Below are 72,089 nucleotides of genomic sequence, written 5' to 3'. Positions count from 1 at the left end.
TTAGCTCAAGGATTAAGTGATATCCTAAAAAGGGCACATTGTCTATTACATATGTCCAGTGTTTGGCATCGTAGCAATCTTAAAATACTGCCAAGGGACCTAGAACAACATTTTAATCATTTTCATCTGTTCCTACTCACTGTACCCATTGTGAAATTTGTTTACAATTGTAGCGTGCCTAAGATGGTGCCAAAGAAGCACTACTGGGGCTACAGTGCAACACAAACTCTGCAATAGTTACAGCAGCCAGAAACCCCAATAGAAACAGATGCATTCCATCGGGTTACAGTGTGAGTCCGTCTCACAGCATCATCACCAGGTCTCAGAATATATCAATTGCTATCTCACAGATAGAAAGTTAGTTTTATCAACAATTGCATATTCTAAGATGAATGAGAAGAAAGACAATGGGCAGAATTTCCTGCCTGTCGGGTGGGTGGGTCCGACCCAATCTCCGGTGGGCGGGGAGCCGATCCCCGCCGGAGAAGCGGGCCCCACCGCCATTTTACGTGGGCCGGCCAATTAAGGCCCGCCCAGTGTGACGTCCGGCGGGAAACGCTATGTGCTCCCTGTGCGGGCGGGGGGGATTCCCCAAAAGCGAGAGTGCGCTCTTTCACGCATGCGCACGATAAAGCGCACATCCCCCTGAGGCTAAGTGCAGCCTCAGGGAGATTGCTGACACTTTTTAAAATATTAAAAATAGAAAAAAAAATCCTTAACATGTCCCCCTCATGTGACAATGTCACATGAGATGGGACATGTTCATAATTTACATTATAAGTTTATTAAACTTTTTGAAACCCTGCATGAAACCTTTTCCCGCCAGTGGATGAGGTTTCATGTTTTCTCTATTTGCCGCTGGGGCTCCTGGTCCTTTAAGTGTATAATTGATCCTGTCAATGGCCTCAATTGGCCATTGACAGGTCGGCGGGCGGACAGCTGATTTTGCTGCGCCCCCACCTTCCTGAATATTTAAATGGGGCGGGATGACATCGGGGGTTCTGCCCGACATCATCCCGCATCATTTTACGCGTTGGCGAGTGGGCCCCGCCCCCTGCTCGCCGACGGCAAAATTCTGCCCAATATGTTTCTATAGAATGTATTTGAACAGGGTCGTTGGATTGACATTATTCTTACCACCAACTCCGAACTGCAGATAGGTTTAGCCCAGGACACAAGAACACAAGAAATTGGAGCAGGTGTAGGCCATTCGGCCCATCATGCCTGCTCCACTACTCAATACGATCAATGCTGATCTTAGTCTTCAACTCCATTCCCCATATACATAAATTCCTTGAGAGACCAGAGATCTCTCTATCCCAGCTTCAAAGATATTGAAGATGGAGCATCCACAGCCCTCTGGGGTAGAGAATTCCAAAGAAGGACAAGAAGCAGAACTTGCTGCAGTAGGCAAGCTCATTTCAAGTAGACCAACAGACAGAGTCCAGGCAGTGGGCAGAACAAGGGCAGAGTGTGGGGGGGGGTGGGGTTGGAAGGCACAAGGCAGGGTGGAGGGCGGAACACTGGGTGGTAGGCACTGCCCAGGAGGCCAGTACTTACTTGTAGCTTTTACAAAAAAGGGCTAGAAGCATAGAATTCAACTCCCTAAACCCCTGTAAAAATCTGAGAGTAGCATTTAATAAAAATACAATTGACTTATTCATTCATCACAATCCAGTGACTTGTGTGTTGACTGGACTAACAGCTCATTGTCCAATTAAATCATGCTCATATTGTCAAGAATGGAATTTACTTTGCTTTCAAATATAGGATAGATTTCTCTTATTTAAAACTTGTTGCTAAGTGATACAAGTCACATACACATAGTGGCGGAGACAGCGCCCAGTACGGTGCTGATCCTGCTCCTGTTTTGTGATGTAGACTATTTGAAGTTGGATATGTTTTATTGCTAGCTGTTGAAGAAACTGACTTGACCTTCTCCCAATCCATGAATAACTGTTTCTCACCACGGGCCAAAAAACCTCCCCGTAACCACCAACTGTACCTTGAATCAGAAGGGTAGCCCGACACTCAAACCAGCCACCCTCCTCCAATTGCGACACTATTCCCCTTCATATTTGCACTTGTCCTCCTTCCTCCGTCGTCTACTGCATGTTACGATGTTGCTGTCCTTTTACCAAGTCCCTCCCAAACTGAGCGTAGGAGCAACCAAGCCCCACTTGGGATTACTGTTCCCATCCCAGCCAAGGCAAAGCAGTGTGCACATAATCGGAGGATGGCACATTTAATAATACTGTGCCATAATAAGGCCACATAAATGCAAATGACCACTCTTACCTGGCTCTGATGGGTTTCAACACTCTTCAAAATTTAACAGCCTGCTGACTGTTTCCAGCAACTCAGTTCAAATCCACAAAAATTGATTTATCTCTTATATGACTTCCATTGTGCCTTGCCCTTTTAAGGTGAATCCTGTCTTTAAGGTTTCAGGCTTCCTGCTCCCTTCACAACTGTACCCTCGCCTTTGAATCAGAGGGTTGTGGGTTCATATCCCACTCCCGGAAAACCAAGAACTGTGATTGTACTCGAAAGAGTTGCAATCTGTGACTGTTGATAACTCGAAAGAGTTTCACAACTGTATCAAATAGTGAGCCCTCGCATGCTCTGGTGCCTGGATTCTCCAAATTCAACAGGGAGCTGGGTAACTGAGACCTTGAGACCCCTCTGGTGTATTCTCTGCCCATTATAACCAGGCAGCCCTGGTACAGGGAAATGTTTCCTTAACTTTCAACTTGATAGCCTTTCATCATATCAAGGCACATGTCCCAGGAACAAACTCTGTAAAGATGTATTGCTTGTTAAAAACTTTTTCTGTTGTCAAAGCCAATCTATGAAGGGGGGCAGCTACCAAACCCTTCAAAATTCTCTAATGGGTTTAGAACATGCACAAAGAATGTGACAAGAAGCAAATGGGTTGTGTGCTCAGAAATAATATTTCAGAACTTCATGGTTCATTGGCCAATCGAGTAAGATGCTGCAGCTCTTTTGCACTATTGGTGAGACATTCCTTTTTGTTAATCTGTATAAAGAGGATACAAAACAGGCAAAATATTACATTTTCAAATATAGACATGTCAACTGTCCAAGTCACTTTCTAAAGTGTATTCATTGTGGTAAACTACCCAACCAGCTAAAGTACATCCTTTGCCTGTGCTATAGAACTAAATCTAGGGAGATATCCTTGGTCCCCTGCACAGCAATTAAAGCAAAACTAGAGAACATGCATATATATGGTGTCCTTAATGGCCACAGGTTTCCCCAAATTGCTTTATAGCCAGTGAAGAACTTTTGAAGCAGAGTCACAGTTGTAATGTAGGGAATACAAGACACTTTGTGCATAGCAAGCATTCATAAACAGTAGTGAGATTAGGATCCAATAATCTGTTTTAATGTTATTGTTTGAGGGATAAATATTGGCCAGGACAGCAGGGAAAGCTCCCCTGCTCCTGTTCAAATAGTGAGACCGGGTTTAGTATCAAATGTGGTTCAATGGGTAGGATTCTTACCTCTGAGTCAGAAGGTTGTATGTTTAAATCTGTTATGATCATGGACCAGACCCGCAAATATTTGGTATCATCTGGTTAGGGACCAGTAACTTTTTGTTTAAAGTATCCAATGTTTGTGATTCAACAAACTTGCTACGAGAATAAAACCGCAAGATTCCACGGGTTTTGAACAAAGAAAAAATAAACTTTACTATAAAAGTTTAGAAAGATAAAGCTATTTACAATATGTCTCTTATACTCTAACATTTAGGGTTAATATGAGGTATATGTGAATTAACAGGCAAACTGTGGTTGAACACAACACATTAAACCATAAATGGCAGATGCAACCAGGGCAGATTCCATGGATTTCTCAGCTCACCTACACATCAGTAAACACTGTAAGTCAACCAATCTCATTGAAGTTCTATCTCTTCTATGAGGAATCCCAGTCTTCACCTTCGAAGATCTTGCTTTGAAATTCTCTCCAAAAGTCGCTCCACCTCGGACGGCCTCAACAACAGCCCACCCCACAGGATTTCAGCCATGTCTCTTGAGACTCCGTTCCCCTGGATTCCTGAGTCTGCACTCCAGCACCAACTTACAAACACAACTTCAGCTCTTTGGCTGCACCGAGCAGTATACTACTGCTCCAAATTGCCCCAGTGGCCCACAGTACGGAGTCACCATCTTTCTGCTGCTTCCTTTGATTGCCAGGGCTCCTGAGCCCCCTTTGAATGCCAGGGCTTTTCCTGAGCCCTCGCCACTTAAAGTCTACCAACCGCAGCCCTTTTTCTGCAAGGAGCCTTTCTCTGCTCCTCTTTCTTCTTAACTGGGACCTCTCTCTGTCCCCTCTCCCCTTAGGAACTCTGCCTGTCCCATCTCCCTGTCCATTGCTGTCACTCTTCTCCAAAATGGTGCCCCGCTTCTGGGTCACATGATTGGGCCTTTCACGCTGTCTTCTTTTTAATGTAGGCCCTGTCCTCAGCCCGATTTGATTAACTACAAAATGCTGGATTGCACATTCACAGACATAAGAACATAAGAAGTGGGAACAGGAGTAGACCATTCGGCCCCTCGAGCCTGCTCTGCCATTCAATAAGATCATGGCTGATTTTCTTGTGTTTCGATCTCCACATTCCCATCTGCCCCAATAACCTTCGATTCCCTTGCCTAACAGAACCTATCTACCTCCGCCTTAAAAATATTCAATGACCCCACCTCCACCACCTTCTGAGGCAGAGAGTTCCAAAGTCGCACAACCCTCAAAGAGAAAAAAATTCTCCTCATCCCTGTTCTAAAAGGGTGACCCCTAATTTTAAAACAGTGCCCCCTAGTTCTGGACTCACCCACAAGAGGAAACATCCTTTTGGCTTCCACCTTGTCAAGACCGTTCAGGATCTTGTATACTTCAATCAAATCACCCCTCACTCTTCTAAACTCCAGTGGCAACAAGCCCAGTCTGTCCAACCTTTCCTCATAAGACAACCCACTCATTCCAGGTATCAATCTAGTAAACCTCCTCTGAACCACCTCCAATTCATTTACATCCTTCCTTAAATAAGGTGACCAAAACTGCACATAGTATTCCTGGTGCGGTCTCACCAATGCCCTGTATAACCGAAGCATAACATCCTTACTTTTATGTTCAATCCCTCTTGTCATAAAAACTCCCGAACTTAATGTTCCTGACCTTGGCAAGTAAGTAAATTGGGATCTTGTAATAAATCTCAGTCTAGATACTTGAGCACAAAACCCAAGCTGACACTCCAGTGTAACACTGAAGGAGTGTCACACTGTCAGATGTCCCATCTTTTGGATGGGACATCAAAAACTGAGGCCCTGTCTCAGAGCTGAAGAAGAGTCATACGGACTCGAAACATTAACTCTGCTTCTCTCTCCATGGGTGCTGTCAGTCCTGTTGAGTTTTTCCAGCATTTTCTGTTTTTATTTCCGATTTCCAGCATCTGCAGTGTTTTGCTTTTACCCATTTAAATGTTGTTTGAGATGGTCAGCCCAGGATGTGGAATGCTGTTTGGTTGGTAGAGCAGGAAGTGGCGTGAGTTAGATGGGGAGGGTTTAAAGAAAATGGGGGCTGGGATATTAATTGTGTTACCTGACCCCGATTTAACTTTATTCACAAAGCTCCTGACTGTTTCCGATGAGAGATTTGGCCACAGGAATTATGTCTCTCGGGAAAGCAGTTTAGCTGTAAAAGCGCCAGGAAGTGGACGGGGTGAAGAGACAGTTTATTTTTCACCTGCTGCCAGCTCGGTTTTGAAACTGGAGCCACAAGAATCTGAAAATCGAAAAATAGGGAGTGTATGGGGGATAAGGGCTAGAGGGCTGGCTTTTGTTTTATTAACTGAAAATGGGACCTTAAATTCAGCAAAATGCAATGGAAGAAGCTCAATTCATCTCAGATGTGGACTCGGAGGTAGAATTACTACATAAGAACAGAAACAGGCCACTCAGCTCAACCATTCCATGCTGGTATTTATGCTACATTCCAGCCACCTGCCATCTTTTCTCATCTATTTCTACCATTGTAACCCTCTGTTCCTTTCTCTTTCATGTGCTTGTCTAGTTTCCCCTTAATGGTATCTCTACTATTTACTTCAACCACTCCCTGTGGTAATGAGTTCCACTTTCTCACCGCTCTTTGGGTGGAGAAGTTTCTTCTGAATTCCTGATTGGGTTTGTTGGTGACTATCTCATATTGATCACCTCTAGTTATCCTCTTCCTTACAAGAGGAAACATAGGCCTAGATTTTCACTCCTCGATTCGGAGCCTAGAGTCTAGAGAATCCCCTGCTCGGTGATCCCAACTCCTGAAAATCTGCCCTGGAAGTTTCAATTTTTGTTCCAGGGTGCAGGGGAGGAGGGACTGGGTTGTTATGGGAGTCAGGCCCAACGCTCCCAGAAACAGATTGGAGTCAGTACAGGGGCTGCCAGCTATCGAGGTGGGCTGGGCAAAAGGCCAGCCTCAGTGATCCAACAGTTTGTCCCAGCTGCAAAAAATCCCAATAAAGCATAAAACAACCCTTAGCCCTCGACACCCCATACAGTCCCCATCCCTCAACCATGCCAACCCATGCCCCCCACCAACCCAATGTTCCTTCATACCCCCATGCCAACCTATGCCCACCACCCACCCCTATGGCACCTCATACCCTTGATGGCAAACTATGACCCTCTACCAACCACCCATGGTCCTTTATAGCCCCTATGACAATGTAGTGCCAATGCATGCCAACCCATGGCCCCCACCCACCACCCTTTGCCCTTACTCACTCAGTATCCACCATGGGCAGACCTCAGGGTCAATGCTGAGGTGAAATAAAGTTCTAAGTGTCTATTGATGAGTTAACTATTAAAAAATAAACAGTCATTATTAAAAACCCATTCACGACATTTAATTTCTTCAACTACTTAACCCATTATAACAACATGCATTTGTATTCACAGCACCACATCAAAGGTAAGCATTTTGAGCTGTCAATCAAACTTGAACTGACAGGCACCCCACTGTGATAATGATAGGTTGTGAAATCAGTCTCTCAGTGCAAATTCGATAGTGTTATCCCTCAGGCTTATGTCAATGAACAGAATGAAATAGCAAGCACTTTTTTAAAAGCTGCAGGCTGTTTTTTTTATTTCAAGGCCAAGAGATTTAAATCCCTTGACAGATTGACAGTTCCGATGAGCTTTGACAGTTCCCCTGACAGTTCCCTTGACAGTTCCAATGAGGTTGACAATTCCAGTGAGTTTATCCACTTTTTATGCACATTCATGTCTAAGTTTAACAATCCCAAAGGGCAACTTACCTTTCCCAAATGTGTCCCTGGACCAATCCAAAAAGGACCGTACCTTTCCAAAGAACCCTGCTAATTTTAGACTTTCTCCTAATAGGTCCAAAGTGCACGAGCTGTGTTTCCCACTGGCCACAATTGGATCTGACTAAAGGCAGCTTCACTTTAACATATGCAGCTGCCTCCATGAACCAAGGCTGCGCAGAGTACAGCCTGCTAATGTTCTGCCCCCTGTGAAAATGCTGGGGCGTTGGTTCAGGGGCAGGACTTCTGGACTGGGGCCTCCGGCGCTATTTTTGCTAAGACAGAGAGAATCTCTGTCGGCATGAAAATTCATGCCATTCTCTCTGTGTGAAGCTTTACTGCTTACTGTCAATAAAGGCAACTCGATTTTGGTACTGTGGCAAAACCACATTTCTGTGGAGCAGGAAGTTTCGATGTGCTGACGCTTCAGCCCGAAGAGTTTTAACTGGTGCTGGCGCACCAACACAAGCATTGCATCTCGGGGTCAAAGGTGTCCCCAAAGTTGTGAAAGCCTGCTCCTGTGTCAGATGTGGGAAAGGAAGAAGGGTGGAACCCAGTTCTAAGGAACTGAGTTTGGATAGGGGGCCGAATTCTGCCTTCACAATAATTCATTTGATATAATTTCTGCTAACTCAGTGGATGCTGATAAAGCTGCCTGATCATTGAGTAACAGGTGCAGAACTGCCAGTGAGAGGGCTGGAGTGGGAAGTTAGGGAACGGAGGTTGTAACCAGGAGGCTGAATGCAATGACCCTCAAACTATCGATGCAAAACTCTCCAGGTAGCAGCAGAATGGAATACAAACTTCATTTGCTTTAATTTCTGTCTAAATGGAACTTTAATTTTTCACAGTACTTGCTATCCCTATTCATAGAGGGATGGGTTCTATTGGCCTCTGGGTTATTTAATATTTTAATAAATAATTATTTTATCCCCAGGCCAAAGTGGAAATCACTTGTTTCAGTTGTTAATTGAAATGTTCCATAATTACATCTTATCCTCACTGAATCAGTGTGAATGGAACCAAAACGTGGACCTGAACTCCTCACAAATTATTCCCTTCTTCAAACATTGGGCTCTTGAATAAAAGAGATAATTGCTTTACATTGCTGTGAAAGTGCGAATGAACTAAGTAAATCTGGATCAGGCCAATGTCTAATGTGTGCTCGGGTCTGTGTTAATGAACTTCAAACTCTAAGATGGCTGTTCAAGGAAGCATATGTTTGTCAGAATAATCATGGTAGCCATTAAAATAAGGACACTCAATTCCAGAAACTACAGTTGACAATGTCAGGGGTGAAATGTTTAACATGTTCATTTGACATTCCTCTGTCTGCTATTTTGGTGGAGATGTAGCAAGACAGAGGAATGTCATATAAATATGTTAAGAGCTTATTTGCCAGAATTGCCAGCAGTATCAGAATCACAGAATCACAGTGCAGTAGTTTGTAGGTTTCTATGCCCTTGGGAACCCAGCACCATAGCAAGCTCCAGTTGTACTGGTATTCAAGGGGCACAGATATAGAGAACAGGAAATCTTCAAAGCACCCTGATCTATGTCTGGCACTCTGAACTTGGTAAGGCTGTAGACTTTTTTAAAAATGCACTGGCAAATTGGTGGGTACCTCAGGGGAATGGGAGCAGCTTTGCTAAAGTTCAGCTAAGTAAATGTCACAGAATCTCATACTCTCAAACGAAAGCATTAAAGGAAGCACTGAAGAATAAATTGTCTTTTTGGCATTGAGTCCGCTCCTTCCACAGACATTTTTCATTTTATTCTGGACTCTGTCAGACACATTTAACACATTGAAGGAATGTATTCCCAAACATTGGCTTTTATAAATCCCTGTAAAACTTTATAAATGTCTCTCTGAGCAAACTGTAGCGTTAGACAAACTCAACCCTCGTCAGGATAGATAAAGCTGTTAAAGAATCTTGCATCTTAGCAAATGACTTATATTCTCTCAACTGGGGCAAACCCCTTGTAACCCAGATAACCGTGGACCATCTCATGTACTGGTCATTGTCCAGTGTATGGACTCTAGCGCTTTGCACTGACATGTTTACAGCTTGGTGTACAGGGCACAAAAAGCTGAAAACAAAAGGCTATTTAGTTAAAAAAAAATTAAATATACATCTGATAATTCAATGCAGCACCTTGAAATCACTGTCTCAAAGCTTTGTAAAGGTTATATTTGTACTGCTGATCATTATACCTTTCACTAACTTTTCAAACTTCTCTACTTTTTCCAAAGTGACCTAATCAGTGGAGACCAGCAGCAGCCGACTAACTGAACTGTGATGATCAGTGGAGATTTAATTTAACTGGAAGTTTTCAGAACCAGAGCTTTTTGGCTGAGCAATTGGTTTTGACGTGTTCTGGGGTCTGGGGTGGTTAGCCTGCTGAGAGGACGTGTCTGTAGTAGCAAACTTAGCTTATGTTGAAATTGGGTCCTGGACTCATCAGCAGATTTGCAGCGAGTTGTAACATCAGACAGGAATCCAGAGGCAGCTTGCCGAAATCTGGAGCACTAGTGTGGGGCTGACTGCTTCACCGCCCCTCAGATAGGACACAGGAGGGGTGGGAAATTGGGGCGGGTGGGGTCGGAGCAGAATAGCAAGTGGTGATTGCAGGTTATCAGGGATACTATGAACACGGGAGAGCACTCTGACTCCTATTTGTTTCACGTTAAGGGAAGTTTAAAAATACTCGGCCTGAATATCACCCAAACTAAGAAGGCGCTGGACTTATTTCAGATGTATTTAGGGTGCAGGAGGAAACAGGGAATTGGTACATTCTGTCGATGGTGTCCAAACTATTGTAACGGTTTGTTGACAGATGGTTAAAGCAGCAACACTCATTAACAATGCTATAATGTACTTAAGCAAAGACTATGGTTTGAGCTGTTTTTAGCCATTACAAGGCCTATGGTTAATTCAGGCACTTTCATGTTTAGATAAGGGTTCTTAATAAATTCCTGAATGCTGATCATCTGTAAGCCAGCACTTTAATCTTCCACAGTGTGCCTTTCTGATTGGATTGCTTGCGATGGCTGCCTTTGTGTTCACAGAGTTTCACATTGTGTGTCACGTAGCCTGAGTTTTCTGTGCTGTGTCTGTTTTCCTAGGTTCAAAGCCCTGGTGCTAGGTTAGCAGGTTGCAGGCTTCTCATTATTCCAGCCAGTTTCATTGCTCTTCTGGGAGTTTCCTTCTCCCACCAAAGTGTGGAAAGAGTTTGAGAGAATCCTTGCTGAAATTACAGAATCACAGAATCACAGAGTGCAGAAGAGGCCCTTCGGCCCATCGAGTCTGCACCAACACGTGAGAAACACCTGACCTACCTACCTAATCCCATTTACCAGCACTTGGCCCATTGCCTTGAATGTTATGATGTGCCAAGTGCTCATCCAGTTACTTTTTAAAGGATGTGATAGTTTATTGTATCTGCTCTCAACTTAGTCTTCGCATTGCTGAGCCTGGGGTCTTGTGATCTGGCTCTCTCTCCATGTTACCTGGCCTTTCCCAATTAGCTTGGCTGCTTGTCAGGAAGTCTTGCTCGCGCCCTCTCCCTGCGCCCCCTCCCCATGTAACATGATGCTCTCCCCATGTTATCTCGCCATATCCTCACATGGGCCAGTTCCATTCCCACATGGTCTGGCTCTTACCACCAGTGCACCCCTCCCAATGCTCCCCTCCTGGCAAACAATTGCACCACATCTCGCAGGTCACAGGTCACAGGTGTCCTGTTTGTGAGAGCTGGACAATACATTCGGTTCCACACAGACGTGACCTTACAGGGGCAGAGGGCAGTGGGTTTTGTCACCAGCGTTGGATTTCTTTGGGTGCACTGCACCCATGCAGCCATCAAGGTACAGGGTGACCGGCCAGTGAGATTCATCAATGGGAAGGGCTTCCACTCCCTCAACATTCAGCTGGTCTGCGATCACAACAAGAGCTTCCTCCATGTGTGCACTCAGTTTCCTGGCTACTGCCATGATTCCTGCATCCTCTGGCAGTCCAAGGTGGCACTGCCCTTCATTTTCACTCCCAAAGCCACATGGATGGATTATAGGGGACGAGGGTTATCTCTGGAAGAGATGGTTATTCAGCCGTTTTCCAGAGCCCGAGATGGTGCCCACAGAAGTTCTACAGCTGAAGCCATCTGTTCACAAGCAGCTTTAACATACCATCGGGCTTCTGAAGATGTGGTCCTGGTGCCTGAACCAGTTGGGTGGTGCCCTGCAGGACACTCCTGCAAGGGCCTCAGGCATTGTGGGGTCTGCTACACTCTCAGTAACATCGACCCCCTGGAAGGAGTGGACCTTGAAGGCAGTGAGGTCCTGGAATGTATTACAGGAACAGGAGGAGGAGATGGAGGAGGTGGAGGAGGTGGAGGAAGAAGATGCAATAGCTAAAACAAGAACTTATGGTGCCTTTAACATAATGATACATCCCAAGGCACTTCAAGTTGTTCCAAAGTATCTGAAGATGCAGAACACAGATGTGCTCAGTTGCATAGGGAGATGGTCGGTGTTAGCAAGGACAGTGTGGTCTGGCATTCACTCTGAGCTGACTGTCAGGTCACTTCCTTTGAAGATACAACTGGGAGTTGATGGAGTCTTACTGCCAATGAAGGATGAACATTTGTTCAGGGGTTCCACTGTCCCCCTTTAAGGCTCCTTGCCTTCCTTTACCATCTCTTCCGGAAATATATGCCTGGTGTCATGTGTCAATATTTACATTGTGTTGACTAAGAGAAGTGCACAGTTACATGTGAGGCAAGCCCCTCTTTGCTGACTGCCTCAGCCCTTGGCTAGTGCTTCTGATGGCTGAAGGGCAGCACCAGTTGGGGTGCAACTGGCATCAACTCCAAACATCTTGATGCCATCAGGCTCATTGACTGGTCAAGGCTACAGAGTGTGGCATACATCTTGTATATGTCAGTGCACTACTCCTGCATTTACCCATAGTGCTGCTGCATATGGCTCCCACTGAGACTGGCCACTGCCTCACTGGAGGAGTTCATGCACTCAAACCCCTGGGCCCAGGTCACACACACAAGCTGATTGGACTTCTCCATCCTCAGCCCATGATCCCACACTGCCCAGTGTCACCCTATCTAATTGGGTGTGAGAACCCACTCTGCCGCCTGTACCTGAGCTGCTGAAGGGTGCATTTGTAAGGTGTGACGGTGCTGGCTTTGATGTCTCTGTTGGCAGCATCTGCCCTGATGCCACCATAAGGCCCCCCTTCACATGTGGGAGACACAAGCAGGACCAATGCAAGAGCATTTGGCAGCCTGAGTGAACATTCAACCTGATGCACCCACCCTCCCCTCAATTAACTTTTGAAAATAAATACAGTAAAATGGACCCACTCTCACACAAGCGCTAGATTTGTGTACTCCCATACCTCTCGTAAGACCTCAACACCCACATCACCCTGAGATCACCCAAGAGCTTTCTGATTGGTTGAAAACACAGAGTCTTAGGTAACAGGCACGAACAGCAGCACAGGGCGGGAAAGGGAGTAAACTGTGATTGGAGGATCAGCGAGTATGTGAGGGATAGGGCAAGGGAAGGGAAGGCTTTGATTGGATGGTCAGAGAACATCCGGAGGGAAATGGGAGGCTGTGATTGGAGGATCCGGAGGGAAATGGGAGGCTGTGATTGGAGGATCAGGGTGCACCTGGGGTGGGTGCGGAGCAGGGAAAGGGGAAGCTATCATTGATGGATTAGTGAGCTCGGAGGGGATGGGGTTTGGTTGTTATCATTGGAGGTTTAATGAGATTCTGCGGGGAGTGGGTGGGGCGGGGAAAGAGCCATTTCAGAAAACTCCAGAGTTTTGGATTCATTGGTGCAAACTTTGGCACTCATGGAAAGTTGTTTACATCACTTTAAAGTTTGATGTAGCTTCAGTTCAGTTTTTCGTCCCCTCCAAACCCACTGCCGACCCCAAACTAGGCAACTGCTTAGTTTGCCTTGTGTTTACACCAGCCATGGACACAAGGAGAGATGATGAAAGCTAGTCTTGGAGAGCAGAAGCCTCTGCTGAGTCTTTGACACGCTGTTGGACGGGGAGGATCCCACTCCACCCCCTTTATCTATAGAATGCAATGTCTTTTCACCCTCTCCACTGCGAATGCCCATTTCACTTTCCTCGACTTGTTCACCCGGGCAATCTCCATGGCAGTGACAACATACAAATGAGGCACTCCCCTTCCTGTCAAAGTCCATTCTTTGTGTATGAGTCCTTTTCCCTTATGATAGAAGAGATAAGACATTGTTAGCCTCTAAGGCCTATGCCATTGACTCATTTCCATAGGAAACTGCATGTATCAGTGTTGTCAGATCCACTTTGGCTCTGAGCCTTGCTGACGGGTTGGTAAGTGCCCTGGGTACATTCTCCTCCCATGCTCAGGAGCAGCACGTAGCCTCGGACTCCTCAGCTACAGTGCCCGCCGGAAGGTGAATACCCAGAGACCTGGAATCAGAGTCTGATGCTGCACTCACCTTGCCAGAGTGACTAAGGCTAGTGAATTTTCTCCGACCCAGTTCCTCTTCACCAATTTCCACATGCTAATGCTCTCAGCACCCATGGCTCCTTGGTTTGGGAAGGGACCCTTTTCTTTCCACGCACTGGGAAGAGGAGCTTGCCTCCTCTCCCTCACTGTGTCAAGGTGGATCTCCAGGTTGGGAATCAGAGAAGCTACGGGGCTGCCCGGGCCCAGCTCTCTGCCTTTCCTCTTCCATAGCTGCTGCTTCAATTCCCCAGGGAGAACAGCAGCCTGTTTAAATTGAGCCCACACTTGCTCAGTCCTGCCTCTATTCTCACCTCTGTGGCCACTGATTAGCTGCCCCCTCCAGCCAGTTAGCAGGCTGCCTCCATGAAAATTGACAGTTGTGACTGCTTCCGTCTGGGAACAGTCCCAGTGTCCGTTTTCTGACCCTGGGTGGAAAATCAGGCCCCCGTGACATAGATCATTGGCTGCTCTGGGAGATTGTAGAATTGTTCCAGTTTGAAGTGATACCTAAATTTAAAAGCCGTGTTAATGCATGTGCAACATTAAAACCACTGCTAAATATAACCCTGACGTTTAGTCAGCCTGCTTCATGTGTTTTGATTTGTGAAGTGTTGACTCTACCATCTGGGACAGCGTTATTGAGAAAGATGCTGATCTCTGCTCCCACAATACCTTGGCCAAAGCCAAGGCTGACACCTCTTTGCAAGATCTGGATCTGACCTGAAGTCTTAGTTTCATCTGAGAATAACTTCTGTAAAATTCAGAGATAAGAACAAAAAACTGTAGATGCTGGAAATCCAAAACAAAAACAGAAATACCTGGAAAAACTCAGCAGGTCTAGTTCAGACCTGCTGAGTTTTTCTAGGTATTTCTGTAAAATTCACTCTTCTCCCAGCAGGTTTGTTTAAACTATAGATGATGTCCTTCTATTTATAGATTCTGAGCTGAAATTTGAAAAGATAGTGAAACTAAAAATGAACCCTGGATTAATGTTAGACTGGGAAAGGAATCAGTACATGTACTTTGAGCCATTAACATGTTTTGATCTCCGCACTATTTTGAAAGCAGTGCTGCTATTGGTCCTTTGCCTTCTAGTCTCAGTGTTGGTGGAAGCAACAGGTCCAATCAAAATTATTTTACTTTTGCATCAGTTCACCAAACAACCTTGGACCAAAATAATGTTTTCCTCTGTGTCTACAAGGATAAGGTACTAACCTGTGGAAGTATTCGTAAAGACACTGTCCAGAGCAGAATTACATTCAAGATGCTACAAGCCTCAACAAGCTCACATCTAACAAAGGACTTTAAACAATGTGGACCTTTTGAAGCTTAATCAGACATATGCTGAAAGTTACAATGTTGTGAAAGGGTGATGATTCAATCATACATTAGTCAACAAGGCAAATTATGCTAGATTGCAAGAGATTGTTGGATAAATGGGTCAAAATTTCGAGAGTGACATTAATGTTGCATAAAATTAATAAGGGTTCCTTCAGAAAGGCATCATTTGGTCCTCTAATACAAGTCAATGTCAAAAGGGTAAAAATTAACTCACAATAATTTGAGGGTTTTGGCCATTTCGATTTGGACCTGTGAGTGAGTATGACACTCAAGACTTAGCAACATCGTTATTTTATCCTGTGCATGTGAAATGATTTGCCTTCACATTGACTTTAGCTGTAACTTGAGCAGTACCCAAATGGGAATCAAAACTAAAGTAACCATCTTCAACCTTTTGTTTATCATAATCTATACCACAGCATTCTATTTCAGAAATGCTAACAGGACTGGGAAGAAAGCCAAAGCATTTTATATTTGCACTTCTGCTTTTGCGAGCATGAATTCCAAGTTCCTGATGTTTAGATATTCATGAGCATGTCAAAGATGGTTCCTTCTTTCCTCAGTTGAAGACTTTAACCTTGGCAGAGTCTGATTTATCGGCATTCTCTGGCGTCTTACCCGAGTGACCATTCTTCTTTTGGGTTTTCCTCTTCATATTGACAAGGACCAGGGGGAAAAAAAAAAAAGGATCAGGGCCTCCATTCCACCCCTGAACTGATTTCCTGCAGTAGCAGGGATTGCCCATGCAGTCTGGGCTCCTGTAAGGATTGCTGCCTCTGAGAGGGAGTTGACATTTACAGCACTCAATTCACAGGAACAGGAAAACTCCAAAGAGTCAATCAAATGTTTTACTGAAGACACCTGGCTGGGCTGGGGATAGCTTGGGGGACCATAGAGGAAGGAGATGCCACCAGTATGCTCTGTTCCTCCACTCAATAATGTCGCGATCTTTCTGTTGCTGTTCGCGAGTTGTCTTTGTGCTTGGTGGCATGAGCTGTGGCAAGGGAGGGAATCAGGTAATTGTCAAGGCTCCATCTACATGAGGTGGGCAGTGGTGGCCAGCAGCCAGTCACCTTTCTAGCTGGGCTCAGGAGAGGAAAATAGGGAATGGAGCAGGAACACATTGGTAGGTTTTATGCCCAATTTTCACACCAATCCTGTACAGCAGAAAATAAAGGACAATCTAGTCCTGAGTGTTGACAGACCATTAAACCGGGACTAGCAAGGCATAGCCTGCTGAAAACCCACAGCTCAATCTAATCTTGTCTCTACCCAATCTCCACACTTACAGCTTCTTCAGCAAGAGACACCAGTTTGCAGTCAGGTTAGGCATTGTAACTGAGCCTTTCCTTGTCTAACTTTGGGTCCCAGATCCAACTATTAGTTCCCTGGCTGGTGTTGTCACACAGACAGAGGGTCAGATCTGGAACCACCCTTGCTTATTTAGCTCAATTCCATTTGGGAAGAGGATGTGGCAACTCCGCCACTGAGGGACTTTTCCAGCTGGTTTTTGGTCTAGTCACGAGTAGTTATTATGACAACCGACATGAAGAACAAGCTAATACTGTTTCCTTCAACATATTACAACTCATCATGATTGTTGAAATAATACTCTGAATTATTCACCATCGCACACTCAGTCATTCCTGAAAAAATATTTAGCACGGGGCAGTTGTGTGCTTTATGAGTTTGGTTTGCAGTAACATTTCTATTGATATGTTAATGCAAGAGTTATTAGAATGATGTAAACGGACTTAAAATAGACTTCGCTGGAGAAACTTTACTGTGAAGTAAAATGTCATTTTGACCTTGTTAGTTACTTCAAAGAAAATTGTAATTATTTTAGGAAAGTCATTAAGAAATTCACTATTCTTCTTAGACTTTGAGGAAAGGGCCAATGACAATCCAAGACTAACACAATACCAGCTGGAATGGGTAAAATTAAATTTTCCACTTGATATACAAGATACAATGTGGCGTGCACATTTGCAAAAAAAGCCTCACTTTACAAAGATTCAGTCCATTGCTGAATTAAAATACCCAATGCATTTTTTGAATATTTCAGATTTATTTAGGATGAAATGAGCCTTTGATGGTCATGCAAAACACACAATAAGGAATCAGCTGCCTCTTTTTCATTTGCATTGACTTCAAGACCGGTTCCATCTCCATTGGGTGTTTACATAATACACTGCAAAATGTGGGGACTGACAGAAGTTGCTTTTGGAGATTGTTGCATAGATTATTCTCATTGGTGGAGGACTAACTATCTGGTCACCCAGTGAACCTCTTAAGTGTACAAAGGCTTACAGTAGCCTATAGGTGTAGCTTAATAAGTGTGGAGACGAGTAATTGGAACACTCCTCTCTGAGGCATTTTGTTTACTTCACATTCACTGGCGTTATTTCTGTTTCACATTTGCTGGTATTGTTGCTTTCATGCGTGGGTACAGCTTGCAGTAAACAGCCGTGATGTGGAGTGTAGCTGACTATGGGAGGCTGACAGTGATTAGGGCAGAGGACAAGGTGGAGGTCAGGGCAGAGGTCAGGGAGGAGATCAGGGCAGAGGTCAGGATGCAGATCAGGGTGCAGGTCAGGGTGGAGGTCAGGGCAGAGACCTGGGTGGAGGTCAGGGTGTAGGTCAGGGCAGAGGTCAGGGTGCTGGTCAAGATGGAGGTCAAGGTGGAGGTCAGGGCAGAAGTCAGGGCAGAGACCTGAGTGGAGGTCAGGGCAGAGGTCAGGATGCAGGTCAGGGTGCAGGTCAGGGTGGAGGCCAGGGCAGAGACCTGGGTGGCGGTCAGGGCGCAGGTCAGGGCAGAGGTCAGGGCAGAGGTCAGGATGCAGGTCAGGGTGGAGGTCAAGGTGGAGGTCAGGGCGGAGGCCAGGGCGGAGGTCAGGGTGGAAGTCAGGGTGGGTGCATCATGTTTTCCCATTAAACAGTTTTAAGGTGATTTGTAGAAGGATTAGAGGGGCCATGAGGAAAAACTTCTTCACCCAGAGTGTGTTGGGTGTCTGAAATTTGCTGCCTGGTTTGATGGTGGAGGCTAAAACACTCAACTCATTTAAAAGGTACCTGGATCTACACCTGAAGTGCTGAAACCTGCAAGGCTACCGACCGGGTGTTGGAAGGCGGGATTAGAATGGGCGGCTAGTTTCTTACTTTTTATTTTTCTACCAGCGCAGACACGATGGGCTGAATGGCTTCTTTCTGTGGCGTAACTTTTCTGTGGTTCTATGGTTCTCAACACCATAGACTAAATGGCCAATGGGTGCAAGAACATCAGCTTCCATTAGGATTCTGTTAGGTCCGATAAATACTCAAGTTGAAATACTCAGTGTTAAAGTTAAGCATCCTTTCATTTCAGACTGCCTAGACCATTGACACAACAAAAAATACAAGAAGAAACCCTCAAGTGTTAATGCTGCAGGATGTTTGCCCCCAACATGGGGTCCTCTGCCGATACATATCAGATCCCATCGTTTTATCTGCAATGGAAGGAATGCTGTGTCCTGTTTCTATGTTTTCTTTCTTTTTTGACTTTAATTTAATGATAGTTTTAAAACTATCCTGTGTTAATTGGAAACTGTCTTCTCTTTACCATTTAAAATAGAGGACTTGTACTAAGGTGCCTGTAAGATGCAGGCCAGGGTTTTGATTTGCAGGTCAGACAAGGTGCAACAAGTTTTTCTTTAAGATAATCAGGCAATACATTAACTGCGCGAGTAAAGTTTGATCCCAGTTCTTCTAATGTTTTAAGGTACAAGTTCACCATTGCCTCACTGAGTTGGTTTGATTGACAGCTCTTCATCCCAGGGTCTGGAATATACATGGCTGCTATTCATCCAACTAGCAGTTCAGTTCTGGCTGTAGCCAAGCACAGTAGCTGGGCTGCAAATAGAAAGATGACCACGCTCATTGTTACACACCAGTTTATCAGGAAACCTGTGGAAACTGATGTCCTCCAAGAGTCTTGCACATTATTGGATTGTGTTCGAAGAATGCAGCATTAAAAATCTTTACTGCAAATGACAACTAAAGTTACTAGTCTGCCCAACTCCAAGTCTTTCCTGATGCAACAGTAGCAGCTTTAATTGTTTCATGATGACAACATTAGATTTACTCTGGTTCTTTTTTATGCCAGTTCATTTCCAATTGTAAGTTGGATCAAATGTTAACCCCCCTCTTTAATTGGTATAGACCCAAAAAGCACAGGAACAGAATTACACTTAGTCTCTTAATGGATCATTTAAAATGATGCCTCCAGCAATAACGTGTGTGAAGAATTTGCTGACACTATTTTTTTTAGATATTATTACTAGGCCATTCCTTTTTAGATATTATTATTAGAGGTTTACAGAAAACGTGTAGGAGGCTGGGGATCCCGTAAGGGTGAAAATAAATTGAAACTCCTTTGGTTGCATTCAAATGGACCTTCAGACAAATGATGAATTTTGTCAGTTCTGCATCAAATAGTCAGGCTGGAGCTCCATCGTAAACAAAACAATTGCACAATTAGTTCTATCTGACAGCACAGCACAGTACGCAAACTTTATCCTGTGTCAATGTGCCATTGTCTTCAAGAGCTGTGTATATCTACACAATTCATTCTCCTTCTTCACAGGTGAATCAGGGTGTATAGATGGAATGGTGGCAAGAGCCAAAGTTCCCCAAAAGATGCATCTTTTAATTATACTTAAGGCCATAAAAATCTTAGCAGACAATAATCACCATAAAGGAGATTATGAAATCCTTCTGTTTATTCGTTTGTCTCAAAAAAGGAGTTCTAAATCGGATTGAAAATGGCTTTAACGGATTGAAGTACTCTAACATATGGGTGAGTACAAATTAGAGGCTGCTCCATATGTATAGCACGGAGATTCATCCGATTCTGATGACACTCTGCTTTTGGTTATTAGGGATTGCAGCCTGATTGCTTTCAGGGTGGGTGATTCCTGGAATTAATTCTTATCCCAGTTCAGTTTTGTGTTAATTAATCTTAGCACCTGGCCGGCCACAACAATTATTTTTAGAATTCCTGAACCAGACATACAGAGAAACCACCCCAGGTTTTCATTTCTGATTGCGGCCAAAGCAGAACATTTATCCTGTTTCACAATCACGTGACTTGTTTCTATTTGCCATCATGGCTGATAGCTGCTGTCCGTGGCTAGAAACACAGACACAGGTAGTTAGTGACTTGTGCAGGTGAAGAAGTTTCTAACTAAAAGTGTAGAGGGAGGTTTTCTGTCTACCCACAGGGAGGGCAGGGAAGCTACAACAATTTGCATTTACGTATTGCCTCTAACGTAGTAAAATGCCCCAAGGCATTTCACAGGAGTGATGGTCAGAGGTTAACACCGAGCCACGTAAAGAGCTATTAGGACAAGTGTTAGGAAAAGCTTGAACAAAAAGGTTTTAAGGAGGAGAGAGAGAGGTGGAGTGATGGAGAGGAGTTAGGGAATGAATGCCAGAGCTTTGGGCTTCAGCTTTTAAAGGTATAGGCATCAATGGTGGAGTGGTTGAAGTCAGAATGCGCAAGTGGGCAGAATTGGATGAGCGGTGGGGTGGTGGGGGGTTGTGGCGCTAGAGGAGGTTACAGAGATAGGGAGGGGCAAGGCCACGGAGGGATTTGTGAATACAGGTGAAAATTTTAAAAGGGAGGCACTGCTGAACCAGAAGGCCGTGTAGGTCAGCGAGTAAGGATACAGGACAGCAGTGTTTTGCGTGAGCATACATAGGGTATAAGATGGTGGGGGCGGGGTGGAATAGTCAAGACTGGAGATAACAAACATGCTTCTGCTGATGCATTAAGGAGGCTGTTCATCCAGGGAGCTGATTGGGCGAGAGCAATTCTGTACTTACGTCCCAGAGGTGTTAGACCTGATCCAGAGATGTGTGGTGATGTTTACTGAGTTACGCTCATGAGGAACAGGACACGAGAGAGATAGTCTACTGTTCTGATTGTGTTCAGGAATGATCAGATACCAGAAAAGGACTGAGAAAAGTCCATTCAGCTCATTGAGCCTGTTCTATGCACACAGCTTTTACAATTTGCCTCTGAGATACTTTAGTCTACTCACTATTTTCTGAGGGAGGGTTAATTAAGAATAATGTTACAGACAGGGGAGTGATGATAGGAATGGGTCCTCTTTTTCCCTAGCTCTAGACTGACTGAAGATGGTGTGTTTTAAAGGAAGTAGTTAAACCCAAGTGCTGTAATTGTCAGGAACATACAAATGACTGTTTTTCTCGTAAATTTTAAAATAAAGAAAAATGTTTATTATTCAATGCCCGAATGTATACACGACCACCCTCACACACACTGACACAGATACACACACAGTCGAAAAAGATTGTTGTTACAGAAGTAGCATGTGTTTTGGTCTTAAGTTTTTGAGAATTCTCTGTTACAGTTGCTTTTCCCTGGGGTGAAGATTTGAAATGATGCATCTTTTCTGTCCACTGAAGAAAAGCGTTTGGAGCTTCAGGAAGATGGATTCGTTGTTGTTTTATGTTCGCAGTAACAGGTTTCCTTTGGTCCACTCCAGACGAGGTGCAATAGTGAAGCTCTGAAGTGAAGCCTGAGTGCAGCTCCTCAGGTAGAGAGGTCAAGGACAACCCAAGCCTCTGTGTCCTGGTGTTTCTTAGGCAGGGTCTTTTTCCCTTTGCTGGTCTAAATGTTTCTGTATCATCTGCTCAGAATGTGCCTTATTAAATAAGTCTCCTGATCAGAAACCTAGATTCTGGTATGTGACCAGAGCATCTCTTTCTAATGTCCTCATAAATAGTTTCTGATGGTTGGGCCGTTGTCCCCGACAATGGAGTTTGAGAGTCACTGATCCACATACCATCCTGATAAGATAGAGCTTTCTACAACCACCTTTTGGACTTCAACTTTGAGGAGTCAGAGGCCAGAATTTCCCAGCCCCTCGCGCCGATGGGATCTTCCGGTCCCACCAACGTGAACGGGGATTTCAATGGCTCGCCGGCCCCGCCACGGGGGAACCCACTGCTGGGAGGCCGGAAAATTCCAGCCAAGGCGTCTGAAAACAGTGAAACCAGCCTTTCCAATTAGTTGAAGAAGTGCAGCCATTAACCACAGGAAGGGTGGTTTGCATTTTAATGACTTCTCAAATATAGGTCCAGAAAGGTCATATGTTTTTCAATGACTTTGTCAAGTCATGGAGGTTAACTCAGGGCCTTTGCAGTTCCATGTGTATTGGCAGAAAAGAAAAGGCCACCTACCCTCTCAACTCCATTTTATTTCACAGCAAAGTGCCCACTTCAGGTTTAAACTTAATAAGTTTGTATTTTGTAAGCATGCCAGTAACCATACAGAAAGGTAACTTTCTGAAATCTTCAGTGAGCCCATGATAATGAAGCTAAACTGAAACAACGCCAGTCAATAGTATTCCATAGGCAGATCCCAGTACAGAAAGAACCATTATATTTTGCAAAGGATTTCATCACTTATGCCTGTCTGCATCATTCTAATATTTGGGCCAATAGCTAAACAAATGCCCACTGAAGTCTTAAATAAGATAAGCAATTCCAGCTCTGAAGAAGAGTCACACGGACTCGAAACATTAAAACTCTGTTTCTCTCTCCACACATGTTGCCAGACCTGCTGAGTTTCTCTTGCATTTTCTGTTTTTATTTCCCGCTTTGGCGAGGTTTATGTATTCACTAATCCACATGGACAAAAGATACATCTCTGCCTTCTGTTTTCTCTTGGGGGTTCCTCAAATTCATTTTCACATCATCTGGTTCTGCAATCCAATGGTCATTTAGATAGTTTGCATTTAGATAATCCAGGGCTCGAATCAATTTAATGATTAACTCATGTCCCTTCTTAATCTTCTTTTCTCCAATGAATACAAATTCAGTTCTGTTTATCTTCCATCCTAACCAAGAGCTTCAAGTCCCAGAGCTATCTTGGTTATTCTTCTTTAAAATCTCTGTCATCTATCGATGTCCCGTTAAAAGTAGGGAAATCTTCAAATCCTACAGACTTCAGAACAGGAGCAGCAATGTGGGCTGTGACTGCTCTTCCCCGGTATACTGTGAGTTGTTAGGGAATGTTGTACCTGTAGCCACGAGGATTTGGTGACAGTTTATGATCGAGTATATTTTTGTATAGAATGAAATTCAGGTTGTGGTAAAGTGAACTATTTACAAAAATAAAAGTATTTAAAAGATGTTCATGCCTTTCATCAAACGCCACACAACCTGGAAATGGTGAGGCACGAGATAGTCAGGAATATATATATATGCTTAAACTTCCCACCCGAAAACAGGACCATTTGCTGCACCACAGGGAGGCTCTGTCATTTTTATTTCCCTTCAATCCCTTCAAATTTCTATTCCCCTCTCCCCCCATCAAGTGCATTTTCCCCCAAGTGACTATTCTCCATCCGTCAGTCAGGATATGAATGTTACCAAGTTTTCTCACCACGAAGAGAATTGTAACCGAAGTTGTTCCCATCGTTTGTGGAAGCCATTTTTCAGCACAAGACACAGGTAGCAATCAGGAGCAGGAACCTGGCTAATTTTCCCCTCCCCTGCCCAGAGGCACTGAGGCAAATTATAACAGTACTACCATGTTGTTGTTCACCTCCCACCATTCCTAAGGTCACCAACTCCACTGGAGATTGAATGTGGTCCTGGGTGGACCATCCCCTTTCTGTACGCATCCATAATTTATTTCAGATAGTGCCTTTGGCTAAGCTTTTGGTCACATGTCTTAATATCTTCTTTTTGTCCGATAATCATTTCTATGAAGTGTTTGAAAATGTTTTACCACATTAAAGCTGCCATATCAATGCAAGTTGTTGTTGCCATTGCTACATACCAAAAATATATACACTGGTGAAGGCCTCACTGCTTCATTTTTAATTAAGTCGCAGAATCACAGAATTTTAATGGCACAGACGGAGGCCATTCAGCCCATCGTGTCTGCACTGGCTCTCCAAATAAGCATTATGACCTAATGCCATTGCCCTGCCTTTTCCCTGTAATCCTGTACATTGTTTCTATTCAAATAATCATCCAATGCCCTCTTGAATGCCTCGATTGAGCCTGCCTCCACCACACTCCCAGGCAGTGCATTTCAGGCCCGAACCACTTGGGTGTGAAAGAGCTTTTTCTCACGTCACATTTGCTTCTTTTGCAAATCATTTTAAAATCTGTGCCTCCTCGTTCTCAATCCTTTTGCAAGTGGGAACAGCTTCTCCCTATCTACTCTGTCCAGCCCCCTCTTGATTTTGAACATCTCTATCAAATCTCCTCTTAGCCTCCTCCTCTCCAAGGAGAACAGTCCCAACCTCTCCAATCTATCTTCATAACTGAAGTTTCTCATCCCTGGAACCATTCTTGTAAACCTCTTCTGCACTCTCTCCAATGTGTTCATCCCCTTCCTATAATGTGGTGCCCAGAACTGTACACAATACTCCAGCTGAGGTCTAATGAGGATCTTATATAAATTCAGCATAACCTCCTTGCTCTTATACTCTATGCCCCTATTAATAAAGCCCAGGGTACTGTATGCTTTATTAACTGCTCTCTCCACCTGTCCTGCCACCTTCAATGATCTGTGCACATATACACGCAGGTCTCTCTGCTCCTGCGCACCCCCCTTCAAAATTCCACCCCCTATTTTATATTGTCTGTCCATGTTCTTCCTACCAAAATGCATCACCTCACACTTCCCCGCATTGAACTTCATCTGCCACCTATCTGCCCACTCCACCAACTTGTCTTTGTCATTTGGAAGTTCTACACCAACTTCCTCACAGTTTACAACACTCCCAAGCTTCGTGTCATCCGCAAACTTTGAAATTGTCCCCATGCACACCAAGATCTGGATCATTCATATATATCAGGAAAAGCAAGGGCCCCAATATCGACCCCTGGGGAACTCCACTACAAACCTTCCCCCAGCCTGAAAAATACCCATTGACCATTACTCTCTGCTTCCTATTTTTCAGCCAATTTTGTATCCACGTTGCTACTGTCCCTTTTATTCCACGAGCAATAACTTTTCTCACAAGCCTGTTGTGTGGCACCATGTCAAATGCCTTTTGAAAGTCCATGTAAACCACATCAACAGCATTGCCCTCACCAACCTTTTCTGTTACCTCTTCAAAAAACTCCAGCAAGTTAGTAAAACACGATTTCATCTTTAGAAATCCATGCTGGCTCTTCCTTATCAACCCATATTTTGCCATGTGTCTACTAATTCTATCCCAAATAATTGTTTCTAGAATCTTGCCCACCACTGAAGTTAAACTGGCTGGTCTGATCCTTACAACCTTTTTTGAACAAGGGTGTAATGTTTGCAATTCTCCAGTCCATTGGCACCACTCCTGAGTCTAGGGAAGACTGAAAGATTATGGCCAGTGCCCCTGTAATTTCAATTCATTTCCTTCAATATCCTTGGGTGCATCTTATCTGGTCCCGGTGCCTTGTCAACTTTAAATACCGACAGTCTATTCAACACTTCCCCCTTGTCAATTTTGAACCCTTCTAGTGACAGAATTTCCTCGTCTGTCACCATGGCCTGGGTAGTATCTACTTCCTTTAGTAAAGACAGATGCAAGGTATTCATTTAATACCTCAGCCATGGCCCCTTCGTCCATGTATAAATTCCCTTGGTCCCTAATCCTCCTTTTTCTACCCTTTTATTATTTATATGCCTATAGAAGACTTTGGGATTCCCCTTTATGTTGGCTGCCAGTTTTTTCTCATAACCGCTCTTTGCTTCTTTAAGATGCTTTTCCACCTTCCCATTCTTGTTTTTTTTAATTCTTTCATGGGGTGTGGGTGAATCTAGCTGGGCTGCCATTTGCTGATCATCCCTTATTGCCCCTGAACTGAGTGGCTTGCTAGGTGATTTCAGAGGGCAGTTAAGAGTCAATCACACTGCTGTGGGTCTGGAGTCATATGTAAGCCAGACCAGGTAAAGACAGCACATTTCTTCCCAGGTAGGTTTTTATGGGAATCAATGATAGCTTCTTGGCCCCCATTACTGAGACTAGCTTTTAATTCCAGATTTACTGATCAAATTTAAATTCCACCAGCTGTTATAGTTGGGATTTGAACTCATGTCCTCCAGGAGATAAGCTTGGGCCTATAGACCACTAGTGCAGTGACATTACCATAATGCCACCATCTCCCCCAGCTCTCAATGCAGAATATTGGTAGAATTATGATATCTCATCACGAACACTCCATATTAAGGCATACAGTCCCTTCAGGGGAGGCTATCAGCTCTGCTCATTTCCAGTCTCTTGTGTAAGGCAGCCAAGTGTTACAAAGGTTCCAGTTTTACTGTTACACAGCAGGATAAGGAATTACTGTTAGCTCACATTTTACTTAGAAAAACTCTTGGCAGAATTCTCATTGTCAATTTGTGTTTTTTTGGGGGGCGATGTTCAGGGGTGAACTATTGCTGCCTGTAAATTTGTTCATTATTTACAAAATACTTTGGAATGAGAATACAAATCATTGAACCCATTGATAGCCCAGTGCCTGCTGCCACTTCATGACGAAGGGAAAGATTAGGATTGATCCTGAGCTCTCCTGGAGGCTAGTCACAGGGAATTGTGGGCATATAGCCCATGATTCCCAGAATCGCTTCCCAGCAGATGTCACATTCTGAAAACACCACTCCTTTCCCAATCTCCCAGCAAACTTTCCTCCCTTACTCCAGCTTGTCTGATGTCAGTGATTCGTGCTGAAATATCCTGGCAATCCTCTAAAGCCACACCTCTTCCTGTGCACGGACAGACACACGAAGCTGCCTTGAGGAGGTGAAGATATTTAAAATAACAAATAAAGAAAATATGTCCCTCGTGTGACTCCGTCATGTGAGCAGGGGCGTGTTAAATATGAGTGTTAAAAGATTTTATTTTTTTTTAATCACTGATCGAAACCTCATCCTGCCCGTGGATGAGGTTTCACCAAAAATGCAAAGGCTGTTTGGCCTTTTCTCCCGCCCGCCAACCGAATAGTTGGATGGGCAGCGAAAAACCCTAGTCAACTAATTGATTAAGGGCCTTAACCGGCCGCTTCATTGTCGGCGGGCGCGCTGCTGACTCCTGCATGTGCACACTGACTGAAATATCGCCTGTCATTTTACGGTTTTTTGGGTCAGGCGCACACCCGCCCGACAAGAGAAAGATTCTGCCCTATATTTATTTGGCACCTTTAACATAATGGAATGTCCCAAGGGTGCTTCACGGGAGCATTAGAGCGTTAAAACACAAAGTATGACAAGGAGCCACAGAAGGAGATATTGGGCAGAATTTTCTGCCTGTCGGGTGGGTGGGCCCGACCCAATCTCCGGTGGGCAGGGAGCCGATCCCCGCCGGAGAAGCGGGCCCTGCCGCCATTTTAAGTGGGCGGGCCAATTAAGGCCCACCCAGCGTGACGTCCGGCGGGAAGCGCTATGCGCTCCCTGTGAGGGTGGGGGTGGGGGGGATTCCCTAAAAGCGAGAGTGCGCTCTTTCATGCATGCGCACGATAAAGTGCACATCCCCCTGAGGCTAAGTGCAGCCTCAGGGAGATCGCTGACACTTTTAAAAAGATTAAAAATAGAAAATAAAATCCCTAACATGTTCCCCTCATGTGACAATTTCACATGAGATGGGACATGTTCATAAATTACAGTAAAACTTTATTAAACTTTTTAGAACCCTACATGAAACCTCGTCCCGCCGGTGGATGAGGTTTCATGTTTTTTCTATTTGCCGCCGGGGCTCCTGGCCGACCCGCCAACCTTAAGGTTGGATGGGCGGGTCCTTTAATTGGTTAATTGATCCTGTCAATGGCCTCAATTGGCCATTGACAGGTCAGCGGACCCGCAGCTGATTTGGCTGTGCCCCCACCTTCCTGAAAATTTAAATGAGGCGGGATGATGTCGAGGGTTCCGTCATTTTACGCGTCGGTGAGCGAGCCCCGCCCCCTGCTCACCAACGGCAAAATTCTGCGCATTAGGTCAGAGGATCACAGGCTTGGTCAAAGAGGTGGGTTTTAAGAAGTGTCCTAAAGAAGGAAAGCGAGGTAGAGAGATGGAAAGATGTAGGGAGGGAATTCCAGAAGTGAGAGGTATATGGAACAAATTAGTGGAGTGCAAATATCTTGGAGGGTTTTAGGACTGGAGGAGATAAAAGAGATAGGGATAGGCGAGGCCATGGAGGGATTTGAAAACAAGGGTGAGAGCTTTAAAATCAAGATGTTGCTTGACCAGGATCCAGTGTAGGTCAGTGAGCACAGGGGAGATGGGAGAATAGGACTCGCTGCAAATTAAGACAAGGACAGCAGGGTTTTGGATGACCTCAAGTTTACTGAGCATAGAATGTGGAAGACTGGCCAGGAGTGCAAATGGTAAACTTTCGGTAATACTCGGTTGTGGGGTGGGTGTTGGGGGTGGGAATAGATGGCAGAATATATGAATTATACTTCTCATTGGCATTGCTTGGGATTTGGTTGAGGATTGCCATGGATTCGCATGACCATAAACAGAAGCAACAACTGGCCCCTTTTATAGTCACTGGGAATTGAAGTGGATCAAAACTGAAAATGGTGCTATTTTAAGCATGAAGTTTCAGATAAACAACAAGTTAAACCAACCCTATTGGAATTCTTTAACTTAAAATAGCCCGTATCTGGAAAAGCCTATAATGACAATCTATCTATTGTTCTGTGAAGTATCCCTTTAACAATGACTTCATCCACTCAGTAATATATGTGTATGGATTAAATATGCCACACATGTTGTTGTTATATTTGCTCTATAACATCAAATCTTCAATATTTTGTTGAATGTAAGTAAATGATGAACACCATGGGAGAAACCTGAATTACCAATGTGCAGGAATAGGGAGGGCAAGGACAAGGATTACACCATCAGTCCTGGTGATGTTAAAGTTTCTGAATGTTGCAGTAAGACCAAGGATTCCCCTCGTTGGAAATAAGGCTTAACTGATCAGAATGGAAAGAATAACATCAATGAAAAGATGATTTGGAGTTTAAAAAAAAAAGACTTGCATTTCTATAGCACCTTTCACGACCACATGACATCTCAAACTACTTTATAGCCTATGAAGTACTTTTGAAGTGTAGTTAGTGTTGAAATGTAGGAAACACAGCAGCTAATTTGCACAGCAAGATCCCACATACAATAATATGATATAGTGAGCAGATAATCTGTTTTTGTGATGTTGGCTGAGGGATAAATACTGACCAGGATACCAGGGAATACTCCCCTGCTCTCCTTTGAAATAGTTCCATGGAATCCTTTATGCCCAACTGAGAGGGCAGATCGGGCCTCAGTTTAACGTCTCACCTGAAAGACAACACCTCCAAAAGTGCAGCACCCTCGGCAGTGCTGCATTGGAGTGGGTACTTGAACCTAGAACTTTCAGGCTCAGAGATTCAAGTGCACCATACTTGACATCTAAGGAAGTGGTAAGTTCATTTTTATACATTATGTAACAGCTATATTGTGGTTAATAATACTTCAGTTTATTGCGTGGTTTCCGATATAGAATCATTGAAAGTTTACAGCAACAGAAAGAGGCCACTTGGCACCTCGAGTCTGTGCCAACAATGTGGAGCATTTTCAACCTTGCACTGGTGAAAATGTATGATACACACAAGTGGGAAATTGCTGTACTGCTGGACCTTTATGGGGAGGCAAGATTACGCTTGTCTCAAACTGCTTTGTGTTTGTACAGCTTTTTAACTCTGAATGTTAGGAGCAAGCTGATTGGTTTACGGCAACATTAACATGTAATTGGCCCTGGAAGCTGGTGTGTGTTGAGTGGAGAGCTTTGTACAGAGCACCTGCTTTCCCCAACAGGATAGAAATGCAGCACCGCTAGTATAACTTAAACCTACCATCCTTGCATGGCCGTAAGCTCGTGCCAATTCATACTGGTACACACTGCTTCCACTGGGCATCGGTGGTGGAGGAAATTATTGTTCAAAGTGGTGGATGGGGTGCCAATCAAGCGGGCTGCTTTATCCTAGATGGTGTCAAGCTTCTTGAGTGTTGTTGGAGCTGCACTTGTCCAGGCAAGTGGAGAGTATTCAATTGGTGCCTTGTAGATGGTGGACAGGCTTTGGAGAGTCAGAAGGTGAGTTACTCACTGCAGGATTCCTAGTCTCTGACCTGCTCTTGTAGCCACAGTATTTATATGGCTAGTCCAGTTCAGTTTCTGGTCAATGGTAACCCCCAGGATGGTGATAGTGCAGGATTCAGTGATGGTAATACTATTGAATATCAAGGGGAGATAGTTTGATTCTCTCTTGTTGGAGGTGGTCATTGCCTGGCACTTGTGTGGCACGAATATTACTTGCCACTTGTCAGTCCAAGCCTGGGTATCATCCAGGTCTTGCTGCATTTAAACATGGACTGCTTCAGTATCTGGGGAGTTGCGAATAGTGCCGAACATTGTGCAATCATCAGTGAACATCCCCATTTCTGACGTTCTGATGGAAGGAAGGTCATTGATGAAGCAGCTGAAGATGGTTGGGCCTGGGACACTACCCTGAGGAACTCCTGCAGCGATGTCCTGGAGCTGAGATGACTGACCTCCAACAACCACAACCATCTTCCTTTGTGCTGGGTATGACTCCAACCAATGGAGAGCTTTCCCCCTGATTCCCATTGACTCCAGTTTTGCTAGGGCTCCTTGATGCCACACTCGGTCAAATGCTCCCTTGGTGTCAAGAGAAATCACTCTCACCTCACTCCTTGAGTTCAGGTCTTCTGTCCATGTTTGGACCAAGGCTGTAATCAAGTCAGGAGCTGTCTGGCCCTGGTAGAATGCAAAGTGAGCATCAGTGAGCAGGTTATTCCTAAGCAAGTGCCACTTGATAGCACTGCTGATGACCCCTTCCATTACTTTACTGATGATCGAGAGTAGACGGACAGAGTGCTAATTGGCCAGGTTGGATTAATCCACTTTTTGTAGACAGGACATACCTGGGCAATTTTCCACATTGTCAGGTAATTGTCAGTGTTGTAGCTGTATTGGAACAGCTTGGCAAATAGTGAAGCTAATTCTGGAGCACAGGTCTTCAGTACTATTGCTGGAATGCTGTCAGGGCCCAGAGCTCTCCAGTGCCTTCAGCTGTTTTTTTATGTCACGTGGAGTGAGTCAAATTGGCTTAAGTCTGGCATCTGTGATACTGGGGACCTCAGGAGGGGGTTGAGATGGATCAGTCACTTGGCACTTCTGGCTGAAGATTGTAGCAAATGCTTCAGCCTTGTCTTTTGCACTGATGTGCTGGGCTCTCCCATCATTGAGGATGGGGATATTTGTGGAACATCCTCCTCCATTTAGTTGTTTAATTGTCCACCACCATTCACGATGGGATGTGACAGGACTGCAGAGCTTAGATCTGATCCATTGGTTGTGGAATCGCTTAGCTCTGTCTATCACTTGCTGCTTATGTTGTTTGGCATGCAAGTAGTCCTGTGTTATAGCTTCACCAGGCTGACGCCTCATTTTAAGGTATGCCTGGTGCTGCTCCTGGCATGCCCTCCTACACTCTTCATTGAACCAGGGTTGATCCCTGGCTTGATGGTAATGGAAGGGTGGTGGATATGCCGGGCCATGAGGTTACAGATTGTGGTTGTCTATAATTCTGCTGCTGCTGATGGCCCACAGCACCTCATGGATGCCCAGTCTTGAGTTGCTAGATCTGTTTAAAATCGGTCCCATTTGGCATGGTTGTAGTGCCACACAACACGATGGAGGGTATCCTCAGCATAAAGACAGGCTTCATCCCCAAAACAACGGTGGTTACTCCAACTAATAGTGCCATGGACAGATTCAAGTAGGTTTTTTTCCCTCTTGTTGGTTCCCTCACCACCTGCCGCAGACCCAGTCTAGCAGCTATGTCCTTTAGGACTCAGCCAGCTCAGCCAGTAGTGGTGCTACTGAGACACTCTTGATGATGGACATTGAAGTCCCCACCGAGAGTACATTCTGGCCCTTGCCACCCTCAGTGCTTCCTCCAAGTGGTGTTCAACATGGAGGAGCACTGGTTCGTCAGCTGAGGGAGGGGTTGTGGTTGGGGGCGCTATGTAATAATCAGCAGGTGGTTTCCTTGCCTAGTACTAGACCCTTTTCCTAGTCGTGGCATTAATGCCCCCCACCCCTCCCACCCCCCCCACCCAGCATCAATCTCTTAATAGGATTTACCAAAATATGCTTGGAATGTGTACTTAATAATCTTTAACAAAAACCTTTGTTGCAAAAAATGAAACATTTTGGAGATTACAGCTTCACTGGCCCTCAGACAGTAAGGTGAACAGTGCCTTTAAAATTAGTTTTCATTTTTTCTTCTGATTGCAGTTCTGATAGTCACTGGGAAGGGTTTGTAATTCTGTGTTTCAGACATTTCCCTTTCTGCCTTTTAAATGCATTAAGTGACCTGTAGAAAAATAATTGTGTAACCTACAAAAAGTAATGAGCTGAACTCTGTTTCATGTCTAGCTATTGGGGCCCAATTAATGTTCACATTAGTTATGCTTTTTAAACAAATTAATCTTACTTGTCAAATTCTCTGACAGTCATGAAATGAAATGTCGAGATTAAGTCTAAGATGTTCATCAATGTTTCCATGGCGATGGCTTCATGTGAAGAAAAACAATCTTTGAAGCTCGAGCAATAACATGCAAAAGATACTTAACAGCTTGCCAATTGCATGGCTATATTGCCACCTTGATAGGTTGGTGCTTGCATTTCCAGTTTAAATGGATGCAGGTTTGGTCATCGAGTTAGCAAATGCTAGTGCAATTGTACAGTAATGGTGTAAGTGAAACAAGGAGCACATCTTCAACTTGATGCCACAAATAATCATATAACTTTTCAGCAGAAAAAGAGCCAATCATGATTGGTATGAATCCATTTTTCAAGAGGCTAAGGATTGAAATAATGCTGAAAATTACATCCAACATATTGTTGCTTGTAGCCTCAATGTCCCAGTGGCTGATTCTACTCATGTTTAAATTCCATTAAGATCAGGGTGACCCAAGACAATCCCGGATCTGTGCTGCATCATGGGAGCTTATCTGGGACAATGAGAAGGTGCAATTAGCCTTGGGGCTTCTGGGTTCAGGAAGGGGGAAGCAAAGACTCGCTGTTTCTCATTATTATCCTGTTAGAAAATGGTTCAAGAGATGATGTAAGGATAGGAATGAGGTTGTGCTAGGAGGCCCTGCTATAGGTGAAAAGCATATAGCCTTGGCTGATAGGTGAAGACTGGTTTAGCAAAATTTGAATTATTTTACTGCTGGATGAGGGGGGCCATGCCTTACCAGTGGCTAGAAAAGCCCTTAAACTCTTTGCCTCGGAGGCCTTCGGGCTGCCAATGGGACATCTCCTGAATCTTCCAGTCCGCTTGTGCATCAGGGAGCCAGGTCACCAATGCACTCCTTGTCAGGTTAAAGCAGTGTATCACTTTACCCATGGGTTAGAACAGTCAAAACAGGAGGGATTTGCAGTAATGGCTGACTTTGCCTGAATGGATGATGCTATTGGTTGCATTCATGTTGCCATCAGGACACCAAAAGACCACCTGGGAGGGATTTCACACCATTAATATGCATCTTAAACGTGATTACCACAGAAGAATTAAATGTGTACTCAGTACTCAGGCAGCCGCCACGATACACTCCATTCTGCAGCAGCCAAATAGTCACCTCCTATTCCTTATTCCTAGAATGGTTGAGGATGGGGCAAGACTTAATCCCACCTTCTAACATGGCTGATGATACCTCATCATAATGTAAATGCCTGCATTGGAGGCAGTCCAGAGAAGGTTCACTAGATTGATCCCGGGTATGGGGGGATTTTCTTATGAGGAGAGGTTGAATAGGTTGGGCCTCTGCTCATTGGAGTTTAGAAGAATGAGAGGCGACCTTATTGAAACATATAAGATTCTTAGGGGGTTTGACAGGGTAGATGCTGAGAGGTTGTTTCCCCTTGTGGGAGAGTCTAGGACCAGAGGGCATAATCTCAGAGTAAGGGGTCACCCATTTAAAACAGAGATGAGGAGGAATTTCTTCTCTCAGAGGGTAGTCAATCTGTGGAATTCTTTACCAGAGAGGGCTGTAGAGGCTGGGTCGTTAAGTATATTCAAGGCTGAGATAGACAGATGTTTAATCAGTAAGGGAATCGAGGGTTATGGGGAAAAGGCAGGAAAGTGGACTTGAGAATTATCAGATCAGCTATGGGCCGAATGGCCTACTTCTGCTCTTACATCTTATGGTCTTATGCCTGAAAAGCTCAGGAGTAACTGGAGCCACAGCACTACAATGAACATTCGTGAGGTCAACATGGGGCTCTTGAAGCTAAACTTCAATAGTTTGGATTGGTCCAGGGACTCCCTGCAGCATGCTCCAGAGGCACAATCCTGCAGCATTGTGGCTGCAACATCTACCACAATATGGAGAGAATTGCTGCTGGAGGAGCAACTAACTGGAGGAGGAGACTCCATAAATATCCCCATCCCAAATGATGGGGGAGGCCAGCACATTGGCGCAAAAGATAAGGCTGAAACATTTGCTACAATCTTCAGCCAGAAGTGCTGAGTGGATGATCCATCTCGGCTTCCTCCGGAGGTCCCCTGCATCACAGATGCCAGTTTTCAGCCAATTTGATTCACTCCACATGATATCAAGAAATGACTGATGGCACTGGATACTGCAAAGGCTATGGGGCCTGACAATATTCCGGAAATAGTACTGAAGATTATGCCCCAGAACTTGCTGCGCCCCTAGCCAAGCTGTTCCAGTACAGCTACAACATTGACATCTACCCGGCTATGTGGAAAATTGCCCAGGTATGTCATGCCCACAAAAAGCAGAACAAATCCAATGCAGCCAATTACCACCCAATCAATCTACTCTTGATCATCAGTAATGAAAGGGGTCAACAGTACTACTCAGCACTTACACAGCAATAACCTGCTCACTGACGCTCAGTTTGGGTTCCGCCAGGGCCACTCAGCTCCTGACCTCATTACAGCCTTGGTTCAAACATAGACAAAAGAGCTGAACAGTGCAGACTCGATGGGCCGAAGCACCTCTTCTGCGTTGTGTGATTCTGTGAACTCCCGAGGTGAGGTGAGAATGACTGCCCTTGACATCAAGGCCACATTTGACAGAGTGTGGCATCAAGGAGACCTAGCAAAACTGGAGTCAATGGGAATCAGGGGGAAAACTCTCCATTGGTTGAAGTGATACCTAGCACAAAGGAAGATGGTTGTGGTTGTTGGAGGTGAATCATCCCAGTCCTTGGACATCACTGCAGGAGTTCCTCAGGCTAGTGTCCTCGGCCCAACCATCTTCAGCTGCTTCATCAATGACCTTCCTTCCATCATAAGGTCAGAAGTGGAGAGGTTTGCTGATGATTGCACAATGTTCAGCATCATTCGTGACTCCTCAGATACTGAAGTAGTCCATGTCCAAATGCAGCAAGACCTGGACAATATCCAGGCTTGGGCTGACAAGTGGCAAGTAATGTTCCCACCACACAAGTGCCAGGCAATGACCATCTCCAACTAGAGAGAATCCAACCATCACCCCTTGACATTCATTGGCATTACCATCACTGAATCCCCCACTATCAACATCCTGGGGGTTACCATTGACCAGAAACTGATCTGGGCTAGCCATATAAACACTGTGGCTACAAGAGCAGGTCAGAGGCTTGGAATCCTGCAGTGAGTAACTCACCTCCTGACTCCCCAAAGCCTATCCACCATCTACAAGGCACAAGTCAGGAGTGTGATGGAATACTCCCCACTTGCCTGGATGAGTGCAGCTCCCACAACACAAGAAGCTTGACACCATCCAGGACAAAGCAACCCGTTTGATTGGCACCACATCCACAATCATTCACTCCCTCCACCACCGACACACAGTGTGTCCCATCTAGTGGCTTTTACAAACAATAATTTGAGACAAAATTGACAGTCACTTGAGCAAACGTGGGTTTTTAAGGAAAGAGAGCACAAGTTTGTTCAGGGAATGTCATGTTTCACTAAAGTGCTGGAGATTTTTTTGAAGAGGGTACAGGAAGGGTTGGTGAGGGTAATGCTGTTGATGTGGTATACATTCACTTCCAAGAGGTGTTTGACACAGTGCCACACAACATTGAGATGTCTCAGATAGAAGCAAAATACTGCAGATGCTGGAAACCTGAAATAAAAACAGGAAATGCTGGAAAAGCTCAGCAGGTCTGACAGTCTCTGTGGAGAGAGAAACAGTTAACGTTTCGAGTCCATGTGACTCCTCAGCTCTCTCCACAGATGCTGCCAGACCTGCTGAGCTTTTCCAGCACTTTCTTATATATATTTTATATTTATATATATTGAGATGTCTCATCCCAGTCCTGGTGCACGATTCATAAAAAAAAAACACAAAGTTAAAACACATCAATATACAGGAAAAAAGTTATAAACAAAAAAGTTCTGGCGCCTGGTTTACACTCGGGAAGTTTCCAGACTGTCCAGTTACAAAAGGACTTTTTCAGTCTGAATCCAGCCTGAGGGAGAGTCTGTGGGGCCAAAGCTGGGGGGAGTGGGTCTCCCTGCAATCACACATTCCAGTCGATCCAGTTCCTGGTCAGGGTTTTACTGTTGGAGAAACGTGTTGTGCAGTAACTCTTAACATCTCAGACTGACTCGAGAAATGTTCCTTGTAACTTTGGGAAGTGTAAACGGAGGCCAGTGGAAGATTGGTCTGAATGCAGCGCTGGGTGCCGGTCAGCCCCTGTTTGCCAGCTCTGGTGGTGGGGGAGGGAGGGAGGGAGGGAGAACAGTGCCAACGCTACAGCCAAGTTTGGCTCGGTCTGTGCTCAGCAAATCGGAATGTGGCAAGCCCATCACACACCTCTCCCAACGTCATTCATTGATATCCAATCCCATTCAAATCACTGACACACAAAGAGCAAGTTCGTTCCCTTCCCAGGTTGCCTGAGCCATTGCAGGACAGAGGGAGCAAACCGGGGACTGTTTCCTACCTTAGTGCAGACATTACACCCACAGCAAAACATTATTTTTTTTGTTGTTGTTGCGAGGACTTTTTGTTTTGATCGCAGAAGGATTTGAAGCTTCGAGTCACACATTTCCATCATCCAAAGCCGGCGTGTTGAAAACCCGCCGCAATCAGAGGGAGTCGCTGACTGTGTGACAGCAGGATGGCCACAGAAAAGGTAAGGTTTACACCAGTGACCCTGTAAACCCCGAGCAGTGGACAGAAAGGATCCAGGAGCCCGCCTTTGCTTCTCAGACTTAAAAAGAAGCTTAAAAGTCGCGATTGTGTAATGCAGAAGGACATGGGACTTATTTAAAAAAGGCGGCGAGCAGTGGGTTTCCTCTTGGAAGTTTCTTTGTGCGTTCGAGTAGCTGCAGTTTTGTAGTTAGAGCGAAGGACAAGGGGAAGGTAGAGGCTTCACTTGTCCCCCACACCCCCCCTTAAACCAGTGTATATGTCACCCCTCTTCTATTTCCCCTTAGTTCTGATGAAGAGTCATACAGACTCGAAATGTTAACCGTGTCCCTCTCCCCAGATGCTGTCAAGAGTTTTTCCAGCTGCTTTTATTTTTGTTTTTGTTTTGGATTTCCAGCGTCCGCAGTTTTTGTTTTTTGCCTTTATATTTATATGAAGGTAGAGGCTGCCCTGGATTCAATGGGATCCCGTGAAGGGCACAGCGATTGTACCTTCCAGTGAGTGGGAGAGAGCGGGACATGTAAATATTACACAAGAGGCTGTGGGAGGAGAAGGAAATACACAAAGAGCAATTGTCCCGGGTCAAAGACCATGTTACCAAAACAATGAGTAAAACAAAGGCGTGTTTTAATGATGCAAAACCAATGGACATTTTAAAAAATTAATTCACAGCATCAGGAAGACTAATAATATCCAGATCAGTGAAAGTGTTATTTCTAAGAGAAGTTTTGAACCCTTAATGTCTTCTCGAGTTCCCAAGAATGTCTGGCAGTGCTGGGGGGGGTGAAGGGTGGAGTGAGGTTCTCTCCCCAGATGTAAAAACTGGTTATGAAAAGAGAAAATGCTGGAAAAACTCAGCAGGTCTAACAGCATCTGTGGAAAAGAGAGAGTTAACGTTTCGAGCCCCTATGGCTGCTTCAGAGTCTGTTATATTGATTCTAAAGCGGGACAGGGAGTCACTCCCTAAGGGCCATCAGAGCTGAGGAGGTTATTTTACAGACTGAGGGCAAATAATCAGTGCTCAAAACAGAAAATGCTGCAAAAAACTCAGCAGGCCAGGCAGCATCTGTGGAGAGAGAAACAAAGAGTTAATGTTTCCAGTCCGTGTGACTTCTCCCTCAGAGCAATAATCTGTTCTTTTTATTTTAAATAGGTTATTCTCACACGAATTGAAAAGCAACACAAAGGTGGTAGATATTTGTGTGTGAATTTCGATCGGGATTTAAATTCTAGCACATCAAAATTTTAACAAGAACGGAACTGGTGAACTGTATATCACGCATATATATATATATATATAAAAGCTCTATAAGCAGAGATCAGTCTGATTGGGAAAATGACTCCAGTTAATCTACAACACGATCAGATGTCAAGTCAGTTCAAAAGCTAGTTGTATTAATTAAAAAAAAACAGTTATATATTTAAAAATAATTTGCTGAATCATGGTAATTATTAAATCAGCTCCTTATCCTCTGTATATATCACCGCCACTCCCCAGGATCATCACCAACTAGAAAAGCTGGTCAGTAACTCCCAGCAAACTCCCAAAAGAATATAGTTCCTGGGCAAAAAAAAAACACTGTTTAACATCGTGGACGACTTTTTTCTGCTTCATTTCAGAAGCTGTGTTGTAATGGGCGTTCGCTTTTAACAGAAAAGTTTATTGGTTTTATTACACGGAGAAGCTGAGAAGTGACGGTGAATCTGCACCATTGAAGTTGAGGTTAAGTCCCGGGATTCACTGCTCCCCTGATAGCGTCTCACACATTTCGATGCTAATCGATAACATTTTAAACTCCATGGAAAGGTGTGTCGTTTTGAATTTTGGTGGACCGTCAGGATGTAGCTGTTTTAATTCATCTTGGTCTGTGAGATGGGATAGTTCTGTAGTTACTAGTTGGTTACCAGGTAAAACTGCAGGAAGAGTGCAGACTGTGTACGTGAGCTTGTGAGCGTAGACCTCCCATCTCTGCTGTTAGCTCTCAAATATCTTGCCGGTGAAATATGCAGTTTTATGTTAGATTTCATGAACCTGTAACTTTTCGGTTCCCTCTGTAATAGTTAACACTTTTATAACCTCACCATTCTCAAATCTGTTTGCCATTTATAGCTCAAATTCTAGTGTGTGTACAAGCCCAGTTGTACATTAAGCAAATATGCCGAACTATTGAAAAATTATTCCGGTTATTGATTTTCAAGACATCCATTGTGTTTATCACAAGAAACATTGACAGATTAAGCTTTAATTTAAAATGATTTTAATCATTTCCAACATTTATTTTTCTTATCTTGAGCAAGCAGAGCTGAGACAGCAATTACTGGGTTAGATGAACGAGAAGTGTGGTCGTTAAATCATGTGAAAGGAATAAAACAGCTTAAGTGCTTTCAGGGATCTGTTGCTGTAGCAACAATGAATATCATAAATTCTTAATCAGCAAAATCTACATCCAGTGAATCAACTAGAACAGCAAAAACCTGCTTTCCTTCACTCAACTGAAATAATACAGCTAGACCTTGTTATAAAGGCATTAAACCGTTAAAAATTATTAGATCTATTTCCTGATGAGTATCAGCATTTGAGTGTAATACCAATTAAATATATTTGGATTCAACATCTCATGTACAAGGTCTGGGCTCAGCTCTGCCCTTTTGTACCACCAGTCAGTGCTGTGTGTAATGTTAGCAGTCTGATTCAGAAACCTTGCATAAACCCTGCTACTCAGCTAATATTCACAATGAATTTTTAAAATATATCCTTCGGCATTCCTTAAATATTGCAATAAAATGGTTGCACTTTTAAACAGATCTACCTTGAAGACTTTTCTAGATGCACCAAGGCCGAACAGTTCATAGAACTATAATCAAAATAGCACAACGCGAAAAATCAATCATTATGTACCCCAAATTTAGCCTGTCCAGCTTTAAAGGATTTGTACTGCTTAAGGTAAAGACACACAGCGGACCTGTGCACACACTGGAGTTTTAAATCATGAGTTGCAAAAGGATTTGAAAATAGGAAAGTGCCAACAAAGACAGCGAGGACTGAAAAGTTACATGTTCCTGAAAAGTAACATGAAAATGCGTGTTAGTTTGCCAGGATGGTACTTGGGCTGACGACAGAGGACATAGAGAAATCTATACTGACTCGCTCATGTACACTGGGCTGATGCTGATACTTGCTGCATCACCAGATGCAGCCATCATCCAGTCACATGGAACTAGAAGTTGGAGGTTCTTTTGCCAGGCTGCACTTGCCACTAGAGGTAATAGAGTTGGTGCTTGAGAGGATAGAATATAGTATACAAAAACAAAAATTGCTGGAAAGACTCAGCAGGTCTGACAGCATCTGTGGAAAGAAAGAGTTAACTTTTTGAGTCCAGATGACTCTTCTTCAATTCGAAGAAGAGTCATACGGACTCGAAACATTAACTCTGTCTTTCTCTCCACAGATGCTGTCAGACCTGCTGAGTCTTTCCAGCAATTTTTTGTTTTTGTTTCAGATTTCCAACATCCGCAATATTTTGCTTTTAGAATATAATATAGTTCTGATTCTCCAGCCCACATTTGTGTGGTTCAGTGGGTCGTACTTTTGACCCATGAGGTAAAAAGTTGTGAGTTCCTGACCCACTCTAAAGACGTGAGCCCATATTTCAGACCAACATTCCAGTGCAATACCAAAGGAATGCCAACTTTCAGATGAGTTGTTAAACTAGGCTCTTGCTGAGCTCTACGGTGGATATAAAAGATCCCATGGCACTATTTTAAAGAAAAGCAGGGGACTTATCCCCAGTGTCCTGGCCAATATTTATAAGACCATAAGACATAGGAGCAGAAATTAGGCCATTCGGCCCATCGAATCTGCTCCGCCATTCAGTCATGTCTGATAAGTTTCTCAACCCCATTCTCCCACCTTCTCCCCGTAACCTTTGATCCCCATACCAATCAAGAACCTATCTATCTCGGTCTTAAATACACTCAATGACGTGGCCTCCACAGCCTTCTGTGGCAATTATCCCTCAATTAACATCAAAGAAACAGATCACCTGATCATTATCACATTGCTGTTTTTAGGATCTTGCTGTGTGCAAATTGGCTGCTGTGTTTCCTACATGACAGCAGTGAGCACACTTCAAGCACTACATTGTTGGCTGTAAAGTGCTTTGGGATGTCCCAAGTTAGGAAAATGTGTTAAACAAATCCAAGTTTTCTTTTACTGAGTCACAAAATAATCCGTCTGGATCATCAGAAAAGTGGTTACATAGGAGAAGAGACTAACTTAAGCGTTTGTCACGGGACACCCCCTGCAAAGATCCCGCAGCTTTCTACAATTACAGCTGTGAAGCAGTTTGCTGCCTGTATAATGCAATTTGTCATAAAAGGTGTTGGAGGTCTGAGTGACTCGGAGCAATATCAGATTACTTGCTGCAGGGCAATCACTTGACTTACTCACATGCAGGGCACTGTCAAGGTTAAAAGGACAAGATAAATCAGCAGGCACTGATTATGATACATTTGGGGACTGTGGTGGTGATCTTTATTTGGAATGGTGACTTGATGCAGTATTAAATGATTCTGGAGAGGGAAATTATATACTCAGTGCTCCCAGTCGGTGATGCAGCAATAAACAACCTGCACTGGGCGGGGGTGGATCTTAATTGCCAGAGGGTTTCCAATAGGAAATTGCTGGTTTCAGTGATGTCATGGAGATTTTAACTGCTGGGTCTATTAACATGGGGTGAGGTGGAAACAGCAGTCGGCCTCTGCAATAACTGGTGGACAGTGGCAGTCTGCTGGTGCAGACTAGGGGAAGAGGGTTCCAGTGAGGGTCCTTCAGTAGGGAGTGGGGGGAGGAAGCTGTGTGTCTGTGATAGGGGAAACATAAACCTTCCTTGTGGGGCCCACCTGAATACACCCGAACCTCTTGGCCCCCTTAAAAAGGAGAGTGGGAAAAATTTACCTGGATAAGGCCCGTCCAGCTCTCCGATTCCCACTCTGCTGGCCTTCACCTGGAGGGAGAGTCAGGCCAAATTCCTCACTCGGGCTGGAGTTAAAATTACTTTTGGGGTACAATGATGTCATCTGATCCTGATTAGCATTAAGTGGATTAGTGAACCCGTCAGTTTTGATTGGCTGGCTTAGCTTAAAAAGGTCAGTTAAAGCTGTAAATGTCACAGTCCAGACAGCTTCTCAGTGAGCGAGTGAACCTGGTTATTTTAGGTGCTCATGGGCATAGTTGCTGCCAGGAAGGTGGGGGTCAAAATCCAACCTCTTCAACCCTGCCCCTTCAAATTCTTCAAAATATATATTTTTAAAAATTGGATTGCAGAAGCCCTCATCATTTCTACCAACACCCAGAGTTTATACTGTTTGATACATTAGGTAACAGACCCAATTAAAACTTAGTCTGCAAGTTTGTTACTCAGGATCGTACATGTGTTTAACACACGCAGAAGGTGAGAGTCAGTACCCCAGTGCTGGGCTCCGGAACTCGAATTCAAGGACTAGAAGTAGAGTTTAAGCTTAGCTATTTGTATGTGGAACTCTGACTGCGTTTAAGACAGTAATACTGTACAGTGGGATTAACAAATGGAACATTATTTACATTGTGAACATAGTTTATGAAAAGCTGAATGTAAATGGAGACTCCTGACCTTTTGTATGCTGTGTTTATTTTTCTCCCTGCTCCTCCCCATAATTAAGATTATAATTACGCAATTCCATTGGTTAAACAGAGGGAATCTGGCTCCACGAGTAAAGGGTTAACTGAAAACATGACAGCAGCTAAGGGATGGAGATTCTTGTCTATTTGTTCATGGGATGTGGGCTTCGTTGGCTGGGCCAGCATTTATATTGCCCATCCCTAGTTGCCCTTGAGAAGGTGGTGGTGAGCTGCCTTCTTGAACTGCTGCAGTCCCTGTGGTGTAGGTACACCCACAGTGCTGTTAGGGAGGGAGTCCCAGGATTTTGACCCAGTGACAGTGAAGGAACGGCGATACATTTCCAAGTCAGGATGGTGAGTGACTTGGAGGGGAACTTCCCAGGTGGTGGTGTTCCCATCTATCTGCTGCCCTTGTCCTTCTAGATGGTAGTGGTCGTGTTTTTGGAAGGTGCTGTCAAAGGAAAGTTTCTTCAGATGGTACACACTGCTGCCACTGTGTGACAGTGGTGGAGGATATGAATGTTTAAGGTGGTGGATGGGGTGCTGATCAAGCGGCTGTTTTGTCCTGGATGATGTTGAGCTTCTTGAGTGTTGTGAGTTTCCAGTGTAGGCCTTGTGAGGTCAGGCCAAACATCAGCCATAGCGCAAACAATGTTAAATCACTTTTGGAATGTCCAATAGAGAGGTCAGTACGACAATTCAGGTTGATTATTGATGTTCCACTGGGATTCCATTCACAACCATGGCTGGCTGTCCACTTGGACATAATTAACACCTCCTGCCAGTTCCGTTGGGTGCACATATACAACAACAACTTATATTTATGTAGCACCTTTAACATAATAAAATGTGCCAAGGCACTTCACTGGAGCGTTAAAAGGCCACGTTAAAAGGAGGCACCGGACCTCCTAAGGACATATTAGTCCAAATGACCAAAGCGTGGTCAAGGAGGAAAGTTTTAAGGAACATCTTAATGGAGGAGAGTGAGGTAGAGATGGGAAGGTTTAGGGAGGGAATTCCAAAACTCATGGCCTGGGAAACTGAAGGCACAGCCACCAATGTTGGTGTAATCAAAATATATAATATATAAATATATATAAGATGAAATGGAGACCGTACAGTAATGTGACCAATCCTGGGGGATGTATGGATTTGGAAAATTTAAGAACAGCTTTTAGGCTGTAGGATGTAGTATTTATATTTACTTTTAAAGATCTTTTTCAGCTCCAGCTCTGTTTATACATGTGGAAATACATTCAGAAAAAGTGTAATGATTTTTAAAAGGCACCGTCATTGAGATGTTGGGGGAGGAAGAGACTGCACATCTACATGTCATTTTTATCATATTGCCATCATAAACAAGCAATAAGGATGTAAAAAATATTTAAAAGCAAATAATGTCATTGGGTTGGATATTGTGACTAAATGAAAAGTATTCCCCTATGATGTCAGTGCTTATTTCATGGTCAGCTATAGTGGAGGTCTTCTGAATCATTTGGAATTATAACTTCATACTAACACAGAGGGAACAAGAACTTTGAACAGAATGTTTTTGCCTAAGCTTTAGAATTCCCTCCCTAAATCCCTCTGTTTCTCTCTCCATCTTTATATACACTCCTTAAAACCTACCTCCTTCATCAAGCTTTTGGTTGCCTGTCATAATATCACCTTATGTGGGTCGCTGTTAATTTACTGGTCAGGCCATCAATGTAAAATTGCAGTCAGATCCCAAAGCTGTTATCAGGGCCGGTCAAGTGTATCTGTAAAAATCTTCGCTGGATCTGGAACTAAACCCTAACACTAACCCCTGTATCTGCTCCCAGCACAGTTAAATGTACTACCCCACAACAACAATCATTTGCATTTACATCAAAACAAAAACAGAATTACCTGGAAAAACTCAGCAGGTCTGGCAGCATCGGTGGAGAAGAAAAGAGTTGACGTTTCGAGTCCTCATGACCCTGTTGAAGGGTCATGAGGACTTGAAACGTCAACTCTTTTCTTCTCCGCCGATGCTGCCAGACCTGCTGAGTTTTTCCAGGTAATTCTGTTTTTGTTTTGGATTTCCAGCATCCGCAGTAGTTTTTTGTTTTTATATTTGCATTTATATAGTGCCTTTAACATGGTTAAGATTTTCCAAGGTGCTTCATAGGAAGGGTAGACAAAATTTGACACCGAGCCACATAAAGAGATATCAGGATCAGTGGCCAAAAGCTTGGTCAAAGAGATAAGTTTTGAGGAACCTTTTAAAAAGAAGAGAGGGATGCACAGATTTTCGGGAGGGAATTCCAGAGCCTATGGCTCAGACATCACGCAATAAAACTCTTACTTTCTCTTCCCCTTGAATAGAGTTCTCTATTTTGTGCTTTCCTCAATTTTGTCTCTGAATGGGTTTTCTCTTTCACCCCTGAACAAAACATCTCTCCACCCCCCAACCCTGGCTCCTTCACAATCTCTGCCTCTCTCTCTCCTTCAAGAAGATTTATTTGCTCTCCCCTCACCCACGTCAAAGGGACTAACCCCACCCCTGCTGCTTCAGATGGGACCTCTCCTTGCCCCTCCTAACTAAGCCTGGGTGTTTACCTGTTAACCTGCCCCCAGACAAACAAAATCAGGAGTTCACTCATGAGAGATGGACTCCTGTGCGTGGGCAGGTCAGGGCCACTGTTAGTTATGTAAATAAAGAACCATGTTACTTTTTAACCCTGTGTTAGGGCCACAGCTGCATGGTGGTTACTGGAAACTGTAATCCAGATTAGAGATGGACGGCTTTGTATTTGTTTATTTACATGGGGGCTGGTCTATTGGCCTCCCTCTCATAGTGGGTATTCAGCTGGTTGTGGGAGAGGAAGGGTTGTGAAAATTGGGGGAAAGGGTATACACAAGCGTCTGTGGCCAGTGGTTGGGGGTGGGGGGAAGGTGGGGTTTGATGGTGAGATTGCTGAGCAAACTTTACGGATAAGTTTGTTTGATAGTTGTGGAATTTTTGAATTGAGAGATATGTTGTGACGTGGGTGAGGATTGTCTGCATTCTCAAATGGTTTTTTTGTGGAATTTTGTTTTGGTGAATTGTGACTGAGGAGAAGATTGAAACTAGGGATAATTGGTGGATAACAGGAGAAAGTAATCAATCAGAAAAAGAAAGTACAGAGCCGGTGAAAATTATTAGAAACCTCTCTTGTCACCCTCTAGTGCCCCCAATTCCTCTTCCATGAGGAGAGGGCAGGAAATTGGAGTTGAGACCGAGATGAGATCAGCCATGATCGTATTGAATGGCGGGGCAGGCTCAAGGGGCTGAATTGCCTACTCCTGCTCCTAGTTCTTATGTTCCAAGTGAAACAATATCTGTACCCTTTCCAATTTAGTATACTGCACTCTGAAAATCTCTGTTCAGTCTGCAGTAATGACCCTGAGCTTCTGGCCACTTGCCACTTTAATTCTCTACCCCACTCCTACTCTGACCTTTCTGTCCTTGGCCTGCTACATTGTTCTTTGAGCTTGTGTTGAGCTTCATTGATACAGCATCTCGTCTTTTACTCAGCACTTTACAGACTTCAGGTTTTAATATTGAGTTTAGCAACTTTAAACCTCAAGCACTGTTCAATTTTCCTTCAAAGGGCAGGTGCTAGTGATGGACGACAGCTATACAAGCACAATTGCAGTACAGAGAGTGTGAGCTGGTGCTTGGGGTGGGGATATAGTCTTTTTTTTTGCAAAAATATACTTTATTCATAAAATATCTTCAACCACATTCCAAACCATTTCAAAAACACCATTTCAAGGGTACAATCCGGTTCAACTTTTACAAAATGTATCACCAGGTGCATCAGTACAAACAATATTACAATCATTTACAGCCTTTCATTTTGAGCTGTACAGCCCGAGGGGGTTTAAACAGTTCCCAGCCCCTCGGTGCGCTGTGGTAGAAAGGTCTTAGACAGCGACCTTTCCCCATTGTGCCTTTGCGGTGGCTGCCCCAAGCTTTAGTGCGTTCCTCAGCACGTAGTCCTGGACTTTGGATTGTGCCAGTCTGCAACACACGGTTGGGGACAACTCTTTGTGCTGGAAGACCAACAAGTTTCGGGCAGACCAAAGCGCGTCTTTCACCGAGTTGATGATCCTCCAGCTGCAGTGGGGATATAGTCACTAGGATGGTACACACACCTGGGGGGCTACTTGTCTTTCTTCTCACACAGTCCCAAGCCACAAAAACCTTCTCTTTGCCAGGTTTTCCATGCCATTTTCACCTCTTTTGTTTTTCTACTCACCACATTATCACCACATTTTGTCTAGCATCATCATTTCTTTGGTTATTCCTTCCCTCCTCCCATTGCAGATCTCTCACTTTTGTTCTTCCAGTGACTCTCTATTTGCTTAAAAAACTGTTCAGTTCTAGTTCCGATGAAAGGTCATTGACCTGAAATGTCAACTCAGTTTTCCCTCTTCTCTCTGCATCATCTGGTGAATGCATTCCTGCATTTTCAACTTTTCTTTCAGATATTTGCTTTTGTTTTGAAACTATTAGAGAGTGTTTTCTCTTGTACAAAATAGGGAGCTCCTTAATTTGATTCGAAGTTTCTGATCCCAGTTAAGCTTAAAAAAAAAAGGTTGGAATAAAGTAAAACCTTCATTAAAGTAAGGAAAGGCTTTAGTTAAAAGGAAGGGGTTTTACATTTTGACTTTGCTTATTGACGTTTTTGGGATGAGGGAGGGTGCACTTTAATTAATTGCGCAACTGTGCAAGTTTACTGAGTAGGGTTTACTCTTAATGTGTTTTTCAGTCAATTCAGTGCTTTGTGTTCCTCTGGAAGTAATTAAAGCTGCTTAATGTACACGTTAAAACAACGATCTTCAATTTTGAGAAATGCAGTGTTTACTGTACCCATTCTGAGAATTTTGCTGAGCTATAGTGAAGGGATTAAACATTGTGACCTGAGTCTGCAAAGCTAACATTTAATGGTAACAAAATGAATAATTGTTCTGCTAATGAACCAGAATAAAGATAAAAACAGAATTTTTGGCCAATAAAGCAGGAATGTGGGCAGTCGATTCAAAGTTGGGGTTTTACTCAGGATTAGTCGGCTGACTGGTGCTCTGGACTTCCTCCTTTAAGAATAACCCCGTTTTTAGAGGTATACTGAAAATGGGAGACATTTTTGTAAAATATAAAATGATTAATTGCTATAATGGCAATACATTTTCACTGAAACACATGGAAGACCATACCAGAAAAAAGAAAATAGAGATTGGAGGAATAGAACTCACAAATCAAACATCTGCATTTAATGAACAAATGAAAATTTGGCTCCAGGCCCTACCCTGAGACTCAGCATGTTCCCAACTTTTTCCAAGTGGAGTATCACTTGCATTCCAGGCCTGTGTTACATTGGTACACAAAGTACAGAATGTGATCTCTTTCTCTTTATTTTCTTTCAGAAAATTACTGCAAGGTTAATAATTGCAGTAAGTACAGCAGTGCTTGGGTCAGTACAGTTCGGGTACAACACAGGTGTCATCAATGCTCCCCAGAAGGTAAGATGCTCAGAACTGCTTCAAGTAAAAAAACATAATGTTAAGATCCGATTCGTTTTATAACAGAATTATGCGCTTTGTGGGAAAGATTGATTCACTTGGCATATATTATGATAATAAGTGTTAACCACATTATGTTAATAGGATTTGAATGGGAATTCTTCAGTCTTAATGTAGAGTAAAACAAAATTTTGGAAATGCAGCTTCTATATATCCTTATAAAAAGGTTTAATCCTGTAAATAATGTTGTATTAAATGTACCTGAACTTAATTATTCCGTTGTACATTCCTTCCCCAAACTAAAAGCTGACAACTCTTGCAAGGTGACAGTTCACAGTCCTTAATGACTGCTCAAGTTGCCATTCTTAAAGTGCGAGCCCAGGCAGTGACTGCCTTGGATTGACATTGTCCTGCCCCTTACCTAACATCCATTCACTTCTGCGCAGGGGTCAGTGAATAGTTATCTAGAACAGGAACATTGTCCCTTTTCTCCCCCTGCCTAACGCAGAACTGCACAAGCCAATCTTGGAGTTCTGATAAATATGTTCTCTGGGGTTAGGCTTTTCACTGCAGCTGAGATTGGTAGCTCCAGTGATGAGCAGTGTATTAGTGGTAATGAAAGACCTGGAAGGTGATGAATAGAAAGTACATTCTTCTTAGTAGAATTTCTCACCTTGGAGTTTCCAAGAAAGTTCTAATGAAACCAGTTGTAACATTTTTTTAAAATGTACTCAGAGTAGTCTGTGTTTAATTGTTTCTGTTATGACCTAGCTTCAGCTTGAAGCCATTGGAAATATAATATTTGGGAACTCAATAATTATTGGTTATATATAAATTCACCTGGTTTGTAAATGTAACACTTATTTCTTCCCTAAATAATTTTTCTGCTTAGTTGTTCCTTCCATCAGCAGAGCGGTAGATTGATATTTGAATCAAACAGGTGTCATGATGCACAAAGAACAGGGCCCCAGAATAAGTCAATGGGACATCATGTCATTAGCTGTGTCTGGAGATAAGCTGCTAAATCTTATCACTAATTAGTTTTTAACTTGGTTTCCAGCCTGCTTTTATGTCACCAATTCTTATTATCTCACTTATTTAAAGGGAAGGAAAATGCTAAATGCTTTGAAAGGTAAATTCATATTAAATACATTTCAGGCTTTTCATAACCTGCTAAAGTTGACGCCAGCATCTTGCATCTAACACAGCTGCTGTTCAACTGTGTTTCCATGATTTGAATATATTATTAGAATGCTGTCTCTGAAAATCAAGATTATTAGGTAAAACAGAGCCTTGCACTGAAACTTCAAGTCTTCAAATTCTGGCTGTAAGGCAGGAAGAATAACAGCTATCAGAAATCACCGGTCAATCATAAAAAGCAAAGTAAAAATCCGTGTTTATGTAACAAATTCCTTTGTTGCATCTAACTTGGCAGCAGCATCTCAGATTAGTACTGATCATGTGGTTGTTTTGGCCAGAACATCACTGCACATGTCCTGATGTTACAGGCAGTCATAACCTAGGGTAGAAACTACATAGACCGTAACTGCCCACTGGTGCTTTATTGACTCGGACAGTCAAACCTGTAGCAACAGAGAAGTGTACATATCAGTATATTTAAGTGTATAGATAAGTGTATATACCAGTATATATAAGAATATAGATAAGTGTATATATAAGTATAGACAAGTGTATAGATAAGTATAAATATCAGTATATATGTGTATACATAAGTGCAGATAAGTGTATACATCAGTATATATAAGTGTATATACATATGCGCATGTATCAGTATATATAAGTGTATGTATGTATATATAAGTGTATATATCAGTGGCTATAAGTGTACATATAAGTATAGGTAAGTGTATATATCAGCTCCAAGAGTTATCATATCAAGATGTACAGTGGACTATGGAGCACTGACATCAGTTACTGCAGGTGGCAGAATGGATCTCCACTATCAGACTTTCACCATAGAAATAGCATTCTCCAAAGAAAGTAAAAATGCCTTCAACTGTTGAATAACACTCTGACATCACCAATGCAGGATTATTTCCTGTAATTACACCGATCTTGCCCAATTATGGTCAGCTTTGAGCTACAAGCACATTGACCGGGTCAGCCCAAACTTGGATTTACATTAGAAGCCACGCTGTAAATAAGAGAGCCTTTTGTTCCACACACAGTATCGGGATAGGATTCAAATCCCTGCCCCATTCTTGAGAGCACAATGTGCCAACACATCCCTCACACATCCCCGTTAAAATCGGGACTCAGACTTTTCGGAAAACCTTGCTCGAGGAGCTCTTTTTGGATACAGTCATGTGAATGATTGATGGGGTCATCAGTTGTTATGTTCCAGTTTCCAGATGCTTTCACATAAAATACCCTGCACACCATCTTAGAACAGTTATAATACCCTGCACACCATCTTAGTACAGTTGTCAATCTGTTTAAAATAAATGAATAATTACCTACCCAAAGAGTGGCCACAGAAATGTTAAACAACTGTGGTAAGCAGTTAGTGAAGATAATTAGGTCCTTTTATTACTCCTGAAATACTGAAATCTGTAACTTGAGAGTGATATCATTAAGAACAAATTCAATGTTGTATAACTTAACGCAGAAACCCAAAACATTTATTTTTCAATTCTTTGTGTACTGGGAATGAATTATCTTTTTTCCTATAATGGGATGGGGGTGTCACTGGCAAAGCCAGCATTTGATCCCCATGCCTAAGTTCCCTTGAACTGAGTGGCTTGGCCATTTCAGAGTCAACCACATTGCTGTGGGTCTGGAGTCACATGTAGGTCAGACCAGGTAAGGACAGCAGATTTCCTTCCCTAAAGGGCATTAATGAACCAGGTGGATTTTTACAGCAATCAATGATACTTTCATGGTTACCATCACAGAGACAAGATTTATATTCCAGATTTATTAATTGAATTGAAATTCTGCCAAGGTGGGATTTGAACCCAGGCCCCTAAGAGTATTAGCCTGGGCCTCTGGATTACTACTTGCCCAGTAACATTACCACTACACCACCATCCCCCACTGTGATAGCAGTTAGGTTTTATAATTCACTTGTATATAAAAGCGGTTATGAGGATAAGGTGCAAGGGTCGATGCAGCCTGTTCAATGTTACAGAGTAAACGTTGTCTTTGACTGAAGGACTTTTCTAAAGAATGAAAACAGTTCAGTTTGCAGAAAGTTACCTGGAAACTGGAGGGAAAGATGCTCAAGCTCAAGTCCAACGACAGTGAATTAGGGCAGCTCATTTTAGATTCAAGGTCTGGTAACTAATCCACACAATTTCCTTCGGTGACTTCAAACATGAATTAACTGCTGCGGTTAAATGGGTGAGAGGTGACTGATCAGTCACATGATGTTAGTGAGTTTAAAAAATGCAGCTAGAAAAGCTAATTACAATAACTGCTATCTAAATGGTGATATCATTGTGATATTGAGTCCGAGTCTGATATGAAACCAGAAACATTAGCCAGTTCTACTTGAAAGGCAGTTTCATGCCAAGATGGTAACCAGTGTAGAATCAGGAAGATATCCTTTTGCTGTGACCTTTTATTAAACAAAAATTCTGTCAACACTAGCAGATCAAGCGTGAAACTATGATGGTAAAGGTACTGCTTGTTCTCAGCAGATGTCGCACTCGTGCCACTTAGTTTTAAGTGTTTTAGTTTTAAGGTTGCTTTACTCGATCAGGAAGGGTGATCAATTTTGTTGTCTTTACTATATGTTACTTCATAATTCTTTCACTAACACCTCACTCCGACTTTTTACTTTCCAAAAGGAAGAACTGCAACATTACTCAATCATCGTAATTATCAATGTTTGGATTTGACTATTTATTCAGTATTTGGCAATCCTGGTATACCAGCTTATCTCAGAATTATTCTTAACAAACAGGTAGAAAAAGAGGCTGCATCTACTTGTGGCATGACCTCTGTTAACAGGACAATGGCACAGCTGGTGGCAGAATTACACTATATTCCAAATATAATTCGGCAACATTTGGAAATCATACTATTGAAATTCTCAGGACGGAAGTCCCTTGTCTAAAAGGTTTAGGTGACCACAGTTCATCTCTCACATTTTTCACTGTTGCTGATTTCTCTTTCAGGTTATTGAAAGTTTCATTAATGATACCTGGTTACTGCGATATAATGAACCCGTCAATTCGTCAGTTCTCACCACAGTTTGGTCTCTGGCTGTTGCCATTTTCTCTGTGGGTGGTATGGTTGGATCATTTTCAGTAGGATTATTCGTCAACCGGTTTGGAAGGTAATATTTGAGATGCAACATATATATTTCTCATACATACCAGATGCTCATTAACTTACTGATACACTGTAATACCCCAGTGTTTGATATGTGACTTAGCAAATATCACAAAGTCTGACAGAGTTCTGGGGAAAATATTTGCTGTTAGCAACTGAAGTTTTACATTTTTACAGTAGGCCCATCTGTTATCACAGGTGCTGCCACCTCTGGCAATCCTGATATACCAGAATTATTCTTAACAAACAGATAGAAAATGAGGCTGCATCTGCTTATGGCATGACCTCTGTTAATAACTCGATGGCACAGCTGGTGCAGAGTTACACTATATTCCAAGTCTGAGTTGACAACATTTGGAACAAGTAACACTGAAATTTTCAGGACAGAAGTCCTTGTCAAGGACCATAAAGATTGGCTGAGAAGTAGAGGGACGGTTTACATGACTGTGTTGTGTTCTTCCCTATGGCTGTGAATTGATTCTTCAGCTGGTTTGCTTCCTAAATTAGAGATTAAACCAGCCACAATTTAACATTGACCAACTGTCCTGAACATCTTACAGTGCCAGAGGACATGTCTGACCATCAACTATCTCTAACCAAAAGTTTCTACATTAAAAAGAATACTAAGCATAAAGTTGATGTTATGAGCAGGCCAAGAGGGACAGTCTCAAGTAGGAAGTTTACCCTTGTACTGGGTTCTGTCTGCTCCCTAACAGATCCCCGCCAAACACATGGCACTTAATACTACACTGTGTTTCCAAACCTCTAGGCATTGCACGAACTTTCAGCATTGGTCTGAAGAAAGTTAGACAATAGCTTTGGATTTGGTCAATTATAATAATAATAATAATAATGAAAAGACGAAACTTAAGGCTCTGTATCTGAATGCATGTAGCATTCGAAACAAAACAGATGAACTGATAGTGCAAATAGAGATAAATAAGTAAGGCCTAATAGTCATTACAGAGACATGGCTACAGGATGGTATAGATTGGCATCTGAAGGTTGAAGGGTATGTGACTTTCAGGAAGGATAGGAATTTAGGAAAAGGTGGAGAGTTGGCTCTGTTAATTAAAGATGACATTAACATAATAGAGAGGGTTGACCAAAGTTCAGGAAATCAGGATACAAGAGCAATGTGGGTAGAGATGAGGAATGATAAAAACAAGGAGTCACTTATGGGAATGATATACAAGCCCCCTAAGAGTAATTAAATGGTAGGACGGGGTATCAAAGAAGAAATAATGGGAGCTTGTCAGAAAGGTATGGCGATTATCATGGGGAATTTTAATCTACATACAGACAGGAACAATCAAATGGGCAAATGTAGCATAGATGACAAATTCATAGAATGTTTTTGGGATATTTTCTTAGATCAGCACATTCTGGAGCTAACCAGGGAGCAGGCTGTACTAGACCTGGTATTGTGCAGTGAGATAGGATTAATTAATGACCTCATAGTGAAGGCACCCCTAGGTAGCAGTGATCATAATATGATTGAATTTTACATTTAGTTTGAGGGAGAGAAGACTGGATCTAAGACTAGTATTTTAAACTTAAACAAGGGCAATTACGAGGGCATGAAAGCAGAGCTAGTGAAAATGAACTGGTAATTTAGGTTAAGGGATATGTCAATAGAGATGCAGTGGGATATTTCAGAATATACAGAATAGATACATTCCAACAAGAAAGAAAAAATCCAAGGTTGCGGGGGGTGGTGGTCCACCATCTGTGGTTGACTAAAAAATTAAAGATAGTATCAAACTTAAAGAAAAAGCATATAGTTGTGCAAAGATGGGTGGCAGGTTGGAAGATTGGACAGAATACAAAAAACGGCAAAGGATGACTAATAAGGAGGGAAAAATTAAGAGTACGAGGGAAAGCTAACTAGAAGTATAAAGGCAAATACTAAAAGTTTCTATAGATATTTTAAAAAGAAAAGAGTTAACAAAGTAAGCATTGGTCCTATAGAAAGTAAGTCTGCAGGACTAATAATGGAAAATAAGGAGATGGCAAATGAATTGAATAGATATTGTGCATCGGTCTTCACTAGAGAGGATATAAGTAACATCCCAGAAGTAACTAAATCAAGAAATGGAAGGGAGGGAGGAACTTGGGGAAAATTACAATCACCAGGGAAGTGGTACATAGCAAATTGTTGGAACTGTGGGTTGACAAGTCCCCGGGTCCAGATGGATTTCATCCTAGGTTCTTTAAAGAAGTGGCTAGTGAGAGCTGATGTGTTGGTTTTAATTTTCCAAAATTCACTGGATTCAGGGAAGGCTCCATTAGATTGGAAAGTGGTGAATGCAACCTCTTTATTCAAAAAGGGAGGGAGACAGAAAGCAGGAAACCTGGACCAATTAATTTAGCATCTGTCATAGGGAAAATATTAGAAGCTATTATTGAAGACGTTGTAACTTAGATAAATTCAAAGTAATCAGTCAACATGGCTTTTTGAAAAGGAAATCATGTTTAACCAATTAATTAGAGTTCTTTGAAGAAATAACATGTGCTGTGGATAAAGGGGAACCAGTGGATGTACTGTACTTAGATTTTCAGGAGGCATTTGATAAGGTGCCACACCGAAGGTTATTGCGGAAAATAAAAGCTCATGGTGTAGGGGGTAACACATTGGCATGGATAGAAGATTGGCTGGCTAACAGGAAACAGAGAGTAAGCATAAATGGCTCATTTTCTGGTTGGCAGGATGTGATGAGTGGTGTGCGACAGGAATCAATGCTGGGGCCTCAACTCTTTGCAATTTATATAAATGATTTGGATGAAGGGACCGATGGTATGGTTGCTAAATTTGTTAATGACACAAAGAAAGGAAGGAAAGTAAGCTGTGAAGAGGACCTAAGAAGGTTACAAAAGGATTTAGATAGAGTAGATGAGTGGGCAAAGATCTGGCAAATGGAGTATGATGTGGGAAAATGTGAGGTTGTCCATTTTGGCAGGATGAATAAAAGAAGAGGCATATTATCAATGGTGAGAGATTGCAGAGCTCTGAGATGCAGAGGGATCTGGGTGTCCTAGTACATGAATCACAAAAGGTTAGTATGCAGGTACAGCAAGTGATTAGGAAAGCTAATAGAATGTTATTGTTTATTGTGAGGGGAACTGATTACAAAAGTATGGAGGTTATGCTTCCCATATGTACATGGCATTGGTGAGACCACATCTGGAGTATTGTGTACAGTATTGGTTTCCTTATTTAAGGAAGGATGTAAATGCATTAGAAGCAGTTCAGAGAAGGTTTACTAGACTAATATCAGGATTGGGCGGGTTGTCCTATGAAGAAAGGCTGGACAGGTTAGGCTTGTATCCACTGGAATTTAGAAGAATAAGAGGCAACTTCATTGAAACATAAGATCCTGAGGGGTCTTGACAGGTTGAACGTAGAGAGGATGTTTCCTCTTGTGGGAGAATCTAGAACTTGGGGTCACTGTTTCAAAATGAGGGGTTGTTCATTTAGGACAGAGGTGGGGAAAATATTTTTTCTCTCAGGGGACTGTGAGACTTTAGAATTCTCTTCCTCAAAAGGTGGCTGAGTCAGAGTCCTTGAATATCTTTAAGGCAGAGGTAGATAGATTCTTGAAACATGCCATCCTTACCTGGTCTGGCTTATATGTGACTCCAGACCCACAACAATGTGGTTGACCCTTAAATGCCCTAAACAAGGGCAACTAGGGAAATGCTGGCCGAGCTAGTGAAGCCCACAACCTGTGAATGAATAAAAAAAACAAAAAGATGCTGGAATTCTGAAATAAAAACAGAAAATGCTGGAAATACTCAGTGGGTCAATCAGCATCTGTGGAGAGGGAAACAGTATTAACATTTCAGGGGTTGATGAACTTTCATCAGAACTGGAAAAAGTTAGAGATGTAACAGGCCATAATCAAGTACAGAGTAGAGATAGGATGGAGGAGAAGGGAAGGTCTGTGATCTTCAACTTTTTGTTCTAGCTCACTATTCAACATATATTTACTAATTACACAGTCTACTCACGATTAAGATAGAATTCTGTTTATACCTCAGGAACTTCACTCTATGTAGCATCTATTCCTGATGCTGTGGGTTTCTTCCAAATGTCGAGCCATTTGTTGAACAAATGTTGAGATTTAACTGCACCAAGACAGAAGCTTTGAGCTTCTGCCCCCATAGCCAACATTAAGGGTGGGATTTTACGGCAGCAGGATTTTACGGTCCTGCCGAAGTCTTTGGAGTTTCGAATAGCTCGCCACATTTTACCCCTTGCTCACCATGACGAGACTGTAAAATCCCAGCCGAAGATTTCAATCCCTTTTCAGTGACATGTAGTTGATCATCAGTTATGAAACCTTTTCTGCACGTTTTGTAACACTAATGCACTTTCTTACCTGTTATTGTGTTTATATTATAATTAAATATGAAAATAAAATCAAAAATGTAATAATTACTCGTTCTATGTTTTTATGTCCACTTATGAGTTTGATTGTTTCAGTTGTAAATTTGTCATTTATAAATTATAAAGTTACTCATGTTTGAACATGGATATCTCCTGAGCAATTTAACTGGGAATGTTGAAAATAGAGCAAGTGATCTGTGAAATCAGTGTGGAATGCATTTTCCATTGAGTGGCTATTTATTATGCTGAGGCCCATTTGATTTCATCTGGTAAACTAAAATGAAATGATTTGAAGTCCTAAGACCTAATTCTGTTTCACTTAAGAAGCGTTTGCTCTTTAAACCAGGCGGAACTCTATGCTGATGATCAACGTCTTGGCATTCATTGCAGCCATTCTCATGGGATTCTCTAAACTGGCCAACTCGTTCGAAATGCTTATATTGGGACGGTTCATTATTGGCATCTACTCCGGTTTGACCACGGGCTTTGTTCCCATGTATGTCGGTGAGATATCTCCCACAGCTTTAAGAGGAGCTCTGGGCACCCTCCATCAGCTGGGAATTGTGATTGGAATTCTCATTGCACAGGTGAGCAATAAGCAGTCAACCCTTAATCTTTACAACACTGAAGTGTTGCACACAACGCGATCAACTCTATAAACAAAAACAGAATTACCTGGAAAAACTCAGCAGGTCTGGCCTGTTGAAGGGTCATGTGGACTCGAAACGTCGACTCTTTTCTTCTCCGCCGATGCTGCCAGACCTGCTGAGTTTTTCCAGGTAATTCTGTTTTTGTTTTGGATTTCCAGCATCCGCAGTAGTTTTTTGTTTTTATCAATATGTTGCGATCAACTCTATGTCTGCTTCGCATTTCCTATTGTCTGTCATAGTCTAGGAAAACTTTGCAGAGTATCACTGCACACATCATCTTCCACAAATGGATTCATATAATAATTTTCAATGTAGGAATTATATTTAAAAATTGTAGATTAATTGCGTTGTTGCTCCAAGCACAGGAGTGTATACAACACCAGAATAACTTTTTTCAAACCAGTCAGGATGAAGCAGTTTAGTTTCTTTGTTTTTATTGGCAATTTGCTGAAGCCCTGAATTGATTGCACGGAGATTTCTGTATGGGACACCGATTGTGCTGAGGAAAACAGTGCACCGGATTTCAGTGGCAACCTTTCCTCTCACTTTCAAATTTAAACCAGGAGAGAGAATTCCTCTTTAAATAGGGCATCACAGTCTTTCTGGAGCAGTGGACCCAGGAGCTGGGGAGGGTGAGTTGTCATTCAGTGTTGGAGATGTGGAATGAACCAACTGATAATGGGATTGTGTTGCACTCTTCTATTTCAGTGATAATCTCCTACTGGGCCCCCTGCCTTCAGTTCCAACTCCTGCTGTGAATTGTGAAGTTTAAGTATGATTTTTTTTTTAACTTGGGGGTCTCTTGCTGTGTCAACAGTTATTTGACAAGTCACACACTCAGTGTAACTTGTCCACAGCTAGACTCATTGACCTTGGCTTGTGAATCATTGGTAATTCTAAATTCCGAATGCATTTTTATAAATAAATGACACTAAATTCCAAAGGATTCTCCTGATCGGATTCTCCTGATCTTCTGCTGTTATTGGCTGTTTCTCCCATTTCTCTGGGATTTCCACCAATCATCCATTGACATGATGAGGTGGAGAGGCTGAGGAATTGCCGTAGAAATTCCACCATGAAGGTGAACACAGTCGACAAAATAAATGATGCAAGGAGGTGATAGAATGCACCCATACCATCAGAGATGCTGTTTTTAAAGCTATTGCCCTGTTCAGGTCACCGATGTACTCAGACCAACTGTGTTCAGAACAGCAGTAACCACACTCACACAGATTGGAAGCCTTTTGTGAAATCCTTTCTACTATTGCCAACCCTTCCAAATTCCGTAATTCTAAGACACTTTGATGTGACCTATTAAGCTGAGATGAACAATTTTTACTACTTTTTTTTCAGATATAACTTGTTAAAAATAATCTTTCCTTGTGTTTGCAGGTTTTTGGGTTGCATTCAATCATGGGAAATGAGACCCTCTGGCCATTATTACTTGGGTTTCTGGTCCTTCCCGCACTGTTGCAGTGTATTGCTTTACCATTCTGTCCAAAAAGCCCTCGCTTCCTCCTTATCAACAAGAATGAGGAAAGCAAGGCAAAGAGCGGTAAGATTTTACATGTTAAAAACACAGCACTGTTTAATCTCTCATCAACCGGGGGACTGTTATTTCAAGCTATGGTGAGAATAACACAAAGAGTCCAACTATTTCACAAGCTATAGTGTGAGGAAAGTTGTATGGACTTCGATTTGCTTATTGCTCACTGAGTACTATTACAAAACACAACTGACCTATTACAGATTGTGTTAGGGGAATGAGGTTGACTGGTAGCTCTAGGAATGGCTGGTGTCTTCAGGGTGGGGTGAAGGGCGTCTCATTAAATCAAACAAAAAATAGAATCGAGGGAGGGTGTTTCATGGTAGGACCTTGACCTTGTGATGAGGTTAAAGTCAGATCACCTGGTCATGACCACACTGCCGTTTGTGGGAGCTTGCTGTGCACAAGTTTGCTGCCTCACTTCCTACAGCAGTGACCACACTTCAAAAAGCACTTTATTGGCTGTAACGTGCTTTGGGGTGTCCTGAGGTCATGAAAGGCGTTAGAGAAATGCAACCCTTTCTCTTTTTCTTTTTATCTTTCTTCAAATGTCCTCAGTGCTCACTTTCTTGCATTGCATACAGCTCTGTTGTGTTTAGATTGTACCAGATAGCCATTAGAAATGTGCTTAAAAGATAAAAGCACTTTGAGAGCACTTTACTGCCTCCTCATTGCTGAAAACACTTTGCAACGAATAAATCACTGAAGTGCACTCTGTTCTTATGTAGGCAAACATGGCAACTAATTTTATCTGCACCGACATAAACAGCAAAGGAGATTAGCGCCTAATTAATCTGCTTTTGATTGAGACACTAAATGTTGGCTTGGACAGTAAATCATCCTTGCTCCTGAAATAGTGTCACAAGATCTTTCACATCCACCTGAACATGTGGATGGAGCCTTAGATTAAAATCTCATCTGAAAGGCAGCTTGATAATGCAGCAACTCCCAGTGTACTGAGCTCCTGCCCAGATTCTTTTAACTTGACTTGTCCATAAAGCATACGATGGGCTTCCCAATATCTCAGGAAATACATCCATGTAAATGTGGATGCTGAGCAATACAGGGCAGTATAATTTTTTCACCTGCTCTGGTCTCAAGTTTGGGCTTCAGTGTGGCTTTGCAATTAAGGCAAAACTAAAGAGTTAGGGAGAGGAGCTGGAGTTCCTGCTTTTTATTGCTGTCTAACAGTCCCTGCAGAGAAGTGTACATGTGCAGATGTCAGCTGAGTACATATAAGGTTGGCCTTACCTGTGATATATTCCACGTCAAAGACTCAGGTGACTCTCATGTTTAGTTTGAGAATGATAAATGTTGATGGGGAAGATATTGAAGAGTTACAGGTGTCCTCAGAGCGGTAGAGGAGATTTCCCACTTTGGCATTCCTGGGAAATTTTATGCACCCAACATGCGATTTTCCATCCATTCATTTTAATGCCCCTACCCCCGTGCATCAAACCATTGAACTCAATAAGGAGAATAACATGCTTGCCACAATTTTTATGGGTTGGGAATTAATATTTCTTAAAATAACATTCACAAATATTTTTAGTTCTGAAGAAGCTTCGTGGAACAACAGACGTCAGCAGCGACATGCAGGAGATGAAGGAAGAGAGCAGGCAGATGATGCGAGAGAAGAAAGTCACAATTCCTGAGCTGTTCCGATCACCAATGTATCGCCAACCCATTATCATCGCAATGGTGCTACAACTGTCCCAGCAGCTGTCTGGTATCAACGCTGTAAGTATGGGCAAAAGACTCTTTGTCAATGGGCAAGGGTCATTCGGTCTAGGAAGCCTGTCCTTTCCTGTTACCTTAATCCCAATCACAGCCTTCTCATCGTTCCCCGCAATTTATTCTCTCTTCAGAAGTGTACCTCATTGTCTCTGGAAATCAGTAATACTGACCCTTTGCATTCTACAAATCTCCTCACCATTGAGTTCCCTTTCTAACTTTAACTTCTGCATCTATAATTTATGCCCCTGCCCTTTGAACCCTTTCCCATAGCAACCCATTTGGTCTAATCACTTCCCTTCATAATGTGGAAAACTGAAATTAGGCAGATCAAAGCCCCCCCCTTTCCAAAAAGAAATGAGCTTCTTGTCACCTAGAAAGATCTTTCTTGCCCACCTCTCAAGGGAAGTCATAGGATAAGACAACCAGATGTTAAATGTCAGTACCTGTACTCCGAATGGTGTCTGACTGCTGCCTTATACAACTACACAGCCTGGTTTGTGCGCACAATTTACAATTCTGTATGGAGTTTCATCTGCTCATGGTACATGTTGAGAATTTGGACAGAGAGGTTGCTACATAATGAATGGGAAACCATGCAACCAGCGTGTTCCACACCCAGGTCCTCAATATTGTTACTGGTAAGGGAACCTCCTGTGGAGTCATTGGAACATAAATAGGAGCAGGAGTGGGCCAGTGACCTTCACTCTCCCAGTGCAAAAAGTCCGCAAGATTCGCCTTCTGATTTACTTCCTGCACGAACTGAAATTCTGTTCCCTGAATGTGTGGTTTCTCATGACTTTATTTGGTCTGTACCAATGATTAGAATTCTGCATGATTCCTTTCAAAAAGGGTGTGATTTTGAGATTATAAACGCCAATTGCACCACCGTTTATGCCAGTCTTTTCTCAATATGTATTTCATTTTCTCCACAGATATTCTACTACTCAACAAGCATTTTTGAGAAAGCTGGCGTTGAACAGCCTGTTTATGCCACCATTGGTTCCGGTGTGGTCAACACTGCTTTCACAGTTGTATCAGTACGTATCCCTCCATGAAATTATTGAGTTTCCCAACTGTTCTGTGCAGTAAAATTAGGAATTAAACTTAAAAGTGGACCACAGCCCTCCAAAGTTTCAGTGTGAAACTGGGCCACACGGACCACTGAGATTCCAGCTTTGGTCCTTTGTCTGTTTTAAACTAGCTGACTTCTGCTGGAGTCGCTGTGCAAGTATTATCATTGACCTCAGATAAGATCAGTCAGGATTGGTGATCCTCCTCATTCCATATAAGCAACCTCGGTTGGGCTTTTCACACATGTGGACACCAGGCGAGGGCACAATTGTGCTCCACAGCACCATCTAGGCCACACATTAGGAAGGGGCCTCCTGAGAAGCAGTCCAGTGTGTAGCATCAGTATATCTGCAGGCTTACAGAAACCAGAACCACCAAGAGACAGAGAGAGAGCATTTCTTTAGACGGGAGGGGAAAATTAAAGTGCCTCTTAGAAAGTTAAATGTATTGCAGTTGAAAGCATTTGCTCATTTTAGCAGAGTGTGGGAAGTAAAATTCTGTGGGATAGAATTTGGATCCTACTGTGCCTGTTTTTTTGGTTGTAGAATAGGGACCAAAATCAACAAGTTTCGCAGTGCTGTGCCCCTCACCCTTAAATATACCAAATGGCATATATTGGCTGCAGTGATGTTTAGGCATCTCTGGAGGTTGCTGAAGGCAGGTTTTAGGCTCCTTGCATGTGCCATTGGGAGATTTACCACCTGTTTCAGGACCTCCCATAGAACTTTGTTTGGACAGAGCTGCGCATGCACGGGCCAACGCCATGCAGGAGTTTCAGCTTCTTGCACAGCAATCCTTAAAGGGTCTACAGGGGGCAACAAACTGTGGGTACACGATTGCCACATGCTGGCCTTCCTCCCATTCTTCTCCCCCAGCACCTGCCTCAGGATTGTTGTGAGCCCACGTTAGACATCTCCTGACCTCTGGGTGCCTGGTTGACATTGGCAGCTTCTCAGAAAGAATTATGTTGATGAGGTCCAAGGGCTGATTTGGCTCAAGCCTCAGACCAGTTGCACCCAGACCAACTGACCATTCTGTGCCCACGAATGGGCAGGATTGTGTTTCTAGGCCACAGTTTCCAACGTGATGTTTCTGTTTCTGCAGCTGTTTGTGGTGGAGCGAGCTGGACGACGTACTCTTCACCTGATTGGCCTGGCCGGAATGGCTGTCTGTGCAATTCTGATGACCATTGCACTTGTTCTCCTGGTGAGTGATTTGCGTGAGTGATTCATTCTCTGTGCAAGCATTATTAAAATAACTTCCTTCATTTAAAGAACACCATAGTCAAAAGGAACACAACTTTAAAAATAACTGTCAGCAGTTATCTGATAACACTGAGGTAGCCAAAGTCACTTCATGTGGGTCTCATAGAGGTAGTGGCTAAAGGAAACTTTCATTCCATCACCCTGGATCTGTGTCCTAATGAGGAAAGGGCAGTGTCTGATTCAGCACAACAATTTCCCATTATCAATTAACAAGAGGCAATTAACAGAAATTAATTCAACAAATGTACATGGGCTACCAGATGCATCTTTTAAAAAATATATTAAAGAGATCACTATAAATTAGCTGAAATATTTTTGAGTAATTAGCTCAACTGTGAGGTTACGTTACAAGAATTTTCTTCAGGGAACAGAAAGTATGGAACTGTTATGGACAGGGTCAGGAGAGTAGTGAAACTCTAGTCCCCTTTTCCTTACTGTCAGTAATCAGTATTTTTGGAAAGGAAGGTATGTTTCTCAACCTCTGAGTGTCTGGTCATTTTTCTAATAACCAGCAGCAAGCTTTCATAGGTTAACTAAAGAGGATTATTTATTCACACATTCACATAGTGTCTTAACACCACCACATACACACACACACAATACACACTCACTCTCACACGCAGTCAGTCTCACACACACGCGTACACGCGCACTCGCACACGCGTACACACACAAGTGCACACACACACTCACGCACACTCACTCACACACAAACTCACTTACACACACATATACACAAACTTGAGAAAAAATACAGTTAGAGAAGATGTGTACTTTTACAAGTTGTACACAAAAGTGTAGGCTATAGTTCACTTGTTTGGTTTGTCTTATGGAAAAGCAGTCCTGGTGGGCCCGTTGAGGAAGGTGTTTTCAGTCCTGAAGGGTTAGTTAGGATCCAGATTCAAATGGCTGGAGTCGTACGTCAGACTTATTGCAGGATTGTTCAAGTAGGTCTCAAAGTTGGTTCCTTGTGGTTTTCTTACCAGGAGGTCAAGTTTGAGTACTGATGGACTTGGAACAGGAACCAGGCTGAGACACTTTTAAGATGCATTCATCCTCAGGTTTAAAAAAGCATGGCTTTACAGCCTTGTTCTGCTGCTGTAGTCCTGCAGCTGGTGTTCTATACAGTTTGACCAGTTTCTCTCTGGTTATTGAGATAAGAGAATTTATAGTCTGAAGTCAGTTTCAGTCACATGAAGAACTGTTATTTTCCACCCAGACTGGTTTGAAAGTCCAAAGCCATTCTACACAATGAGAGATAGATGATGATCATTCACACCTACTTGTGATGAACTGATTTCTGTAGCTCTCTCCTGTTAAATATCGAGCTCAGAGACAGTGGGTCCTGAAGTCTATAGATTTTGAGTTTCACATAAGCTACAAACAATAGCAGGTGTAAATCCTACAGGTCAGTTTCGTTATGGTATGTTCATTTCAAGGGGAGGTCCCCACCCAGGGTTACTCAATCAGGATCTTTCCAGAAACTTGAGACAGAAATTGCAAAAGTCACCTGTCCTTCGGCAAACATCTTAGCTGCCTGTTCATGTCGTTTTTTTAAAAAAGAAAGTTAGCTCCGGAAGATTCTAAACCGATGGACAGTCTGTGGTTTAGAGTTGTGGATAGGACAAGCCTTCACTGGGCATGAGAGGAGCAAAATAAGGACCCATTAAACTCATGAATGCTCCTCCTTCAAAAGGACCTGTAGATCTTGTGCATTCATGGAGTTTATCCAATTTACTTAACTTCCTAGCGTGTGACCTTGAATTTCCATAAACAGAGCTCTGTAAAATCTTTCTGTGCCCTATTAACTCACACCAAATGATTGATTACAGGATCCAACTACCCAGTGCCCTGAATTACACAGTGGTCAGTGCAGAATGGAAGTACTCCCAACATTTTAATACCAAAAGGGAGTTGGATATATACTTGAAAAGGAAAATAAATGACAGAGCTACAGGGAGAGAGCCGCAGGTGGCAGGTGGGGAAGGGTGGGGGTGTGTGTGGAGATAATTGAATAGCTTTCTCAAAGAGCTGGCATGGGCATGATGGGCAGAATAGCCTTTTGCGCTGTTTGATACTAAGAAAACGTTTGTTTCATGAGAAAAGTCAGTCAGTAGATGTAAAATGTTCTAATTGAATGTGTGACATTTTCTTGGTGAACATTTTGAGGCTCTTTGGCTGCTACGTCACTTAACTCTTCCATTTTCGTTTCAATTTGGGATGATTGTGGCTCATGACAGCTGTGCTTAAACATTTGGGTACAATTCCTGGGTGAAGGTATTCACCAGAATGATGCCAGGGCTTAAAGAGTTGGATAATGAAGACAGTTTGCAATGGCTAGGCCAGCATTTCCTTGAGTATCGAAGGTTAAGGGATGATCTCATTGAAGTGTTTAAGATGATTAAGGGATTTGATAGGGTCGATAGAGAGAAACTAATTCCTCTGGTGGAGGGAGACCATAACAAAGGGGCAGCACCTTCAAATTAGAACCAGCCTGTGCAGGGCTGATGTCAGGAAGCACTTCTTCACGCCAAAGGGAGTGAAAATCTGGAACTTTCTCCCCTCAAAAAATTCTCAGGCTAGGGATCAATAGAAAATTTCAAAAGTGAGGTTGCTAGGTCAATGTTTGGTCAGTGGATTAAGGTAAATGGAACTAACGTGGTCAATGGAATTGAGAGACCGATCTTATGAATCTTAGCATAATCTTAACGATCATAATCTTGTTGAATGGTGGAACAGGTTCGAAGGGCAGAATGGCCTCCTTCTGCTCCCATGCTCCTAAAAGTGGCAACTTGTTAATGATACAATGCTGGGTTTCCAGATATTGATTAATTTTACATGAAAGGGGAAGGATACCATTGCCAGAGATCCAATCAAACTGCTGCAGGACAACTAAAAATGAAAGCGAACTCAGTGGAGGTTCTTTTCTCTGTGTTGAAATGAAACTTTGAGTCGGCTGCAAATCGTAGCTGTGATATAAGAAAGATTTTAGATATGACCAGAATGGCGGCACGAGGTGGACCTGTTCTGTTAGATTTTCATTTGGCAAGTTCCCAGTTTGGTGGGGAGGAGCTGAGCAGGGGGTTGAACATTGATGAAAACATTGTTCCCACAGCTAGAGCCTGAGAACCAAACTCTAGCTCACTGGCTTAGCTCGGCCAAGCTCCCAACATGAAGAGACCACAGAAGCACCACAAGACAAAAGAGAAATCAGTACTGATATTAAAAAAATATATCGTCACCGAAGAGAGATTTTGTTCCATTTTATGCTTTACGAATGAGTTTATTTTTGAAAGTATAAAACATTAAATATGTTGTGGTTTATGTTGTGCAGGACCAGCTGACTTGGATGAGCTACGTAAGCATTATTGCTATTTTTGGTTTTGTGGCCTTCTTTGAGATTGGACCTGGCCCAATCCCGTGGTTTATTGTTGCTGAGCTGTTCAGTCAAGGCCCCAGACCTGCTGCCTTCGCTGTATCTGGTTTGTGTAACTGGACTGCAAACTTCATCGTTGGCATGGCCTTCCAATATATCGAGGTGGGTGCACTGTTGTTTAAGCCTAAATTATAGGCAGGAAAGTAGTGGAGAATCATTGTCTGGATGATGTAGAGATAATCCCGCCTTTATCTTCCGGCTTTCAGTAAAATGGTGGATTTTCATTTTGGAGTCAGCAGAGAACCTCAACTGCAGGTCCTGCTTGCAAGGGGATTGCGAGTGATCGCCAGGCGTGGTTGGTGGGCGAAGTTGTTCACCAGTAATGCATTTTGAAACTTTGGGGCATTCTTTATCTCTTGAACTGTGAGACACACTCAGAAGTAGGACGGTGCATTCTAAGTTTTTTCTTTGTCTGGAGAAAGCGCTGAAGTAGCTACTCTGAGTTGATGGGCCGTGTTTGCCAGAGGCATTGGGAATAATCTGAGTTGATGACTCGAAAACATCCCACAGCACAAATCTGGATGAATTGAATATGATATTGTGCATAACAGTCATTTGGAACCTTGTGGATCGGGTTTGCACACCTAAATGTCCATTTGTGCACTTTGGGCTCTCATTGAGCTAGACTTTACACTGGGGAGTGGAACCTCATCGAGTGTATCTAGTTAAATTGACATCAATATCACAAATAAGCCAAGTGGCCATGCCCGCCTGGTACACCCGCCATAAACAGTGGATGCAGGCACACTGACATGGGGTCACTGACCACCAGGCGAGTGAAGCTCTCTGAATGAAGCTGCCCAAAGTCTCCGTGTGCTGACTGCTGCATGTAGTTTATCAACAGTATGAGGAACTGAGAGGGACTTCAGGCAGTTACAGTTGGCTGTTTGCACTGTTAACAGTTACAGGAGGCAGAAAGTGGAGACTTCAATGAAAGCTGCCATGAGACATGAGTTTGTCTGAAAGCAGCAGAATATTTAAATGGGCAAGTCCAGAATGGCACAAAATAGCTCTACTACGCATTAATTGTTGCTTTGGTGATAGCAAATGGTTAGCTCTATTTATCCGATATGGTAGTTGTTCATGACAAACAGCACAGGTTTTATTGGTGATGACTGTATCAGAGAATGTCAGAGCTTCTTTTTGTCATTAATTAGATTTCTTTTGCCCTTTTAACAGCAACTCTGTGGGCCTTATGTCTTCATCATCTTCACTGTGCTTCTGGTCCTGTTTTTTGTATTCACCTATTTCAAAGTCCCTGAGACCAAAGGAAGGACATTTGACGAGATTGCTTCTAGTTTCCGCCAGGGCGTGGGGGCCAACTCTCTGGAGAAGTACAACCCAGAGGAATTCAACAGCCTGGGGGCAGATTCGCAGGTTTAAGCAGGAGCTGTACCACAGCAGCCAAATAGGAGACAATGGGACTAGCGCGTGCCCACACTACTGACAAAATATGTAACGAGGTGGAGTGACTGGCCTGTCAGCAGATTCCTGTGATTGTGTAGGAAGCAAGCTCTGATTGTTTACCAGTTACACATCTCCAATTGTGTAAAATGTTATGGTCAGTACGCAAAACTAACTTTTTGAATATTTTACGGTTTTGACTGACGTAATTATCAATTAGTGTTTCAAAGCTTTCCATGTATAGAATTAAATATTTATATGTTGAATATGTTTATAGTGTTTATAGGACAATAAATTATAGAGCTAAAATTAATGTAAATATAATAAGCTACATAAATGATATGTAATGTATAAACATAGAATGAGCTCTAGTTTCTGTAGAAATGATTAGTTGTAAATGAATAGAATTACTTTTTGTACAGTTCACATTGTAGAGAGCTGCTTCCGGTTCACCAGATCAGCCCTTAATATTTTTTTAAAAAGTGTTTGTTATTAATGGAGAGCGTTTCAAATTTCCTCGATTTCCTGTGATATTAACAGATGAATGCTTAACACATTTGAATACAGTTCCTCGGTGTGCTACGGTAGCATTACTAATAACCCAGCTAGGATAAACAGTTTATCCTCATTAGTAAAATATCAAACAGAAGAACGTCATCTCAACAAGTTAAGTACTTCCACACTAATATGACCAGCGGCAGGTGCCTGAGCTTGTCATGACCAGCAGGCAATTCCTACACGACACAACCATAGTTGTACATAATTTATTAGTAACTTTTAAAAAACATTTGAAAGTAAATAATGTGTGTGCTGGAAAGGGTTTGGTGTGGGAGGGTTATAGTGTATTTACCGATGTGCCAAACACAGCTGTTGCAGGAAGTTTATGATATGAGCATCCATTGAGTCAAGTGACAGGGATCTTTGTGAGTTTGTTGTATAAGTTGGTAAAGAATGGTTGGCGTTTGCCGCCAGCAAAGCCAGTATAGTATTGGTTCCCACCCCTCCAGCCACCCCAAAGCCAGTATAGTATTGGTTCCCACCCCTCCACCCACCCCAAAATGCTTTGGATAAGTAAACTGCTTACAGTGTGGCAGTTGGAAAAAAACAAGTTTGTTTTCCTCTCAGAAGTAGTTCTCTCCAGGGTCCCAATTTCAAACAAAAGTATTATTTCTTCCTGGAAGACAGAATGTTTGTTTGTAAAATATAATGTTGTGAAATATTCACCCTGTGAAAACTGGGGACTGTGACACCTTCAATCCTGTGCCAATCCGAGTGTTGGTAAAGGTAAACTCCAGGACATGTTATTGTACAAAAACCTTTCATTGTCAATTTCTGCTACTTTGTGCATTAATTTCAGGATTTAAAAATGATTCCTCCCAAAGTGAACCGACTTGCCTGATGCATGCTTTCTGGAAATCTTCGATTTCCCTCAGCCTTTGTGAATCGTCTTTTATCGATGACACACAGAAAGTCTCTTTCCATTGGTGAAGCAGTGTTCTAGGTTCCTCACCATCCAGCACTTTGTCACAAAGAGATGTCAAACTGATGCTGATTGTCTCTTTGCTGCTTTCCTGAACCCTCAAATTTCCAGCCTGTTCATGATCATTCTCCCCATCCGATGTCACCTGTGACATCTTCCTCCTAAATTCTATAGTCTTCTCCGCTGTATTGTGGCAGTGTTGAGTATTAGCTCCTCTACCCAGTTCCTCAATTACTACCTGAGGTAGATGTGGACTTTGTGTGATTGTGTAAAGTAGGGTGTTAGAGAGTCAGCTGCCTGTTTTACATCTCTCCCCGTAACTGTTCCTTTATTTGTAAATAAAGATTGGGATGCATGTAACACAGATTACCATTTTATACTATCCTACCAGATCTAACCCTGCTTTTGAATCCCTGCCCAACAGTTGAAAGCTTTTAAAAAAAAAACAATTATTCATCCTAAGTAAAAGAATGATTTGCTTTATTTAGGTAGGGCAGTTTTTATACATATTTTAATCTGGGAAAAAATAGAAGTAGATATACAGTTAACTGAAAAATTTACATAAACTATATTTCCTTTAGGTAAGGTTTGTTTGAAACTTTTTTTTTGTATTTTGAATAATTAGAAATAAAACTAGTGCAAAAATAGCCTGAGCAGCAGTTAACGGGAGACGAAGGGGGTTAGATGTGACTAAACTGATGAGTAAAAGTGTGTTACAGGTTTTATCTTCCTCCTCGGTTTTGAGACCCAACTGCTGACACCAGCCTTTCTTACCCACTCTGAGGCTCCACGGCTGGTCCTCATAGCAGCTCACACGCTCCAATCATAATAGGGTCCTTATGGCACAGGAAGAGGCCATTGAGCCCATGTTGGCCGTCTGTAGAGCAATCCAGTCAGCCCCATCCCTGCCCCGCTCGAGCCCTATGGTCCTGAAAGTTTATTTCCCTCGAGTGCCCATCCAATCTCCTTTCCAAATCATTCGTCATCTCCGTTTCCACCACCCTTTTGGCAGTGATTGCTGGATCACTGAATTTACAGAAAGGCCCATCAGCCCACAGCTTGTGTTACTTGAATGCGTGGCTGTTGTGGGGAATGCCAGGAAGGGTGATGAGTGAGTCTGGCTGAGCTCAGAGGGCTGGTGTTTGGTGAATAAGTATTGCAAGCCTATTGGTTTTTTTTTAACATTATATTTTCCTTGAGGTTTGCAACTGGATTTCATTAAAAATGAAAACATCTTTAGGGAAATTGAGAATCAGAAAGTGAAAACAAACAGACCAACTAAAACAATGAATCTGATAGGACATTTCCACTGACAGCCCTGCCTTGTTTGAATAGAGTTTGTACACTGAGATTTTGTACTTATTTCTTGTGAAGATCTCCTTAGTGACAACTAAGCTGAAAATAAAAAAAAAACCCAGAATAACAAGATCTGTAGTTTTCTGTTTTAATGAGCAGCTAATAATTCATCTCTAAATGATGTAAGTATATTTGTGGCTTCAAGTATTTTTTTGTTCCTTTCCTGAAAATTACCCCTGCCTGTGACCATTATCTTTCTTGATCAGTAAACATGTTCATTGCTTAATGGAAGATTTTTGACAAACTAGTTACACCATATGTTTTGTGTTGATGCATAACCCTGGGGTGTACAACAACGGCAACCTGCATTTAAAAAGCGCCTTTAATGTAGTAAAGCATCCAAAGATGTTTCACAGGAACACTATCAAACAAAATTTGACATTGAACCACACAAAAGAGATTTGGGGTCAAGTGACTTGGTCACAGAGTTAGAATCTAAAAGGTATCTTAAAGAGAGGTACAGAGGTTTAAGGAGGAAATTCCAGAGATTGGGTGTCCAGAGGTGATAGATCTGAAAGTGGAGCCAATTGTGAAGTGGACGAAGTTGAGGATATGCAAGAAGTCAGAAATAGAGACTGGGGACGGGGCAGTAAAATACAGCGAGCCTTTTGGCGGGAACATAAAATCCCACTCGTAAAATTCCACCCAATGTTTGAAACTGCTTCATTTTTCAACTGGTGAAAAGGGACACTTGCAAGCATTCCAGAGAGTTCTTGGGATTGGCGCAGATCTTTTAAATGTCATTTTGATGTAACAGAAAAGTGACTATCCCATCACTAACCAGTACCTGGAGGATGATGTCCCTTT

General features: G+C 42.9%; 1 protein-coding gene across 2 annotated transcripts; it reads left to right on the top strand.

The window, feature by feature from the left end:
- The first annotated feature begins 40,633 nt into the window (after positions 1-40,633).
- LOC144690331 (solute carrier family 2, facilitated glucose transporter member 1) lies at positions 40,634-68,946 on the top strand. 2 transcript variants are annotated; one of them, XM_078557683.1, is made up of 10 exons: positions 40,634-40,720; positions 48,553-48,648; positions 52,791-52,951; positions 57,684-57,924; positions 59,380-59,542; positions 61,086-61,273; positions 62,203-62,307; positions 63,446-63,547; positions 66,941-67,144; positions 68,222-68,946. In XM_078557683.1, the coding sequence occupies exons 1-10, from the start codon at positions 40,649-40,651 to the stop codon at positions 68,423-68,425; spliced, it is 1,536 nt and encodes a 511-aa protein (XP_078413809.1). In that variant the 5' UTR covers positions 40,634-40,648; the 3' UTR covers positions 68,426-68,946. The 2 variants fall into 2 exon arrangements, with proteins under 2 accessions (XP_078413809.1, XP_078413810.1); XM_078557684.1 differs by lacking the exon at positions 40,634-40,720 and adding an exon at positions 48,054-48,075.
- The last annotated feature ends 3,143 nt before the right edge of the window (positions 68,947-72,089 follow it).

The sequence above is a fragment of the Cetorhinus maximus genome, chromosome 15 (genome assembly GCF_964194155.1).
Source record: "Cetorhinus maximus chromosome 15, sCetMax3.hap1.1, whole genome shotgun sequence".
In the NCBI taxonomy this organism is placed as follows: domain Eukaryota; kingdom Metazoa; phylum Chordata; class Chondrichthyes; order Lamniformes; family Cetorhinidae; genus Cetorhinus; species Cetorhinus maximus.
The sequence above is the reverse complement of the archived record's forward strand: the minus strand, read 5'-3'. Positions and strand labels throughout refer to the sequence as shown.

Bases quoted from the DNA above. Each gene is read 5' to 3' on its own strand.
- LOC144690331 (XM_078557683.1), top strand. From the start codon at position 40,649: ATGCAGCCATCATCCAGTCACATGGAACTAGAAGTTGGAGGTTCTTTT. The intron at 59,543-61,085 runs GTAAGATTTTAC...AAATATTTTTAG, and splicing joins GGAAAGCAAGGCAAAGAGCG to TTCTGAAGAAGCTTCGTGGA. The intron at 62,308-63,445 runs GTACGTATCCCT...CTGTTTCTGCAG, and splicing joins CTGCTTTCACAGTTGTATCA to CTGTTTGTGGTGGAGCGAGC.